The sequence below is a fragment of the Marmota flaviventris genome, chromosome 12 (genome assembly GCF_047511675.1).
Source record: "Marmota flaviventris isolate mMarFla1 chromosome 12, mMarFla1.hap1, whole genome shotgun sequence".
Taxonomy (NCBI): Eukaryota; Metazoa; Chordata; class Mammalia; order Rodentia; family Sciuridae; genus Marmota; species Marmota flaviventris.
Genome location: NC_092509.1, coordinates 12,842,084 through 12,912,501, shown reverse-complemented (window position 1 = coordinate 12,912,501; position 70,418 = coordinate 12,842,084). Strand labels below are relative to the sequence as shown.

Genomic DNA, 70,418 nt, shown 5'->3' with positions numbered 1-70,418 from the left:
CTACCCCAGGAGGCATGCCCCCAGGGCACTGGAGGTTGAGCCATCCTTGCTGAGTGCTTGGGAAATAGGAGAGATAATAGGAGAGATAAGGACCGCTGGCGGATGTGGCTACATTTAGAGATGGGGAACAGGGCAGCTGAGTTGATGCTCCAGGGCGGCCGGAGCTGGGGATGGATGGAAAGAGACAGCAGTTAGGACACTGGGGTAGAGCCCTTGGCCCTGGTGCTGGCCTGTGGAGTCTAGACCCCTCCTAGGGCTTTTTGCTACAATGCAAAGAAATGGGGTGTGCTATGTGTGACTGTGTCCTCTCAGAAGATGCTGGAGACCTAACCTCAGTGCCTGTGAGTGCCCAAGAGTGGACCTCACTTGGAAGTAGGGTCTTGGAAGATGATTAAGCTAAGATGGATCAGGTGAGCCTGAATCCAATGCCCAGGGTTTTGATGAGAGGAGGGAATCTGGATGCAGAGGTGACGTGAAGACCCACCAGGACATGGAACCATCTGCAAGCCAAGGAATGCCTGAGGCTGCCAGAATCCAGAGGGGTCTGGAACAGATCCTCCATCACAGATCCAGGGGAGCCAGCCCTGCAGACACCTTGACCTTGGACTTCTGACCTCCAGAACTGGGTCACCCTGCCATGGGGCTTTGCTGTGGCAGCCCTAGGAAAGTAATAGGTAACAGAGGTAGTCGTGGGGCCTCAGAGGGGTCTTTTAAAGAGGGAGATGGAGCAACACATTCATAGCAACATTTTTCATAGGAAAAATGACTTGGGTCCAGGGAAAAGGGGATGCAGGAGCGCAGAGGGAAAGGCTCTAGGTTCTCCGTGCTGGGCCTTTGCTTGGCTGGAGCCCACCGGCAGGTGGCCCACCTCTCCCAGGGGGTCTGCCATTCTGGGCCAGGGCTGGCTCTTTTCCACATCTCTGAATCTCATCTTGTCTTGCAATGGCTTGTTGGGTGCCTGCATCCGGCATCCTCCCCTGGGAGAAACCAGGAGGTGAGTCCAGCAGAGAGCTCAGCCCACTTCACGTGAATCGAAGGAAGGGTCGTGAAGTCCTTTTGGGTTGTTTTTGTCCTCATGGGTCAGGTTTTAGAGCTCACGCTGGGCAACTGGTCCTGACACTTGGCATTCTCTCCACAGACAAATGTTGGTTTTGTCTCATGTTTGTTCAGGGCTCTGGGGAGTTACAAACCCAGAGACAGACAGAGGGATTTTGACTGGGAGCAGACTGTCTGGCCTCGAGCCACTCCCTCAACCTCAGGACCTTAGCTTTTCCACAGATTAATAGGCAAAGTGCTGCCTCTTTCCTCCTCCACGGGTGTGGCTGTGGATGCGGTAGTCCTAGCTGCACCCCAAAGCAGAAAGATGGGTGTGTGGATACATGACCTTGTGCATGCCCTGAACTAAATGCACGATGAATGGCTCTTGGAGAAGAGCTGGTGTGAAAACACATAAAGGAGGGGAAAATTTAGTCACCCAGCATTCTTTGTTCAGTGCTGAGACATTAAAACAATTTTAATTTAAAATCATCGTTAGGTGGTGAAGTAGACCTTCCACGAAACTTGCCATGGTAAGCATCTTTAAGTGTACAGTCCAGTAGTGTGAGATCCACTCATCGCTCACCCCGAGCCACGTCTGGAGCTTTTTCATTTTGCAAAACTGAAACTTAGAACCCATTAGACAACTCCCCACACCCTGCCCCCAGTCCCCACCAGGAAACCACCATTCTACTTTCTGTCTCTATGAATTTGACTATTTTTGGTGTCTCATATAAGTAGAATTGTACAGTTTTGTCCTTTTGTGACTGGCTGATTTTACTCAGCACAATGTCCCCAAGGTTCACCCATTTCTCAGCAGGTGTGAGAATTTCCTTCCTTTTTAAGGCTGAGTGACATTTCATTGTGTGTCTACGCTGCGTTTTGTTTATCCACTCATCCGTGGACGGACACTGACATTGCTTCCTCCTCTTGGCTATTGTTGAATCATGCTGCTGTGGACATGCTGGAGTCCAGTCAGGGCTCTGAGTTTTATATTCTGGCTCCGCTTAAATGCAACCCTCATCATGCTCTGCTGGGCAGGTCTGGGGGTTGATTTTTCCACGGGTACAACAAACCCAGAAGGGTCCTGGCTGTGTCTCCTGCAGCCTCTGTCTGAGCAGACATTCCCGGGAAGCCTTTGTCCACATTAGATAATTTAAGGTATGACTGTTTGGGAGTTTTTTTTCCTGAAGGACCATCTGTTTTATCTCCATTTGACTTTTTTAAAGTGCTGGAACTGTTTTTCTATTGAATACAAACATTTTTTTCCCCTCTGACGTTTATATGACTGAAGGTGGAAAAGTAAGACCTTTGGTTATTAACAAAGTGAATCCATCTCCTTCCCCCGGGGTCTTGACAGCAAGCCAGAGGCTGAGTCAACTTGAGAGGCTCTGCTGTGCGTGGGCTCACCTCTTTTCGAGGTTGGAGTTGAAGGAGACCCAGCCAGTTACTAAGAATGTGAGGTTTCCCCAGGGGCCTCCAGAGTTCTCCTGAAAGCCCCCTGTTCTTGCTCACTCTGGATAAGTTTCTTCTGGTCCCTCCAGAGAGCACAGTTGGGGCACAGAGAGGTTAAGTGTGTCTTCAAAGGTTGGCCCAGGAGACAGTGGGCAAGGAATCAACTGTGCTCTGCCCAGAGCCCTTAGTGAGGCTGCTGGGACATCTGCTTTATTGAAGGCTCAGAGGCTGCGGCTTCTGGTTGGAGTCTTTCTTCTCTTGGTCTTCTCTTGGCCCTAGCTCTGTGGAGTTGCCCTGAAATGGGCAATGGTTCCCCTCTTGGGCCGGATGTTTTGGAGGCTCTGGGGTCCTAGAGTTTCTAGCCAGCTCATTGAGAGTCCCCGCCAGTGGTGTGGTGTCCAAGGCTCTGTGGGTGTTGGTGGTCACCTGGTTCTGGGTCCCCACCTGCGTCTGGCACCTGCCTGGGAGAAACAAAGCAAAGAGACTGTGGGAAATGGGCAGCAGGGCAAAGAAGGGACTTGGAGGAACAGCCTTGGGTCAGCCAGTGCCTGCTCTTCCCAGGTACTGGGTGCGTCGGACAGGCTGTCCAGGAGGGCAAGACACAGGGCATCCTCCTGGCTAGTCTTGGGGGCAAAGCAAAGCAAGCAGAGGATGCCAAGCCCCTAATACAAAGGGTCAAGAAGTTTCAGGACCCTGAAATAGTTGTGCATTAAATTTTGCACCTGTAGGGGAGCGCATGTGCAAGACGAGACTCTTGGTCACCTCAGCTTCCTGTCTTGGGTGAGGAAGCAAGTCAAGGACCTCCAGGAGACACCACTTGCTTCATCACACATGTGTGAGCGGCCGGGCTGAAGTCTCCCTTTCCCCAGTGGCTCAGGAGCTGCGGGGCTGTGGATATGCCTGTGCACGGCCTCTCAGTTCAAGATGCGAATCAGGACAAAGGACAAAAGGTTGAAGGGTACATGGTTTTGGGGGGTGCAAAACAAAAACAGGAAGTGGTCTAGCTTGGGGATTTTCCATGGGAAGGCTGGGAAGCACATCCTGATGGAAAAGAGAAAGGAGGAGAAGGCTTCTCCGTGTCCTTGGCTGTCTGTGGGGTGTGATGGGCCTCAGCGGGAGTCACTCAATGGAGATGATGGGGATTCGGACTCCCAGGCAGGACACTGTGGCCTTAGGCTCAGCATCGTAGAGCTTTGGCCCCCTGCCCCAACTCCCCTCCCCCTATATCCTCTTGGAAGCTTGTCACCTTTGTGTCCCTTTGAGAGGTGTGTTCACGGATGTCCTATGCCTGTGTGAAGGGGGTCTGCAGTGACAGGAGAACAACTCGCCTCTACCACCATCCACGTTGTCTGCAGTGGGCATCTGGACAGGTCACGCTCAGAACTAGTCGTGCAGATGGAGAGCGTGGGTCGCACCTGCTGTTGCTGTGAACCCCTGATGGGGCAAAGGCACTAGGTCCCTTTGCCACCGAACGTGGAAGGGCCAGAGGGAGTCTGCCCGCCTCCCTCCCTCCTTCTCCCAACCAGGGTGGCTTCCCGTAACTGCAGGTAGCAAGTGTCTGTGAGTAGGGGCACAACACCCGGGTGGGACCCCAGGACAAGGGGGCGAACAAGGGCAGAGACAGACGTCCATCCCTTGCTGGGGTCAGTGCTGCCTCTTCCCGCCAGGCTGCCTTAGGACAGGGTGGGAGGTGACTCACACCACTGCTTGGCTTGAGACAAGAGTCTTACAGGAGGAGAAGGAGAAAACTCCAGTTCCTCACTAAAGTTCTGTCTCCAGTCGTTATTTTAGTCCCCAGTTATCAAGAAGTCAGATTTTTATGTGAAAAGGGAAAAACATGCAGGGTGTCTTCGGTGGCCTCTGTGCAAGTGAGTCAGGAAAGCCCTTGCAGACAGCCCCGGAGGTCATGGGTCAGCCTCTGTTCACCAAGTTCTGCTCAAAATATGCTGCAAGCAGGCGGCAGGAAATGAGTTGCAGCAACCTCTGTTTGTGTGTGAAAGTTTCCAATTAGGAATTCAAAGAGCTTGTTGTTGAATGGAAAAGTGAACCGATTTCCTTTTATGTGTTTCTCCACTTCCTTGGTGGTCCCTGGTCAGGGCTGGATCCAGGGCAGGAAGGTGGATGTCATTCAGTTCACCATGAGGGAGGGGAAGGGACACCGAATCTGATGTCATGGAAAGGAAATGGCTCACACACTCAGGTTCAGGGGCTGGCAGGATTGCCTGGGCCCACGATCTGCTTTTGTCAATAAAGTTTTATTGGGACACGGCTGTGCCCACTTGCTCATGTGTGATCAAGGGCTGCTTTCCCACTACAAGGATGGAGCTGGGATGCAGCTGGATGGAGACTATGCCTGCCAAGCTCTCTTGTTGACTCCTAGATTAAAAAAAAAAAAATAATAATGGTCAGCCCATGCTTGGCTTACCAGTTCTTAGCTTTTCTCATGTAAGTTGTCCCTTTTAAAATACGATGAAAGCTATGTTTTCATCTCCTTTCGGCAAATGCATGACTTCCTGGCTGAGAATGCCCACATGCAGCTAAGGCTCTTCTACGGACCTGGATATTCTGGCTTGTCCCAGGTGCGGCTTCTGAGGCTGTGGGGGACATCTGCACTGGCTCTTATCCTGCCTGCTGCATCTGTTGCAGTTGTGATAACAAACAAACAAACAAACAAACAAACAAACAAATAACGCAACCTTGGATTACAGGTCAGGAGACCCGAGCTCTCTTCTTGGCTATTACCCTCATGCTGTATGACATTGAGCAAGTCACTGCACTTCTCTGGGCCTTGGTCCTCTCAAGTGCCACAGGAGAAGTCAGGAATAGGTGATTTCTTAAGGAGCCATCTGGCTTTAAGTTTCCTTGATTTCCAAGGGTCTGGAATTTGTTTCTGGAGTTGAGGAGAGAGGGGTTTGTGATTTGTGTTTTTAAGACGTCTAAATCTGCTTGGCCACCCAGAGAGGTGGTTAATTTAGTTAATTCCAAGCTCTGAAATCTGGGATTTGATTACCACATTGGGTGTTTGGCATCTGTTGGAGAAAACTCTGCCAGGCTCCAGTCTCCACCTCTGACCCCAGCCAGCCGTCCGGATCCATCCAGCAGGCACAAAGGCTGCTGAAGAGCATGGACAGTTGCAGTTCTGCCATATGCTTCAGAACTTTGGGAAAGCAACCCAGAGCCCAGCCTCCTGGCAGAACGTCCTGAGATGCCTCCTACCCAGCGTGAATGCATGAGGCTTGTCTCAGACAGGATAACTGCTCAGGGAAGCAGGTCACTTGCGAATTTGTGTTGCTTTTGTTTTTAAAACAAAAATAAATACAGCTTTTTTTTTTTTCCTGTTGAAAAAGCGATTCATATTTATTGTGGACAATTTTAAGAAATACAGAAAATGTGAAGAAGAAAGTTAAAACCATCCCCGAATCCCACTCTGCAGAGGTGACCTTCACAATTTGATCAACACTTGTGTGTTTCTTTTTCTTTTTTTTTAAAATAAATTTTTAAAATATATTTATTTCATTTACTTATTTTTATGTAAATTTAATTTAAAGTAAATAAAATAAGTAAAAATAAGTGGTACCCAGTGGTACAAAACTCGTCGGCACGTGCTAGGCAAGCGCTGTACCACTGAGCCACAACTCCAGCCCTTGTGTGTTTCTTAGACCTGAACACTCACACTTTTACCTACATGGGCTAAACGTGTGGCTCTTTGCCTATGTCTCATCTAACACAGTGAGCCAGGTGAATATTTTTTCTATGACTTTGGGTGTAAATGTCCAACATTACTTTTAACAGTTGCATAGTATTTTATCAACTGCATCATAATTCATTGGCTCAATCATATCTAGATTGTTTTTAATGTCATTATTTATTATTTATTAATATTTTTTAGTTGTGGATAGACCTTTATTTTATTTATTTCAACATCATTATTATTTGTAAGTATTTGACTACCACACTGAGATAATTATCTTTGCACTTACATTTTTCTGCAATTTTGTTTTGGTTGAGAATAAATTCCTAGAAATTTAAGAAGTTAAAGGGGCCATCATGGATCATTTAACACACAGGGTCAAATTCCCTCCAGAAAATGTGCAAGGCTTCCAATCATCCAGGTAAAGGAAGGTGCCCATCTCCCTGCCTCTGGCCACCCTGGCAATCTTTAAAGTCCGATAGGTTAAGGCTGAGGTTTAATTGTGTGTTGATTTGCATTCCCTGGTCCACTGCTGTTGAATGCTGCTGTCTATGGCTGCCCAGGAACAGGATCATGGCTTCCCAAGGTTTCATCCTGCTGGAGAACCTAAGACAAAGGGCAGATGCAGAGAGCCGGGAGCCAGGAGACCAGTGCAGAAAAGTCTAATGACTCTTTGAGGACAAAACATTTCATAGAGGACTGACTGACCTGTGGCCTCCCTGGTGACTGCTCCTGGGAACTTGCAGAATGGCCTCTAAAAGGCATATGGTTCTGGGCATTAAGAGCCTTGGTCGACAGGGTGACATTTATTGTATAATTGCGGCGCCATGGAGGGCTGCCCATGTCCTGCTGATGGATCTTCTCTCATCTGACCACCCTGGATCTGGGCCCAGCCTACCCCTTCTTCCGCCTCTTTGGATTAGATGATGACTTCACCTCTGCCAGTGCACCCAAGAGCTGCCCATAAGTTATCTTGAGGGTGGATGAGTTCTCCCTGAGGACGATGGGGTGGCTGAGTGCATGAGGGGCAGTTCTGCCCAGCAGTTTCCCTGTGGCCCTGTGCCACCATGACCAGCGGCTGGGCGGGGGGCGGGGCGGGCACAGTGGGAGTTGCTGTCCAGGTCTGGCGCTCGGCGGTTTCCGGCCCCACTCAGGAGCCGTTGCTGGTGGTGATGACTCATGGCATTTGGAAAGTGTGGCTGTGCCCTGAAGAGGGAAGTGAGAAATAGCATGGCCAGGTCAGCACAGGACAGGATGGGGCTGCTTAAAGCCGTGGGGCTCTACTCTGGAAAAGTGGAGGGTGGGCCCCATGGATGGGGCTTGGGGTTCATGCGTGGGAGTGGGGCCGGTGGGCTCCCCTTTGGAGTGCTGTCACTGGTTTGTGCCTGGGAAGCAGCCGCTTGTCTGGGCCGAGCTGTGGGAGGAAGTGGATGGTGATTCAGTGAGTGTTTCCTCTGACTCAGGACTGGGTCCGCTCCCGAGGGGTCCCCGGGGACGCCGTGTGGCTCTGGCTAGACTCCCTGAACTTGGAGCCAAAACAGAGGCTCTGACCCGTGTCTGCTGGCCCTCCCAGACCCCTTGAGCTGAGTGAGGGGGTCAGTGGGCCCCAGGGCCTGGCTCTAGCAAGCCTGCTCAGGCCTTCCTGTGGTTCTGGTGGAAAGACACGAGTGGGTGCATCTGAGGGGCAACCTCGCCCTGGGGGTGACCTGTGCCAGGGAGGCCAGGCCCCAGGGCCTGCAGACAGGGGTCAGTATGACAGCAGAGGTGCTTGAGCCAGTTCTCCTGTGGTCCACTTGTCCATTTGGCAGATGACGAGACAGGCGAGGACAGTGTGGCCAGCACGTCCCCATGGAAGGGTCCTGGTGGCTATCCAAAGCTGCTGCCTGCTGCCTGTCCCAGGAGCACTGCAGCTATCCAGATGCCTGCCTCTGCCTGGGGCGCAGGACCTCCAGCCTCCCTCCACACCCTCTGCAAAGGGGCTGTGTCCTCATCTCACTTGGGTAAGGTGGCTTCTTCTCCAGCTGCCTTCTCTCCCTTACCCTAGACCCTCCCATTGCTGCCATCAGGGCAGAGGGTCAGCTGACTAGCTCAGGTACAACGACCAGCATCGGGCTACCCCATGGCTAGCGAGAAATGGAGTAGCTGCATGTGTGGGAAATGCAAGTCCAACCAGACGGCGCTTCCAGAAGGGCTTGGTGTGGCCAGGACACCGCAGCAGGGCCAGCCTGCAAGGCGCTTGCTGTCTCTCAAACACTGATTTCGTCTCTCTGAGAAGCTTCCTCGACCAGGCAGGTGATACGCTTTGCTCATCGCACCAGAGAGGGACTGCCACCTCACCAGGCCATGGTGGCCTCACTGGGACCCAGTGAGCATGGAGGCTCCATCCTGGTGCTGTGGAGATGACAGAGCTGAGCTGCAGCTCACTTTGGATTCCATGGTCAGTGCAGAGGAAAGGGCCCCTGTCCTGGGCAGTCAGTCAATTCGAGCAGCCTCACCAGGCACCAAGGCTCTTCCCAGGACACAGGCCAGGTCCTGTGGCCTCACCTCTGCCCACCCCAGGCCTGGCAGCGAGGGGCATGGTCTGGGGCAGGGGCTGTTTCTGGTTTGAAAATCCTTGGGGTGAGGGGGTTTTCTGAGCCCCACTTCTGGGGGATGCACAGCTGTGTGGCTCTCTGGGCAGAATGCCTTGGAGGATCGACGGGGTGCGTGAAGGAGGAACACGAGAACGTTCTCAGAAGGCTGGCGAAAATGAAACCAGATAAAAACCCCGTGAAAATCCCAGCGGAGCAGAGGAAACCTTGACTTGCACTCTTGCCCTGTGTGCTCGGCCACAAAGGCAAGACTCCTGGCAAGACCAGGTGACTGGTTACGTGGGGACCTGAGCAGGAATGTGCTGGAAAAGAACAAAAGGGCCACTCCCTCGCAGGGGAGATTCACTGGTGGTGAGGGGCTGCAGTCCAGGTGGAGAGCACAGCCTGAAAGACACTGGAAGGAAGGGTTCTGCGTTTATGCCAGGCCGACTTCAGCCAAGGGTCACCTGGCTTGCCCCTGCTGTCTGGTTGGTGATCAGAGGAACTCTGACCTCCTTTTAGTCACCCAAACACCCACTGGAGATGTCTCTGAAGATGAAGCAACATGCACAAAACAGATAATGACAAGCAAGTGATGTCACAGGTTATCTGTGGGGAGTAGAGGAGCAGGCTGGTTAACATGCCCACAGGCAGGCAGCCTCTCTGTTCCTCTAACTGGCTTTCTTGCTAGGGGTGCAGTTTTGGGCACAGAATACTGGGTGTTTTAAGGGATGGAGGGGAGGATGTAGAAACTTTCACTCTCCTCTCATGGATGACATTATCCCAGGGAGGAGCAGCTCCTGTCACCCAGCAGCTGGCTGTGGTCTGTGGTGGGTAGCCTGCTCGGCACAACCAACCTGAATGCTATCATGGGGATTTCAGTTCTGCTCTGTGGCTCTAGGCAGCTGTGGGCCCCCAGGCTTCATGGGGGCTGCAGGGTGGGCAGCAGGAAGGCCTGGTCTCACTGGGGGCACTTCACCTTGGCACAGTGTTCCTGATCTGGAAAGGTGCTGGTGGGCTTCTCTGGGCCTGCAGTGGTGGCCACATGGTTCCTTAGTGGTCTGGGAGGGTCTTCTGGCTCTGGACTTGGTCTTCCCTGGATGCAGCATGTGTCCAGTGTGTGGAGCCCTCTTGCCCTGGGGGAAGCCTGATGCGTGCTCATTCTGGTCAGAACTGATCCGCCCTCCTCCCTCCGGGGCTGTCCTCCTTCAGGTGCAGTGAGATAGACAGCACGGACAGTTCTTTTACCCGGTTGCCTGGCCAGAGCCAAACAGGGTGGGGGCTCCACACGGGTTTGTTGGTCTTTCTTCCTGCTTCATCTTTGTAAGGGTGGAAGTCCCAATCTCCAGGACCTCAGACTGTGACCCTCTTGGGTACAGGGTCTTTCAAAAGGTGATCAAGCTAAAATGGGATCACATGGGTGGGAACTCATCCAGTGTGACTGGGGTCCTTGTGGAAGAGGAGATGAGAAGACAGATCATACAGAGGGATGGTCAGGTGAGGACGCAGGGAAAAGATGTTGTCTGCAAGCCAAGAGAGAGGCCTTGGGAGGAGCAGCCCTGCCGCACCTTGACCCTGGACTCCAGCCTCCAGGGCTGTGGGGAAAGGAAGTTCTGTTGTCTAAGCCTCCTGGGCTTGGTAATTTGTGGCAGCAGCCCCAGCAAACTGGTTCCACCTTCCAACCTGTCCACTCAGCACATGTCCTGCTCTGGGGATTCAGGAAACTCTAGAGACGAAAGCAGAGAAGTATGGAAAGAGGACCCGGGAAAGGCTGTGGGTCTTCATCTACTCCTCCAGAGTTCTCCCGATTCAGCCTCGCCTGGCCTCCGCCCTCCACAGAAAGCGGAAACCCCGTGGGGAAATGAAACGCAGGGCCCGGCAGAGGCCCCCAGAAGCCCTGGGATGGGATGGAAACCCCTCACAGACTCGGAAGCATCCTTCCTCCTGGCTGCCCCTCCCCCACGGGCAGGGGTTGCCCATGCAACTGCGACGGGCAGATTGTCCTTGGCCTTGTGGTCCTGGAGGGTCATGTGCTGTGACCTCTTTGTCTGCAGCCATCAGTGGCTCATTTCATCTTGGAATCATCTTGCGATCTCTGGGAACATCTGGCAACTTCAAACGTGCCCAGCCTATGAAGAACCTATGCACAGTGTGGAAGTCTTACCATTTCTTGTTCTCCTAGGGCGTCTGCCATTTTGAACCCAGCACTTTCTATCATGTAGTGCAATGATAATCCTACCGTCTCATGGGCTTCTGCAGTGCCAGCTTACCTCATTGATTGTAAAGGGGCTGGGATTCTAGGAGCTCATTGTCGACCAATTGGTCCTGGGCTGCATAGTGCTGGTCCCCAGAGGGCTGTGGCCAGCATGGGATGCCTGTGCAGACACATTTCCTGGAGAGCCGGGTTGGGGTTTGTATGGTTGCTGCCTCCTCCTGCCGAGCGTGGTCTTCCTGGAGTCCGTGGCGTCTCTCTGTGTGGTTGGCACAACTTCCCTTTCTTTTCTACACTCCATCAAACGTGCCTATCCCTAGGCTTACCTGAGGGTCAGCACGTCAGGAATGTCCCAAAGCCACCATGTGCTTGGCCCCACTTCCTCCTCAATGCCTTCCTCTGCTGGCTCCATGGCTGCCCCTGCGTCCTGCCCTCCTCCTCTTGCTCCGTGCTCATTACCAAGGAGAATCCTTTCCTCCATGAGAATGTAAGTCACCCTTTTTCTGAGGGTAGCTGCGTTTCAGATGCGTGACCCTGAGCTTTCAGAATCCCAAGAAATCTCTACGCCCCCATTCTCAAGTGGAGCCCCAGGTTTCCAGGCACTGGCTGGACAGTCAGGCCTGCTCTGCTGACAGATGGCCATTGGCTCGAAGTCTGCTCCAGCCAAGGAGGACTTAGAGAAGGGACCCTTCCATACAAGGCTTCCTTCGTCAGGACTCACCCTTGGAGACATCCAGCCCACTTGGCCTGGGTGGTGAAGGGCCAGTTCCTGTAAATATTGACAGTTAGAAGCCATCCCAGGAGTGCCTAAGTGATGGTCGGGAAGGTAACGCACAGCAACATGACCAGCGGGTAGGCAATGCTCATCATTTGCTAAGAGACAGCCACTGATAAATATCGCCTCGTTATCTCTCTTCCTCCTGGTGGCTCATTTACTTGTGTGTGACTCATCGTTGACATATGAAGGGGTCTGATTCAGCAAGGAAAGTTCAGTCTGCTGCAACAGAATGGCATCCAAGGCCACTTCAGTTTCTAGGATACTGGCTTTTTAATGAGAGTAGCTTTGCCAAGAAGGAAAAGCAGCAGAGTCTTCATTCAGAAACTGGAGGACGCATGGAGAGATCTGAGCAAAGCGGTGCTTCCACTGTGCAGAGCCCCTGTGTCGGAGCCCCTGTGCCCCATGGGCACATCTCCACATGGGCAGCTGTGGGTTCATGGGGACCACCAGGCTCTTCCTCTCTGTTCCAGTCAGTGCTTTTGGGTGGGTGGGCTCCACCTCAGAGAAGGGACGAGGATGAGCCCCAGCCCTTGCAGAAACTGTTTTCACATCCCGTCTCCCTCTTGATTTACTTAAAATAAACTTGTCGTCACCTGAGTCTGCTGATCTTTCCGAGGGTTCGGCTGTGTGGTTTATTGGGCTTTGTTCCCGGGCAGGAACCTCTGGCGAGAAGCACAGTCCCCTGGAACGGCCTCAGGCCAAGCGTTTGTCCTGCCCAACCAGAGATGAGCTTTTCAATAAGTGGGTTTTGAACACGGGCTTTTTGGTAGAACACGGGCTGGATGTGCCAGCCGAAGGTGCTGTCCTGGGCTGAGTGGACTCACCCGTGTGCCACTCACATGGGCACATACACACAGAGTGTGGGGCTTGCATAGTCCCCTGATGTCCTCTGAGCTCCTCTGCAATGGGAGCTGAGCTTTCACTGACCTGTCTTCATCGAAGGAACGTGTCTCATGTCAGCGTGAGCGTCTCTTTGCTGCTACTGCATCACTTTGGGCCAGTGACTTAACTTCTCTGCAACTCCTTATTTGTAAAATGGGGGCCATGATGCTTACCTCTCAGCCAGTGTGAGTGGGAATAGTGCACTCCGCACCCACACGCCGTAACACTTGCTCGGCAGAGTTAGCTCTTTCCTCTTGCACAGGCCATAGTGAACACTGCTGCTGTGAATGACGACAGCAGATACCAGCCAGGCAGGACGAGGACCAGGCAGGGAGGCAGTAGGGAGACTCTAGCCCCTTAGGGATGCTGAAGATCATGATTGTGGTTTAGTGGCGGTTGGTGATTTGCTGGGTCAGGTGGCCACCAGGGCGCCTTCTTCCTGGTTGTCCCATGGTACGGGCACAGATTGGTCCCTGCGCTGTTAGTGAGACAGCTTGGTGGAGGCCGCCCCTGGCCTCCTCCTCTCCTAGATCTTTTCTCTCACTTGCTGGTTCATCCATCCACTGCACATCTGTGTCAATGCCTGTGTGAGCTGGGCCTGTGCTCTCACTGAGACGCTATCTTCTGCTCATGATACCACAGAGCACTCCCTGCCCCGACATGCACAAGTGTGCGCATGCACACACACATATACTCACACACACACACACACACAGCTCTGTTTCAGGTTCTGATCTCTGAATAGACCCATGTGACTGGCTCTGTTCTCTCTTACATGTGCTTTCCCATTGCCAGTCTGCTTTTCCCATGGACCCGGTGCCCACAGACAGCTTGGGAGGCGTTGGCTTACAAAATACTCCTTGTTCTGAGGCCCTCTGATGGCCTTGCTGTGCAGGTCAGAGGAGGGGAGAGGAGGAGGCGGCGTATCTCGCACAGACAAATCAGGCTGTGTACCCGAGGCCTGAGCCCTGCTCTTCCTGCCCCCTGCTCCTCCAGCCCCCTGTTCCTCCCGCCCCCTGTTCCTCCCGCCCTGCAGAACCCGAGGGCTCGGGGATGGATTTCTGCTCTCACAGAGCTGCCTGTGGAAAGCATTTCTGCAAAGTCACGTTACTCCAGAGACCAAGTTGGCTTGCTGAGGCCATGTGGCAACTGAGAGCCACGGAGGAAGTGGCCCAGTCTACAGAGACTCCCGTGTCTCTACCTGGCTGGGCTCCCAGGGGTCTAAGCTGCTGTCCCTGTTAAAACAGAGGGGCTGGAAGATACCATTGAAAGGGGGAGATGCAGCATGGCAGGGCCGGGCTCAGAGCGCTCAGCCTGCCTCGAGTCTTCAGTCTAGATGGCTCTGTGCTAACACGCAGCAGCATTGCTGTGGAGAAAAACAGCTCTGGTGGAAGAAGCGGGGGAGCCAGGAGAAACCCTGGCCCAGCAGCCCCAGCTGGCTGCCAGGAAGAGTGACCACAGAGCAGGGTGCATGCTCTCCAGGATACTATTTCAGGCCCACTGGAGACCAGTGTGTGTTCTGTGCTACAGGAAGAATGTTCCCTCAGACAGAACCGCTCCTCAGGCCAGACAGGAGGAATGCACGGCCAGTGGGGCTTGCTGCTTGATTCCGGGGCCTGCCCTTCTTCCTGCAGAGTCCCGTGCATTTTTGTCTTGCTAATTTGCCCACCTCTCACCATAGCCTTCGCGCAAGGGTGGGAGTCTTCTGAGACCCTGAACTGTAGTGTTGGACTATGAGTCGTCTTCCAGAGCCACCCTATGTCATCTGTCTTTTTGACACAAAGAGGCAAGAGGGAGGGAACATGGGAGAGAGAGGGGAGGGAAAGGAGGAGACAGGGAGAGAGAAACCTGCTGCTGACGTCAAAGAAGACCACATTGTACAGGACAGCATTACTGGTACCTCTCCACCCACTCCCTCTAATTTACTAGAAACCAAACAGCCTGTTTTGAAGCCCTTAGCCTTGCAGGCTGGTTTTGTTTTTCCTATTCTCCTTTGACCAAAAGGGCCATTAATTGCTGGGAGTCTGAAAGCGACCTGATCCCCGCAGCAGTGGGGATTTCCATGAGTCATAATTTAGGCCTGCTTGTGCAGGGCGCTGCGGGGGGAGTAGACTCCTCCAGCTGCTTGCAAAGCTGATGGAGGAGCCCCAGGAGAGGTCGGCTCTGAGGCGGGGGCCGTGGTTGCTGCTGCTGTCACAGGGCCTGGCTGAGCTTGCCAGGGCTCGCCCGAGGCCCCTCCGTATGCCCCATGTTCCCTGGTTCCCTTGAGAGGCACAACTTTGTCGTCTAGCGGGTGATGCAGGGTGATGGCAACTCTCCTGCGAGCGTGTGGAACCTCTTTCTTGGGAAATGCAGGAGCCTGGGGATGCAGGAAGGGATCCTACTTCCCGGGCCCGTCTTGGGCTCATGGGCATGTTGGATCTTGCTTCCCAGGAACCTCCCGGTTCTGTTGTCCAGACACCCAGGGCCTATTTACAAATAAAATTGGACCTGGCATCAGTCCCCTGCAACCCGAGGCTACAGAGACACCAATGCCGCTATCCAGACGGTGGAGTTCACTCTGTTGGCTGGCCAGCGTGGTGTACAGGTTAATTTTTATTGTAGTAAAAAATAATAAACACTGCATTAGCAACTGCGTGTTCATCAGTTTTCAGTTCATTCTCAGCCGGATCACTTCCCTCGCGTGTTTTCCTGCTTGCTCAGGCACGGGAGTGCGTTCTACGAAACACGTGTGGCTGCCGACGCCGCAGCCTTTGTGACCATTAGATGGTGCTCCCCTTGATTGGATAATGTTACTTGGCTACTTCAGCTATGGTCCTCAAATATGGCATTTTGATGATGAAGGAACGGCAGTGAAGGAAAGTGAGATGACTGCTTGGGATTACGGGGTGGCTCCAGGACGAGGGGCCATGTTTTCCTTTTGCTTTTACGGGAAACACCATCCTGTATGCTGGACCTGAGCAGGCCTGAGTTTGATGTGCTTCTTTCCCCCACTTTATGGCCAGTTGGTATTAGAGGAGGTGGTGAGGACTTAGGAACTCAGCGTGACGACGTGTCTGCACACGAGAGAAGGAGCATGTGGATCATGAACAACGTCTAAGTCCACAGGCTGCCCCAGCCAGGCCTCCTGCAAGTACCTAAGCAGATTCCAGCCATCATTGGTGATGTTATCCACCATCCATCAGTGGACTCCATAGCCAAAGACATGATTTAGCCATGACAGTGTGAAGTGATGGCTATGCTGGGCTCAGGCAGATGCTCCTCCCTCCTCCCCCAGCTGCCCAGTTCTCCTTATTTCAAGTATGTAATAGAAACCTGGATATTGCCACATGGTTTAGGGTGGGTCTTGGTGGTTACTTGGGGGAAGGGAGAGTAAAAGAGCTTTCAGGGGCAGTAGGCAAAATAAATCAGACCTGTGCTCCATTTATTTCTTTGAGAAAGTAACTCACATTTTCGAAGCCCTGGTTTTCTCCCCTGAAGAAATGAGGGGATGACAGGACATCCCTCACAGGACCAGCATGCACACAAGGATGCTTATTCTCAGAGCTTGGCGTACTGCCTGCATCTGGTGGGTGCTCAACAAATACTCTTGTTAGGAAGAACAAGCTTGGCAGGTGCTGGTACCATATATGCAACCCCAAATATGAGGCAATGCCTCGTTTCCCAATGGGCGGGTTACAAAAGTTTTGGTCTTTCTTGGCCAGCTTGGATATATAAACTTTTAATGATGCAAGTGACAGTCAAATCTTGTATTATAAAATTTAACCTATTGATTTAATTACAGGTATTTATAGAATTGCAGGCATAAATGTGTGAAAATGTTGCCTTTGTTTTGCTCGTTGCTCAGGCTTCTTGTGGCACTTGAGCTCCTTTTCTGAATGACATAGCTCAATCTTTGAGGGTGCCTCTTCTTGCCTCTGCCTAGTGTCTTTGAGATTTAGCACTTTTTGAGTCTGTAGGCTGTGTTGTTGGAAACGTTATCTCAGTCCTTACTCTCCATGTGCTATTTGAGATCCCCCCAAAGCTGACTTCTTGGGCTGCTTTTGAAAAAGACCTTCGTGGGGTCTTGGCTACCTAAGGGAAGGTTCATGAATCTCAATTCCTTACAGGGTATTTTGTTGTACTAAATAAAGAAATTGAGAGAGACTCTATAACATGAGTCACTCTTCATGGACACAAATATAAGGCGATATCTTGGATTCACCCCATGGCCTATCTTCCTCTGTGCTTTGCTGGCCTGAGAAAATGGGGTGGTGATGTCAGGATGGAGAGCACCCACAGGTGACCGACAGGCCTACTGCAAAGGCCTCACCAGAAGCACCTCTGCCCAGTGCCCATGATGGCCCTGGAGCTGGCCCAGGAGAGTGGGGCATGCAGCCTGCAGGCCTTAAGCATGGCCCTGGGTGTGTGGGGTCAGTGGAGGCATCTCCTTCTTCACTGGGGAATACTTAACTCCTGGAGAGAAGCAAGAGCTGAGTTCTACGTTGTCAGGGTGAGACTCATGGTGCAGCCCCTGTGCTGATCCAAGGCCTGAGCGCCGCATCTGGGGGTCAGAAAGCAGTTCCATGTTTACCTCACGTTAGTGTGTCGCTGGGCTTTTCTGAAGGAGGAGAGGAAACGTGGTTATTTAAAAACCTGGTGGAAGAACAGGATGCTTTCCATACAAACAGAGCAGATTGTCTGCCAATGAGGACTGTGGTTAAAAATAACTGCTGGTCTGTGTGGGAAGTCTGGAATTCTCTGGAATTCTTAGCTTCTATGTTTCTCCCCAAGGGCGGACTGTGCTATGCCACAGTGGGCTGGTCGAAATTCTCTGATCTGTTCCTGAGGCTCCTTGCTGTGACACTCCACACTTGACCAGAGAGGGGCCAGGGCTGCTCCAAGAGAACCCAGCCTCGGACACAGAGGTCATAGCCCAGAGCCCTGCAGAGCCTGTCCCAGCCTTTTAGTGCTGGCAGGTTTGTTGGAAGGAAGAGAAGAAGATAAACAGAATACCTGTGTGCTCAAACTGAGAGCAGATTCTTTTTGGGAAGGGGTGTGTGTGCGTGTGTGTGTGTGTGTGTGTGTGTGTATGTGTATGTGTTGATGAGCTAAGTGTTCATTTTAACCCCAAAAGAACAAAAGCTGTGAGGTTAGATAAGTGTCTGCTGGGCTCATTATTGCCGTGGGGAATTCTGCAAAGTGGGCTTAGAGGTCACTGGCTGGAGCTGCAGAATATAGTTCACCCGTGGTTTATCCTCACTCTCATTGGGCAGCTACTGAAAACAGAATGTGAATTACCTTCCGGAAGTCCTCAGTGAACTTCAGTTCTGCCTGGGGAGGATGGCCGCTTCCAGCCAGAGAGCACATGATGAGGTTTGCAGGCACTGCTTGAGCAAGGCCAAGTGGCCACTAGCCAGGGCGGAAGTTAAGCCAGAGGATGGCCATCAGACACAGTTGTTAGGTCTGGCACGCGGTTCTCGGCCTGCTGAGCTGAGCAGGAAGGAGAAGCCTGTGGACTTGTCTCATGTCTTCTCAATGCAGCCTTTCATCTGCGTGCTTCTATTTGCTCAATGGAAGCAAGTCTGACTTGCATACCACTGAGGATTCAGCCCGACAGTTTACATCGTTCACCCACCGCCCTGCAGAATCCTCTACCTAGGCTTTCCTGGGTTGCTTTTCCAGCAACCTGAACAACCTCTTAGGCATTTGGAATGCCATTTGGTTGTACTTAAAAATTTCCCAACAGGTTTGCTGCACTTTCTGTGATAAATATAATAGCTTCCCTAGAATTGTGGTGCCTCCTTATGCTACATTTGTAGGCATGTGTGTGTCTGCATGAACAGCAGCCAGCCGCTCCTAAGGAGTAGTTTCTGTCGCGTTCTCGGTGGTGGGGTCATCCACCTCTGGTCAGTGAGTAAACGCCTCGCGACGGCACCTGGCACAGATGCTGCACTGCGAAGTTTAATGTATAACTGGTGTTTTCTTTCCTCTGTGTCAGCGGTTGGCAACACGATACTGTAAATAAGGATCCAATGGGTAAGTGGACGTCCGCAGTCTGGGGAGGAAAGGCCGGGCAAAGCACTTTTGAAATTCACGTCCGTCGTTGCTGCAAGGGATAAAATAATTTGGGTAACCTGGAAGTCCTGAGGATTCACAGGTTTCAAAAACAGGAAAGTCGCTTGTTTTAAAACCTTGTAGAGCAACATGTGGGCTGAGAAAAAAAAGCTGGCTTGTGGTTTAGTGATGGTACTTCCTTATTGATAGAGTGGCCGTGCGCAAGGCCTCCTGGGATCGCAGTGTGACCGCAGGCCCGACGGTTACCCTGGCGGGTTCTGAAACAGCCGGGGCTTTCTGGACAGATGAGAAGTCTAAAAATTTCCCTTTTCATTTCCTCTCTTGTGTGACTTTGTCATTTAAAAAAAAGGAAAAAAAAAAAAAAAAAAAAAAAAAGCTAGTAGTAGAAAAGGGAATTTCGGCCATGGTCTTAAGTTTCTTTTGATTGAGATCTTCTTTTCACTCCCCCAAAATCCCACCCTGAAAGCCCCAAGCTTTAAAAAAAAAAATCCTTTATTCTTGAAGATTTTGTGCAGTTGGTGTGTGTTTGGTTCCTCACTTTTAGGCCAGATTCAGAGCCAGGAGATTTTTTTTTTTTTTAATTGATTTAAAAAAAATAAATGATAGCAGAAGGCATTACAATTCTTTTTACACGTATACAGCACAATTTTTCATATCTCTGGTTGTATATAAAGTATGTTGACACCAATTAGTGTCTTCATACATGTACTTTGGATAATGATGTCCATCACATTCCACCATCCTTGCTAGATCTTTTAAACTGCATGATTTTTAAGAAACACCCGAGACCTGTCAACCCATGGGCGTCTGGGAGCTGAACACACAAGCTGAGGTCGAGTCTTTCTGGAATCCTAACCCTCTCACAGCCAACAGGCGGCTCTGTTGGGCAAAGGCTCCGAGGACCCATCCCTGAGCTGTGAGTAAGGGAAATGAATACCACTTCAAGGTGACAAAGCTGACTGCCCACGGCAGAGTCTGCTGGCTAGAGGATGGGGCTGTCAGGGACCCTGAGCACAGTCCGCATCCCAGCAGAACCCCAGAGGGGGCCACTTGCCCTCCTCCAGCCCTGAGGCCTGGGTGAGAGTGCTGACCGCTAGGCCTCTGGGCGGTGGCCTTCCCCAGGAGGAGAGGCAGGAGGGAGGGCCACTCTTCCATGGCATTCCTCCAGAGTCCCGGAGCCTGCTCTTTTTTTAGCCCATCTTGAGCCTGTGTGTTTGCAGGAGCACAAGCAGGTCCGTGCGAGCTGCTTATGTCACCCACCAAACCCAGATTGGTATGAATTTTGCTGAATTCAAAGACGATACATTTGAGAGCAGTGCGCATTTCACAGCTCCAGCAAATCACTGGCCGCACACACACACTCTCACCCAACGACCCCATTTTGTCCTTCTTCTGTCTTGGCCCTGGGGACCTGCAGCCTGAAACCGAAGGCTGAGATGATTGCACCGCAGAGTTTGCTCTCACCTTCTCTCTTTTTTTGATAAGCCCAATAAATCTGCCCCATCACGTCACTGAGGCCACAAGGAAATGTAATCCTGCCAAATGTGGGTGCCAAGGAGAGCTGCCAAGGTCAAGGGTACAGAGAGCAGGAGCCAGTTTCTGATTTCTGCAGGTCCAGTGTGTGCACAGGAGTAGGGCAAGTGGCTACTGGGTGTCCAGAGGGGATGGGGTTGACGACCCCACAGAGGGCATCAGGAGCTGCAGATGCCCAAGTCCCTTGCATAAAATGGAGCAGTTTTTGCATGTAGTCCACGTGCTTCTCCCACGTACTTCAGATTATCTCCAGGCTGCTTACAGTACCTACCATAGTGTGCCTGCCAGGGCAGAAGTTGTTATACTGCATTACTTAGGGAATGATGGCAAGGGGAAAGCCTGTCGGTGTAAGACAAGCTCTTCTCCCCCACTGAATCCGTGGACATGGAACTCACAATGGGGAGAGCCAGCTGTACTGTGTATGTGCACGGGTGCCATGTGTATGCACCATGTGTGTGCATGGGAGCTGAGTGGGTATATGAGTACAGTCTACAACTGTGTGCCCGTCAGGGGTGTGTGTGGGAATGGGTTTGGACTATGCAGGCATGTGTGCTGGGTGTATGTGTTTTGGAAATGTGTGTCCTGTTGTGTGTACAAGTGTACCTGTGTGTGGCATCCCAGGTGCCACAGACCTGTGGGGCAGTACAGGGGGTGCTGGTGTGGGTAGGCCTGCTCCAGTTCAGGAAAGTCTGAGGACTCATGCTTCCCACCTGGGTGCCGCCCTTTCCCCTAGGCAACACGCCGAGGCTGCAGAGGGAGGCAGACTGCCTGTGCCATCTCCTTCCCACCTGCTTTCCAAGTCAGCTCCTTTTAGCATCTTCCCCTCAGCCTCAGGGCAAAGAGCCTTGGAAATAGATGAAGCCAGGATTTGACACTCTTCTGGTGCATCCAGAAGTCAGAGAAGGAAAAGGAAGAAAAACAAGAGGGACTCAGGTTGGCGAGAGCGCTCGAGTTGGGATTTATGAAATAAAACTTCTGCCCCAGTTTCCTGCCTCCAGCCTCACTGTAAGTGCTGACCCACTTCTGGCTATTTTTATTTGTTTCTTTGAAAACGCTCGTGGTGTGATGAGGGCTGACTCTTGTGGATGCTGTTCTTACTCCTCCCGCCGTCTGAGTCCCAGAGTGCGGCCCTGCCCTCCTCACTCCCAGTAGTCCTGGGTGAGTACAGATCCGAAGGATGGTGGGGGTCCTCGGTAGTGTGACAAAGGAGTGACCCACTTCCTCACAATCGGAGACGCAGGGCACGCAGCTGCTACCTGCACGCAGGGCTTTGTACCGGGCCGCCTTTGTCTGGTTTTCCTCTCCGAGCCGCAGACCCCATCAGAGCCGCGCCTGCCAGTTCCTGCGTCCCAGGGGCAGGCTGTCCTGGGGCTCTTGCCCCAGTTTTGCACTTTGGGCCTGGGCGGTGAGTGGGTAGCCACTTATCTAGGATCACAGCTTGAGTCAACAGAGCGACCGGGAAGTGAGCTCGGGGTCCGGCCTCACATGGACAGTTGGGGATGTTTACTTTTCTCTTTGAGCAAACTTTGATTTACTCTTTAATAAGTTACCACTGAGGATGTGGCTCTGGAGAGGTTTGACTTGGCATTCAGCCCAAGTCACATATTGATAAAGGAGGAGAGGGGATGCAAGTCTTTACGTTGTTCCAGCTTTATCATTAACTCCAGGTTTGGAAGGGGACTTACCTCCAGAGGCCAGGGTTCCCTGTGTGCCAGGGGGACGCCCCTCAGTCCATGGGGTATTGGGCCTCCTTAGTGGAAAGGCGGTGAGGCTCAGGCCACAGCACTGTTGAACCCCCTGGAGGGCCTGAGAGATGAAATAAAGGTGATCTTGAGTTCAGACAGGCCTGACTGGGTCCCAACTCCGTCCCTTACAGTGCCACCTGGGGAATCCTCCACTTTTTTTTGGCCTCAGTTCCCTCATCCATGAGGTGAGGGGACATTCAACAAGAGCAAGAAGCTTACAGGATCAGTGAGGAGACGGCAAGGGTCAGACGGGATCATGGGATGTGGAGAGACTAGGCATAGCAGCTCTCAGGGTTATTTCTTAGGTCATTTTTATTGTGTGGAAGAGTCCCCAGGATGTCACCTGCATGGGGTGGGTGAGTGCTCCATTCCTCTCCACTTTTCCTATTTGGGTCCATGTGGGTGGATGGAGCTGCCCTTCAAGGGTCAGAGCGAAGGAATGCCCTTGCCTCACGCCCGGAGGACACAGGTCCTTGGGGGTCAGGGCGAAGCTTCCTTCCCTTCTGCTGACAGCATTTCCTCATTACATGCAGCCGTCTGCAAACAAGGAAAATGTGAGAAGAAAGAGGAGGCACTTTGGGCCCTTGTCATAAGCCCCGTGACCCTTGGGTCCCTGCTTTTTCTTTGCTGGTCTGCAGGGGCCCAGGGCTTGCATGGGGAGGGAGAGTCCCCTGTTCAGGGATTCCAGTGGCCTCGCTCCCGAGTGCTGCGGTGGTGAGCCACCGAGTAAACCGCGCTCTTTGGCGGGGGCGTTGGGGTAAGGAGAGGGTCCCCAGGAGGGTCACTGTGGGTACGCAGTGCCATAGATGTGCAGGGTAGGTCTGCTGCTGGTGAGAGGTGCCTTATCTCCAGAGCGTCTCGAGACCAAGACCGTCGACTCTAGGTTCACAGGCTCAAAGCCAGGCCACTTTTTACAGTTTTAATTGCCATGCACCAGTGAATCCAAATAGTATCAGTGATGCCATCTCCTTTCACTGGACAACCAGTGCTTCTGCCCACTCCTGGTGCACCCTGGCTGAGTGGGGTAGAAGGAGATCATGTGGCCCAAAGACAAAGGAAACTGGGATTCCCCCCCCCCCCCCCTCTTTCTAAAAAGCAAGCCTGGAGAAGACAGATACTCAGGGTTTCCCAGGCATCAAAATTGTTCCTAAGAGAGGAAGAGAGGGGCACGGTGTGAAGGGAGCCCATGCTGAGGCTGGCTGGCCACACTCCTTTTGGGGGGTCTGGGAAGCAGACCTGCAGCCAGGCAGACAGCATGGAGGTGAGGCGAGGGAACTGTAGCATTCCCACGGACCATGCCTCTGCCTCCGACCTGAGTGCTCATGGGTTCTCCTGCCCTGCTGCTTCTGCCACTCTGGTGACAAGTGCTCTAAAAGCTCTCCTACCAACATCGCACCCTCAGAACCACCTAGTGAGGTGGACAGAGTCATGCCCAAATTTAACAGGTGAGGAAGTCAGGGCCCAGAGAGGAGCATGGAGCTTCTCTGTCAGGAAGTGGTGGGTCTGGGACTCAATGGCTCCAGTCTTCTGCTCCCATACCTCACTGTGCTCGAGGGCCTCAGAGGCCTTGGGTATGGCCTACTGACCATTTTAGGGGAGGCACAAGCCCCAAGCATGATAAGGCCAGCTTATCAGACGGGCAGAGAGTCTCAACAGACAGACAGACAGTGTCCAGAAGGGCTGTTTTTTGCTGTGTGCTTTGGGGAGAGGCAGCACTTATTTTCACAGAAGTTTGTGTGTACAGGGGCTCTTGAGGCACCTCCTTATTGATTGCTGCAGTCCCACCTGAGGCAGGCCTATGGACCAAGTGCCTCCTTGTTTCTGGGTGTTTTGGTCAGAAGCACAGGAGCAAAACCTGCCATCATCTCTGTGGGGATTGGCTCATCTCTACCTGCACGCTGCTCAGGGCTCAACCCTGGAGGAAGTTTCAGGAAATGGGGGAAATGTCCTCTGTGGAGTCTGCCTGCTGAGGTGGGAGCTGGTCCCATGGAAGAGCCTTGTTCCAGCTCCTCATGGCCTGATCACTGGGTCCCTGGGACAGGACCCCAAGCTGAAGGGCCATCCTGAAGAAAGGGCAAGCACAGAGCTTCAGGCTGGCTCAGGCTAGCCCAGGGGTTGGGTGCCCAGGGAGCGAGGGGCCAGAGCTCGAGGTCTGTGTTCAGCCCTGCCCTGCTTGCAGTGCGGACTCTAGGTTCACAGGCCGCTATCTTGGAGAAAGAAGCCACGCCCACGCCCACCTTGTTCCGCGTGGTGGTGGCATGAAAGGCTGTTGGGAAGGGGCGAGGTGCCGCTCGGCCACTTGCTCTGGAAATTGGATACTGGAAACCCAGGGTCTCCCAGCCCCCTCACAGTTTAAACAGACCCATATGTGCCTGATCTCTGCTCCTGCCAGCAGCCTGCTCTTCTTCCTCGCCCAGGTTTCCCAAGTTCCAGCATTTGGCCAGCTTCCTGGGGACAGACTCTTTCAGGTCTAAACAAATGCTATGTATGCAGCCCATGATTCTTTTTTTTTTTTTTAATCTTGGACAAAGTGGATTCTTTATTTTTCTCTAGAAATTTTTCCTCCATTATGTTCATCAACGCAGAGAGGCAGAGCATTTTGTGGAATTATTTTAAGTACAACCTGTGATCATAATTTCACATCAGAGACTTTGCTGAGCAGCTGTGGGGAGGAACAAAGGGCCTAGGGATGGTTTAGGGCCTGGGGGAGGGGAGGACTCAAGGTTAAGGCCAGGAGCAGGGGCAGCTAGGAGGTGGCCGTACGCCCCAGGGGGAGTAGGCCTCCTCCTGGCCTCCTGTCCACACACACCTCATTGGCGATTTTGTCTGCCGAGAACACTGCACACAGTTCGTAAGAACACATAGACTGGGCTGAGGACTAAGATTCAATTTAACAGTCCACCTGAGAGCTTTGGCCAGGGATTGGGCGGGCCTGGCTTGAACCTGGGTCCTGCCTGTTGCTGGCCTCAGCCAAGTCATCTGGGAGATGGGGATAACCAGTGTGGCAGTCAGTGTTCTGTTTCTATATCACACACCCAGCTCAAAGACATAAGGAGAGAGAAGGTGATTGATTTTGACTTACAGTTTTGGAGGTCCGAGACCATGATTGATTGGTCCCACTGTTTGGGGCCTGTGGTGAGGCAGCACGTCATGGTGGTGGCATGGGGTGGAGAGAATCCAGTCATATCATGGCCCAAGGGTGAAAGAGAAAAAGAGCAAGGGGCTGGGGTCCTCCCACCTCTTCAAAGGCAAGTCCCTAAGACCTCCCTCCAGACCCCACCTTTTACAGGCTCCACAAGCTCCTCAGCACGGTGATGCCAGGGACCAAGCCTTCCACACACGGTCTCGGGGGGCCACCCTGATCCTAACCATTGCACACACCGACCCCATCCTGGGGCGGCTGTGAGGAGGAGCTAGGAAAGTGGGGAGGGGTTGGTATGGTTCAGGAGCTCATGAGTGTTCAGGATGCTCTCTCATCCCCCAAATGCAGGAGGGTCCAATTTGCAGGCTTGGTTTTTGCAACTGATTAATTCATTCATTCATCGACTGAGCACCTGGAACTCCTAGGTGTTGGGTTGGGAGTGGTCGGGCTACAAACACGTCAATATGGGGATTAATATGCTATTAGATAAGCAAAAAAAAAAAAAAAAAAAAAAAAAAAAAACCCAAACGTCTATTGAGTTAAAAGTAATAATGACTTCCAAGGATATTTAGGTAGTTTACAGAAGAGTCTTAACAGATGGTCTGTTAGGAACAACGTGAAAAAAAATGTATGGCATTAGGAAAAATGGGAAGCTGTCTTATTTCTAACCATTTGAGAAACTTGTTGCTTTTCAATACAACTGCTATCTAAATTAATTTCTTAAAATAAACCCTGCTTTGTACCTGGAAGCCTTCAGTTGGCTAATCTGCCCATAATGTGCATGTAAGCAGTCTGGTTTGTCCCAGTGTCTCCATGACCTATGTCCTCGGAAGGGCAGGATTTGCCAGGGACTGTCCAGTTCTAAAATATGATGGCCTTAGGAACCAGAAGGCAGCCAGCCAGGTCTCTTGATGGCACTTCTGGTGTGTGTGTGTGGGGTAATGGGTTTCTGCTCCATTCTGCTAGAAATGTGGGACTCTCCACCTCCAAAGGTTCATGCTGGCCCAGGTGGGCAGCTCATGTTTTCCATGGAGCAATTAATGGGACATTGATTTGTGTTAATTTGCATAGCTCGTCCAAAGGCTAGAACTTTTTTTGTTCCTTCCTTTCATCTTGGTCTCCCTGGCGGTGTTTTGGTCTTGTTGTGACTGCCTGTCTGTCTTCTTTGGCCCTGAGCTGCTGCTGGCCCTCTGTCCCGAGGGGAACAATAGCCCTGGTCACTGTTGGGTGGCCAACCGTACCAGGCCCAGGGTGTGGAGCAACTTTCAGTCCCGCTGCTCCTCTCCGTGTCTCCGGGGTGGCTCACCCGGGCTCTGCTTTCTTGGAAAACAACAGTGAACTTTGTTCGACCAAAGCCCTATTTCCCAAACTCTGGTATTTGTTCTCTGGCCCTCCTCCCTGCAGCTGCTCCCAACTGCTGACCACTTCCTGTGCACACTGAGCTGCTTTCGCTGTTCCAGCACTTCTTGGAAGACAGCCACGGGGCCCCGAGGTAGATGGAGCACAAGCCCTACCACGGGTGGCCTTGGCCTGTGGACCTGACTGCGCCACCAGGGTGCAGGGACAGAGGTGGTGCGGGGACAGAGATGTATGCTGCCTGACTCAGGGTGGGCATTGTGGCTCCAAAGTCCCATTGCTTTGCCAGCCTCACACCTCTGGGTGCCTACAGAATGTTAGAATCAGGAGGAAGCAAAAAAAGCAAAAAAAAAAAAAAAAAAGCACATTGACACAACTAACGTCAAAAGAGACAAGTGATAAAAGGGAAAGGCTTATTTTTGGAGCCCTTGGTTTCTGAAACTCCTTCCGACTTCGCACCCTCTCGTCCCTCCCACTTCTGTGCTCTTTGTCTCTGTGGGGACCTTGCATATCTGACCCTTCCCTGGGCCTGGGCCCTTAGGCCTTTCTGGGTTCCTGGATCTTGGTGTGAGCCCTTCCTTGGCTTCTTGTCTCTCTTTTGCTTCTGTCACTCAGCCTGTCACACCCCAAATCTGACTGATGGGGTGGCTGACTGAGAGTGGCTGTGGCTGCTGGATCTACAGCAGCCCCACTTGCACACCCAGGCTTCTCGACCCCACCGACTTCATCTGGGACACAGAGTGGGTCTTGATTGGCTGGAAGAATATTTGAAATAATTTGACTTAGTTATTGACATTTAAGAATAGGAGATCACAAGACAAATTTAGATTTTTTGAGCTCAACTTGCAAAGCTGGAGAGCCAGCAGGTTGGGGTCTTGGCTTATTCTTGAACAACCACTAGTGGGAGCCAAGAGGCTGCCCCCGCCCCCGGGGCACACTTTGTCCACTCCGCCACATGGCCGCGATGACAGGACGAGTCTGCCTGGACTCAGAGCCTGAGAATCAGCTGCCACTGACCAACTGGCTTGTCTCTCCCCCGATTCCTAAGCACCTCGTTCAGGAAGTGATTGCCGGGCAATCTACTGGGCATCTCAGTTGGCCACTTCTGCTCAGTGGCATTTTCTCAGCAATCATTTCCTGGCCTCTAGTGGACTCCAACCTATGTGCTGCTCACCGGGTCATTGCAAATCTTGTCGAGGCCGCTCAAGCCCTTGGTGTCTCCAGGAGGTCTGGCCTCTTCCATTGTTGAGAAGGCTGAGGCCACATAAGGTGCGTCCCCACGCCTCAACATCCTTCCTTTCCTCCTCTAGCTCTCTGCTTTTCTCCCTCAGTCCCTGCCTCCTTCCCTCTTTCTGAATCTTTCTGTCATCACTTTTTTAAAAATGTAAAATTAAATGCACTATGGAAAGTGTTGAAGACAGGCTGTTCAGCTCAGTGATTTATCAGGAAGTCAGTGCTGTGGGGTGCTTACCAGCCAGGTGAAGAAATACAGCTGCCCTTGGTGCATGCACTCTGGGTTCCCCTGCCTGCCCATCCTCCAGAGGAGGGCACTACCCTGGTCTCATGGTAAAAATGTCCTAAATTTTCTTTATCCTTTTATCGTGAAAATGTGTATATTAATGTTTATTGCAGTTTTCTTCACAATTGCTAAAACTTGGAGGCACTGAGAGTCCCATCAATAGATGAATGAGTAAGATGGAGGTCCATCCAGATAACAAATGTCACACAGCCACAAAAATACATGGAGGGCTGGGATCATGCCTGTGATCCCAGCTACTCGGGAGGCTGGAGGCAGGAGGACTACAAGTTCAAAGCCAGCCTGGGCAACTTAGAGACACCCTGACTCAAAATAAAATTAAAAAGTGCCAGGGATGTAGAATGCTTGGCTAGCATGCAAGGGGCCCTGGGTTCAATCCCCAGTACCATCACCACCACAATAGCAAAAAGTCACGGAGGACCTTCAGATGAATATTGCTAAGCGACAGAAGCCAATCTGAAAAGGTTCAGACTCTGTGACTCAAATTATATGACACTTTGAAAAAGACAAAACTCTGGAGACAGTGAAAGGATTGGTGGTTGCCAGGTTCACTGGAAGGGGGTATGAATGGGGGGAGCATGGAGGGTTCTTAGGGCAGTGAAGCTTTTCCTAGGATGCTACGAGGGCAAGTCCACCAAAGTTTACATTTGTCAAAACAGAACGGGGGACACCAGGAGGGAACCTAAGGTAAGCTATGGGCTCTGAGATGGTGTGTCAGTACAGATCACCAGCACAGCAAATGCAGCACTCTGTGGGAGGGGAGGGCAAGAGGGAGGGTGTGCATGGCCAGGTGGGAGCTAGATGGGTATGTTTGTCTCCACCTTGCTGCAAACCTAAACCTGCTTCACCCAACAGAGCTTTGTCAGAAGGAAAAAATGCATATCCTTATACTCTAAAGTTTAGCTCTGCCATTTTGACAACTTCTTATAAATGCAACTGTACTACTATATATTCTTTCACTTGTGAAATCCACCCACTTGGCTGTGTAGATTAATGTCGAGCGATAATCCCTGAATAGTACTGCATTTTCAAATGTGGCACAACTTGCTCTTCTGCTTGTGATGGACATCTGGGCTGTGTCCAGGCCAGGCTATTGGGAGTGATGCTGCTACGGTCATTCTTGTGCTGTATATTGGTGCATACTTGTGAGCATTTCCAGGGTGGTACTTTCAAGTCTGGAGTTTTCTTTGTGGAAAAGTTTTGAAATTATCAGTTCAACTTACTTAATAGTTACTGAGTTATATTTTCCTTGTGTCAATTTTTTTTTGTAAATTTTATTTTTTAAGGATTTACCATTTATCTAAGTTTTCAAATATATTGGCATGAAATTGTTCCTAGTATCTTCCTGTGATCTTTAATAAAGCTGGGTTCTGTTGTAATGTCTCTTTATATGTCTGACACTGGCGATTTTAATCTCTTTTTCCCCCTCAATAAATGTTGCTAGGATTTTTTAAAAAAATCAATTTTATCACTCTTTCCAAAGAATCCAACTTTTGGTTTTGCTCACCTTTCCTTTTTTTTTTTTTTGTTGTTGTTCTCTAGTTCATTAAATCCTGGATTTATCTTTCTTCTTTTTCTTTGGGTTCAATTTTCTGCACTTTCTCTAACTTCTTGACATCTGCTTAATTCATTGATTTTAAACTTTTCTTATAATCTAGTATATGCAATTAAAATGATAAATATTCATCTCAGCTGTAGACTTATTCCACAACTTTTGAAATATAATATTTTCACTATCATTCCATTAAAAATTTTACATGTTCATTTTGATTTTTCATGGGTTACTTAACAGTATTTTTGAATTTTCAAATGCATGGAAGTTTCCTCATCATTTTGGTCATCAAGTTATAGCTTACTTGAAATTATTTAGAATATATTTTGTATCATTTCAGTTATTTGATATTCACTAATACAGGCTTTGTGACTCAATAGATGGATGATTTTTGAAACTGTTCTCTGTGTGCTTAAATGGAATATGATTAGTAAGTAGTTCTGAGCTCAGAGTTCTGTATGTCCATGAGGTTATGGTTGCTGGCTGAGTTGTATGAGTCTTCTATGTTTTTACTCATTTGTCTGCCTGTTAGGTCAGGCAATTGAAAGTGGTGAGTTAATTCTCTTATTGTCATCATGAATTTATCAATATGTAGATGTGCTGCTTATTGCTTTATGTATTTTGAAGCATATACAATTTTATAATGTCATAGCTTTGTGGGAAATTGGAACTTTTATTACTAAGAAATGCCCTTCTTTATATTCAGTAATGTGTTTTTTGCTTTAAATTCCATTTTGATTGATAATTTTTATAGGTAATTCAATTTTCTTTGGATTAGCATAATATATATTTTCCTCTACCTTTTCTCCTAACCATTTTGTATTCTTAAGTGTTATATGCTTATCTTGTGAACACTAAATAATTAAAAAACCCATTCAGTCTGGCAATCTTTGTTTTTTATTTGGAGTGTTTAGTCCATTCATATTTAGTATAACTCCTGTTATATCTGTATTTAAATACCCTATGCAATTGAGTGCTTTTCTTTTAAATCTTGGGCTTTATTTTTATAGTTCTGGGGATTGAACCCAGGACCTTGTGCATGTTAGATAGGTGCTGTATCACTGTATTACAAACCTAGTCCCTTAGTTAGTGTTTTCTATTTGTCCCATCTAAATTTTATGATCATGTTTCTCTAACTTTATTGCTTATTTTTAAATTTTTAATGTATTTTTCTAGTTGTAGGTGGACACAATACCTTTATTTTATTTTTATGTGGTGCTGAGGACCGAACCCAGTGCCTCACGTGTGCTAGGTGAGCACTCTACCACTGAGCCCCAGCCCCAGCCCCCTTAATTGCTTATTTTAGATAGATTTTTAAAGCATCACACTTACTTTATTTCTTTGGAAATTGCATATTCTTTTTACTACTCTTTTGGTTATGAGCCTAAGATTACAGTATGTATTCTTATATCAATGGGTACTTTTTACTCTTCAGGCATTTGAAGAATCTGGACCACTCTTCATTTACTTTCCTCAAATTTTATATTATCATCATGCATTTTAAACAATATATGTTTTTTGAATATTTTTTTTAGTTATAGATGGACACAACATCTTTTATTTCATTTTTATGTAGTGCTGAGGATTGAACCCAGTGCCTGATGCATGCCAAGCAAGCCACTCTACCACTGAGCCAAAAACCCAGCCCTAAGCAATGTATGTTTTTAACATGACAAAATTAAAAAAAAATTTTGGTCACTGTCCATTTATATTTACCTAAATACTTTCTCCTCCTCCTCTTCCTTCTCCTTCTTTTGAGGCAGGATCTTGCAGTGATGCCCAGGTTGACCTCAAATTCCCAGGCTCATGGGATCCTCCTGCCTCAGCCTCCTGAGTAGCTGGGATTACAGGTGTGTGCCACAACACCCAGCTCTATACTTGCTTTTAAAAAAATATTTATTTCCTTCTGTGTCTTTTGCTTTCCAACTGCAGCTATTTTCCTTGGTCTTGAAAAACAGTCTTCCCTTTAATGTGAGTGATAAATATGCTGATTTGGGTTTTGTAAATTTCTTTAATTCATCTTCATTCTTGAAGAATTGGCGGGGAGCATAAAATTTTAGGTTGACAGTCATTCATTTTCAGCATGTTAAGACTTTTCTGTTATCTTCTATATTTAACTGTTTGAGACATCAGCTGTCTAACTGTGGCTCCTGTGACCACAATCTGCCTCTTCTCCTCTCACTTAAGATGTTTCCCTTTGCTCTCATTTTCAGCAATTTTACTATGATGTGCACACTGCTTTAAAGGTCACCCAAAACACCCCAGTTGCCCCTCCGGTGGGATTTTTCTCAGTCCCCACTCTCTTTGGTCTTGGTGCAGAGCTCATCATGGCTGTGCTGTGTGCCCCTTTCTCTGGAATTCTCTCCTCACTTGGCTTCAAGGATGCTCGGCTTTCGGAGCCGCCTGCCCACTCATTCTTTCCCACCTTCTGCTCCTCTCTTCCACGTCCTAAGGTAGGGTGTCCTGCTCCTGGTTCTCTTCTTTCCTCCTCTCACTGCTCCTCTGATGAGACCCCCTGCTTTGGTAAATTGGTGGCACCCACAGCTCTGTTTGTGTGTGGATACTCAGATCTAAATATCTGGCTCAGGCCTCTTGCCAGGGTCTCAATTTTGCATTTCTGAATGACGGCTGGTTTTTCTGTCTGCATGACCTACGAGTCCTTCAAAAAACATTTTAAAAGGTTGAGCTCACACTTTCCATCCACAGACTTCCTCTTTCTTCTCGTTGCCCATGCCTGCTAATATCACGACTGCCTCCCACTCTCATTTCTTCCCTCCACACCACGCTCTTTCCTTTCATCTCCTCTCGTTCAAATCCCATAGGCTTTAAAGGGCCAGTTCAAGGCGTCCTCTTTAAGAAAAGCTTTGAGTCCTGTTTAAAAAAAAAAAAAAAAAAAAAAAAAAAAACAAACTGTGAATTTCAGCAGTGAGAGACGTTGTTCAAATTGAGGCTCTGTCACTGTGCCTCTAGAAGGTGTTCAAACACTGTGAACCTGGGATTTATCGTCCATAAAATGGAAGCCTGAGTGGCTGACTCATGGGTGCATTGGTAAGGTCGAATGAGTTATTTATGAATATGTTCTACTCCTTTTACCAGACTGTACACTCCTCGGAGTGAGGGTCTTTTTTTTTTTTTTTTTTTTGATTAATCTACATGTCCCAGGTGCTTCTTTAGCCGTGATCAAATGAATGAATGCTGCACAACTTGCCAGACAGCCTGGTGCTGATGTCAGCATTTAATTCACCAGTTAGAAAGAGCAAGTCTGCTTAATGCCCTTTAGTTCCCCGATGCACACAGCCACCACTTGAACACTCTTATTTTGTTCCCACCAGCTTGGCTTAATATCAGATGGCTGATGAGATGGGAAGTGACGCAGGCTCTTTAGACCCACCCACCCTCTGTTTGCCCTTGCTTTCCCACGCACCAGAAGGCTTGAGTGATTGTCCAGGGGGGTTAATGGTGTAGATAACTGCCCTTGGCTAGAAGGTTCTTAAGTCCTATCACCTCTTTTGGATTTTGTTTAATTTATCCAGAAAATTGCTGCATCTCTTTACTTCTTTCCTCTCTCTCCCTCTCTCTCTCTCTCTCTCTCTTTGTACTGGAGATTGAACCTAGGGACACTTAACTTCTGAGCCACATCCCCAGCTCTTTTAATTTATTATTATTATTTTGAGTCAGGGTCCTGCAAGTTGCTCATGGCCTTGCTGAGTTTCTGAGGCTGGCTTTGGACTTGCAGGCCTCCTGCCTCAGTCTTCTGAGTTGCTGGGATTGCAGGTGTGCGCATCAGGCCCGGCCTCTTGATCTTGGTTGAAACCTGTGGGGTCCAGGCAGCCCTCTGTTCCTGCAACCACAGCTCTCATTTTAGCTCACAACTTCTTTCCCCCTTGTTGGTCTTAAAAGTGGATGAGGCTGGCTGTAGTTGTCCTGAGACACTAGCCCTCAACTGAGAGGTGGCCCTTTCCTAAGAGCACATCAGGCCCAACACACCCGCCCACTGGGGGTGGGCAAGCCAAGCACTCGTCTCCCTCTTGGCCTATCAGAAACATTGGAGGACATTCTGTCTGTTCCAGCAATTTGGTTATTCATTTTCTACTCTCAGCTGTGTATAGACCACCTGGCCATAGCTTGGTTCACCCACTTTTAGTGCTCCTGACAGATGGCATCTGGAAGCCACAGTATGAGCTCTTTTCCTCCTCCCCACTCTCCTCCCTGAGGTCAGATCTCCTCAGAGGAATAAATGGAGGTAAGGTTAGGTGTGGGCATTCTCAGTGGCCAGTGGTGCAGAAAGCTAGGAAGGGTCTCAGAACAAAGCAAGGCTTTTGTAGCAGGCTGGACAATTGCCCCCAAGTCCCTGAAACCTATAGATATTACTGACAAAATCCCCTACCCCAGTTTATACTTTGAAATTCTAAGTCTCCAAGGTGACAATCTTAGGAGAAGGGAGATGAGGCAGAGTTCTCCTGGTGGGGTTACTGTCCTCCTAAAAGACACGTGGAGAGCTGTCCTTCCTACCAGGGGAGGGCAGAGGAAAGGAGCAGCATCTAGAACCAGGAAGCAGGCCTTCAGCAGAACCAAATCTCCCGAACCTTGACCTTGAACTTCTAGCCTGTGAGAAATGAATTTCTGTTGCTTATAAGCCACCCAGTTTATGAATTTGTTATAGTATCTGAAAGGATAAAGCCCTTTAGCTTATTTGGATAAAAAGGACTTTGGAGATATGATTAAGTTAATAATCTTCAGATGGGAGATGATTCTGGATTTTCTGGGCTCATAAATTCCATCATAGATACACTCATAAAAGACAATGAAGGGGAGACATCACATAGCTAGTAAAACTGTTGTAAGGACAGGTTCTAGTTGAGCTTCCAGGGACGAGGCCACCAAGAGCTGATGCTCCTGCCACCACCAGGGAGCTGGCCACTCACCTAAAGCTGCCTGACACCTGCTCTCATCTGCACCCCCAAAGTGGATGCCTCATGCCCTCCCTCTCTCCCCACTGAGCCAGGTCTAAATTCAGATCTTGCGCGACTGCCTATTGCTCGAGGAATTTAAATTGCACCTGGGACTTTGGCTGCAGGGGAGTCTGGGAAGTGTGGTTTTTAGTGTTCTGGCTTCTGCATCACAGAAGGGTAGCTTCCCCTTGCAATGAATGTCACTGTGCCAATGGCACGAATGTCGAGTGCGCCAACCACTTGTCTTAACGTGCACGCTTACTAAGGGCAAAGCACTGCTCCAAGCAAAAAGGACAGGGCCCTGCGAGGGGCTGAGCTTCTCCTGAGAGTCACAGCAAGTTCACAACAAGTGAGGTCATTTCAGACAGTAAGTGTCACAGACAAAGTTGTGCAATGAGGTAATGGTGGGGTGGTGGTTGCTTTATCCAGAACGGTCAGGAAGCGTCTGTTGCTGAGCCATTTCTTGCAGCCATCTGCATGGTGAAGTGGTAGCCATGAGAATGGCTGGAAAGTGGGTGCTTCAAGGGCCAGGAACGGAAGGCCAAGGCCCAGCCAGGAACACCTGGGCCTGCTCCAGGGAAGGAAGGGAGCCTGAGCAGCTGGACTGTGGTCAGGGAGGCAGGGAGAGGGAGATGAGGTCACGGGTGGGGCAGGTGTTAGGTCCCAGGGACTTTGTAGGAGTTTGGATTTTTTTCTTGTTGCAAGAGGAAGCCACTGGGAAGATTTTTTTTAAAAATCTGAGATAAATCATTTATTTTCAGAAAAGGCAAACTCCTGTAGTTGTATGTACAACAGGAGAACACTCAACAAAGTAATTAGTTTTTAAAATCTTGTTTACACCAAGGTATGACAGATTAACATAACCCATTTCTTAGCTTTAATTGTTATTATTTATTTTTCAAACAATTCTATGAGATATAAAGCAAATATATTTATTTTTCATAAAGAAATATTTTAAAATATTTATTGTATTATTTTTATATTTATTTGCCAGATGCATTAAATGAGGCAAAAATACAAACCATTTTGCTTTTGTTTCTGGACTTACCATGGGGTGAGGACCCAGGAAACCCATCTGCAGTTGAAAATGCCATAAGAGAAACAAGTGCTAACACACCTACCCACTCAGGGCACACCTAGCAACAGTACCCCGTGACTGAGAGGCTGACTGGCGCTCACTGCTGATCTTGTTACCACTGGTCCAGGAAAAGCTCAGGATTCAGAATGTGAATTATGGCTTCTACTGAACACACACCACTTTGGCACCCCTGTAAAGCTGACTCCCCAAAGTTGGGGATCATGGGTGCTGGAGGGCAAGAGCTGTGCTGGATCTACTGACCTTGAACCTCCCGTCTGGTGGGGACCTTCCCAGGTGACCAGGAGAGCTGCAGTGAGCTGAACGGTGACCTCCAAGACGCATGTTCACTGGGAACCTCAGCACGTGCCCTTGTCTGGAAACAGGGTCTTTGCAGATGTAGTAAAGTAAAGATGGAGATGAAGTCATCCTGGATTAGGGTGGGCTCTGAGTCCCTGGAGAGTGTCCTCAGGAGAGACAGACAAGGGCACACAGAGTCCTACAGAGAAGGGAACCTGATGGTGGAGGGAGTGATGTCTGTGAGCCTGGAAACACCAAGGGAGCCCCGGGACCCTTGTTCCCCGGGGTCTCCAGAAGGAGCCAACCTTGTGGATACCTGGGTTCTGGACTTCTGGCCTCCTGAACTGGGAGAAACAAGCAGTTTTTTGCACCACTGGGTTTGTGGCACTCCATGAATACAGGAGTGGTGTGATCTGATGGGTGCTGTAGATCATCAAGGCTGTGGTCCAGAGGTGAACTCCTGGCCCAGGCCAGGGCAGCAGGCTGGGGTTGCAGTAGTCCAGTCTGAGATGAAACGCTCAGATGTGGCCGTGCTGGTCAGGTGCTGAGAAGCCCTGGGGCTCAAGGTGTGCTGGGAAGTAGGCCTTGACTTTACCTGTGGGGTGGACGTGGTGGGAAGGCTCAGATGGGGTTTGTGGTCTACACCATAGTCAGGATTTGTGGGGCTGCTGCTTGGGGACCTGAGTTGGGAGGGAGAATGATGGTTTGCTTGTGCCAAGGGAGGGATTCCTGTTGGAACCAAGGTGGAGGTACCTAGCTGGCAGGTGGACTGTACCCGTCGAGGGCTTTAGGGAGAAGTAGGCTTAGGGAGGAGGCCCCTGGGAAAGTCATCTGTACAGGGCGATATCTGTCTGGGGACTAAAGGAGAGAATAGATGTGGGAGAGGGAACAGGCAATGTCAGTGCCCAGGGGACTAGAGTGAAGGCCAGCACATGGGAAGGGACGGGAGAAATCCAGGTGCAGGTGGACCGTGTAAGTCTCCTGGAGCAGGTATTTCCAGAAGGGAGGGTCGAGTGTGAACAAGACAAAGTGTCTGCCCTGGCTCCGGGTGGCTGTCACCTATGCAGGGAGGAGGGGCCACAGATACTTGACTGGGAGGTGAGGGTGGGATAGCCACCTCCGAAGCTCTTGGGAGAAGTTTCCCTCTGGAAGGAAGCATAGAAATGGCTCAGAGATGGTGTGGGACCTGGGGAGAAAAGGGGCCATGGCAGGGAGCTGTCCTTGAGGAGCTGGGGTGTGGCTCGGGAGTGAGCAGGGCTGTCCTGCAGCTGTATCCAAGGAAGTCAGATGGGGACCCTGTGGCGAGGGTCGACCCCCTGCAGCCCCTGTGGGAAGGCACCCCCAGCTTCAGACACATTTGTTTCTGAACATACCTCTTTGTTGAGGGCTGAGGACCACTGCATGCCTACCTTCCATGACCACCCACCCTTCTGCAGGGCATGGGGGAGTCTCTCTGCCATACCCTTCTAAGACCAGGGCCTGATGGCATTCCTGTCCCTGGGAAGGTGGGCTACTTCTTGCTCCTCCTCTTTGAAATAAAGCTAATGGCAGAACCCTTCCAGGCTTCTCATTAGAGACTGGGCACCTCCCTCTGCACTCACCCTTGGGGGGCTCTCAGACTTCCCTCTTGCCCCAGTGCCCTTATGGGGTTTATCTTGGGGACCACTGTTTCTCACATGGATTCTTCCTTAAGAAAGAGAGAAAAAAGCTTCCCTAAGTTTAACCTTAACTAATAAAATGATCTGATTTGCCCTCTTTAAAAAAATGATTTATAATTTTTATTATGAGTTATTTTTTCCTCCACATTTTTAATGATACGTTGTAGTTGTACATAATGGTGGGGTTTGTTGCTATAATTAGTACATGCACACAGCAGTTTTACTTCATAGAACATTTTTTTTTTTTTTTTGGAGTTTGCGTAGTCCCCTAGTCCCACAAAATATCCTGTCCCTGGGACAGTGGGACCAGTTTTGGACATCCTGCATATGAAAGGGTCAAAAAGTTCTGCAGCTAAAAACACCTTTGTCTCTGTTTTATCCAGCATTTCTCAAACATATTTGACCCCCAAACAGTGCCCACCACAATATTTTTTTGGGAAATTTCTGCTTATATAGCCAGTTTATAAGAAATACAGTAATTTTCATTTTTCACCTGATCCAAAGGACCTTTTAAAATATTTTTAGTAATTTTACAAGTAATTTGAAGAAGTAAGAATGAAAGGAGGTGAAAAACAGCTCTAATGGGAATTTTGACACTGGAATTGAACCACACAGGTTCAGTTTCTGCTCCGTGTTCTGGTTTTGAAGGTGCGCAGGCCCTGGGTGGGCCCGACTCTGGATCACATTTCCAAGATGGGAAACACTGAGTCAGCCTTCCAGTGATCTCTAGAAGGTTCTTGCTTCTGCCTCTCTGGCTACCTGAATTGTGAAAGCATGTAGGAATCATTTGAAGTCTTCCATAACATATTTTTCTTAAAAGGAAGATGGTCATTTTTTGCTTCATAATTGCAAAACATTTTCATTTTTGGGTCTATAAATACCAATCAAGATGATCAACCCAGCATGACTACTGTTTTCCTGCCAGTCCTCTTTGTATGCACACCTGCTTTCAACATTTGCTACAAAACACATCAAGTAGATTTCAGGGTGCAAACCTCATAAGAGGAAGAAGTACCCCACATACTTTTTCAGCAGATGGCATGGTCCAGGCTCTGGACAAAGATTGGCATGATGCAGCCCTTCTAGGTGGATGACCACCTGGAGAATACCGTACTTGCTTTTGGTCCACAGAAATATTTTATTCTCCCATCACGTTTTGAGTTAGAAAAACTCTTTGCGTCTGATGTCACGTTTAGTCTTCGGGTCTGAGATTGCCTTATGTAATCAATTTCACCACTGTCACTGGAATCTAGACACCTGTGATCTCCTTGAGTCCATCTGATTTATCTAAGATTTGTGAAACATCTTCCTTTATTTTTCTCTTTGATCTTATAAACTGAAAGTAAAGAAATTCAGAATTTCCAACTGCGTTTGTGCCCAACGCAAACTAACTTCAGACTAGAAAGATGGGATCTTTCACATCTTGGCCTCTCGCCCAGCAACAGGACAGCAAGAGGGAGAAGACACAGCAATGGCTGTCTTCTCCCTCTAGTGCCTCATCGTTTCTTTGAGAATGATTTGCAATAGTTCATGGATAATAATGAATTAGCAAGAACATATCAAGACACAGGGAAAATAATGACCCTCAGCTCAGCAGAGGTAGGTAAAATAATGACCCTAAGCTAAATGTGGTGGCACATGCCATAATCCCAGTAGTTTGGGAGGCTAAGGCAGGAGGATTGAAAGTTCAAAGCCAGACTTTGCAGTTTAGCAAGTCCCTGTCCCCAAAAAATGAAATATAATAAAATAAAAGAGGGCTGGGGATATTGTTCAGGGCTAAGTGCCTTAGGGTTCAATTCCCAGTACCAAAACAACAACAACAACAAATCCCCCCCCCCCCCAAAAAAAAAAAACCCAGAACAAAACAAAACCATAAGATCCTCAGATGTAGCTCAGATGTATAAAAGGGTCTAAAGGATCCACATAGTGGTTGCAATATAGAGTAAATGCTATTGTCATAAGAAAAATAGATAATTATTTCTTTGGAAAATTTCTGGGGAAAGAATAGAAGTCAAATTGTATCAGTCCTTACAAATATATAGAACAGCTCAAAAAGAAAACCCCGAACTGAACCTGGATCTGGTGGGTCCTGGTGAGAGTGAGCTTTCTCCCACATTTTGATTTTGATTTACACATAATCTCTTAAATGAATGAAAAAAGTGCTTTCCCTTTTTTGAGTGGTACAGAAATGATTTTTCAGAAAACATCATGTAGACCAGCATCACCTTCAGCTTCGCACTAAAGATTTGTCCTGTGCAATCTCATGTTTCCCTTTCCATATGGGATGCATTCCGCCACATGGATTTGGGATGCATTACGTAAGATGAGTGTGGTTCCAGAAAATAAAGAAAAAAGGCAAATGCTTTGATTTTAGTTCCTAAATATACATTCCATGTGGTATGTTTTATGTTATAACACAAAAAATTGGCAAAACTGTTTTTAGTTTCCCGAGATTTGGAATGCTTACATTTTGTACTTAAGCTGATCTATTTTTATAATTTTTGATGCTTTATTTCTAATGGACAAGATAAGACAGGGGATTTTACCTGTTCTTTTCGTAATACATTGCAGTATGTGGGATTTTTTCCACTAAGTAAAAGCCCACCAATATACGCCTGTTTTCTTTCAGCTCACAGTGTTGAAGCGCCAGAAATCCAGTCTGGAGGGAGATGGGTGGTGTCTTCACCATCTTGTGCTTCCTGCTGGGTGCTGGAGTTTCCTCGTGCTCCCGGGCTTCTTGTCCTCAGCCGTGCTCTGCTGTGGTTCAAAACAAACCAGAAGGCAGAGATTAAAGCAATGCAAGTCAAACACAGTCTGGTCCACAGAGGGCCACTGGGGACGTGTGGGTGAGTCATGAGCATGTTGCCCCGTCCCTCACACTTTAGAACCTTCTCCAGCAGTTCTGTGTCACAGGGAGAAGTTTGAAATAACCATCCTATTTACTGAGTTAAAAATAGAAGTGGCTGCAACATGTTCTTTGCTCTTTCAGGGATCCAAACTCCTGGGTTGCTTTCAACAGACCGAGAATCACTGGTTGGGAACGTGGATCTGACTGAGCAATGGGAGCCTGGCCTTTGGGAGCTGGCCTGTGCATGCCCTGCGTGCGTGGGAGACATGGGACTTGTCCTTCTTTGAGGCTCCCTGGCATAGACTCCTTGCTCACCATCACTTTTTCATTTTCTATTGCCCACAATGAAGTTCAGTTTCCAAGACCATCGCCCAACTTACATGCACCCACGAGGTTTGGGATTGGTGTTAACACTATAGCTGCCTGAGTAGCTACTTTGGCAGGCTAAGGTTCTGACCCTATGTTACCCGTCCCTGTCTTTGGGACTGGAGGCTGAATTCCATGCCCCACCCATTGGGGGCACTGCAGGCTCCAGGGTCCTGAGCCCCTGCCTGGGCTGAGAGGTAGGCTGCGGGGACAGGAGGGGCTGATGCTGGCCTCATGCCATCAGGGTCAAGGGCCAGTGGTGCACACTTTGTCTCCTATCCTGGGGTCAGCCAGGCCTGCACAGACTCATCCTCAGCCTATATCTGCAGTATATGCCTCCGAAGTTTCCATCAATAGGGGGCGGCTGGGTATACAGTGATGAGGAAGGGTATAGGCTCCGGGGAAGACCCAGGCACCCAAACCAGCACCAGTATCAGGTCACTTCCCTTTTCCTCCCCCACATGTGCCTTTCTGGTCTGTTGCACTGGGAGCCAGCTGCTAGCAGCCTGGGAAGGGCTGAGGTGCTCTCAGAGGCCAGCGTCTCCACAGGGAAGTGTTCCTTATTCGCCCCTGGTAGGAATGGCCAGGGAAGCCCAACAGAGAGACCGAGAGGGATCTTCTCCCATGTGCTCTCCCTCATGGTGCAAATCCCATCCCGAATGCAGGCAGGGTCCCCATGCTGCCACCCCAGCTCCTGCCTTGTTGTGAGGATGGTGCAGAGGGCTGTGGAGCCGGGGTTAGCTGGGTGGGGAGGGCTGCTGGAGGACTTGCTCAAGCAGGCTGCAGCAAGACCTTGGGCACGGTGTGGTTACCTCACACCCAGGGACCTGCAGGTGCATGCTGGGCTGTTTCTGGGTTCAGCCCAGAAACCCTTGACCCTCACTGCCACACTAATCTGCCTGGAGGAGCCAGGTGGGTGCTGCTTGCTGACCCTAGCCTGGCCAGGACAGCCTGGGGAGGAGCTGCAACCCATGGGGTTGAGTGGGCACAGGGCCATCAGCCAGGCCTACCAGACTCTGGTGAGAAGTCACCTGCCAGGGACCTGAGGGCTACAGGGAGCCCCTGACCCAACACCCCAGAAGGCAAAGCCCATCAGAGGTTGAGTTCCATGGTTCCCCTAAGCTTTCTGTCTCCGGCTGTCCCTATTAAAGGAGGGACAGTGGTTCAGGCTGCTGAGGTGGGGTGCTCAAGACCTGGCAGCTTGCCCAACAGACATCCATTTCTTGAAAATCTGGAGGCTGGACATGTAGGACCAGGATGCCAGAGGGGCTGGGGGCTGTGAGGGCCCTTTTCTGGGGTGCAGATGGCGCCTTCTAACAGAGTCCTCTCATGCGAACGTGAGCGGGGCTGCTCTCTGGGTTCATGTATGTAAGGGTCCTATTTTAGGGTTCCACTCTGTGACCTGTCTGGCTCCCAAAAACCTCACCTCCTAATACCGACACATTGGGAGGGGCCAGGTTTCAACATATGAATCTTGGGGTGACACAGACATTGAGTCCATGGCAGAACAGGTGCCATAAGACCCAATACTGCATTTCACTTCTCACAGAAACCCTGCCGGCAGAGGAGGAGACTGGCTCAGAGAGGTGGAGATGCTGCCTGGTGGGCCAGCGGCCACGGCCGAGTTGGGGGGCTGGCCTAGGGTGGTGCAGATGCCAGGACCAGTCCCCTCCCAGGGACAGGGAGTGACCTCCTCTGAGAGGACCGGGCTCCTTTCCAGCTGAGAGTGGGCAAGATCAGCAACTGCTGTGGCCAGGACTCTGTGGGGCAGGGTGTTGGGTGGGGGTCCCAAGGGAAGGCTTTGGCTGGTCCTGTTCGGGAGTCCTCTCTCCCTTTCCTTGGCCACAGGAAGGCTGAGAATGAAGAGGCATCACCCACCGCCTTCACTCCTCAGGGATCCCACAAGACCCAGGTCTTCCAAGCAGCCATTCGATCCTTACGCTTTGTGTGACTACTGGCCCCACTACGCTCCTGTGAGATGTGGCAGCTTGCTGCCTCCCTCCCAACAAGCAAGGGACCTGTGCTCTTTTTTTGTCCCAGGCTGGTGGCCTGGAACGGGACCCTGTTGATTCAGAGTGGCTCATGTACTAAGAGGAAGTTGTGTGGCTGGGTTCCTGCGACAGAGCACCTAAGGCCCAAGATGTGTGCACGTGTGCCCCGTTGTCCCCAGAGGCTGGCTATGGTCTGGTGGCAGAGGTTCACTCCCAGGGAGGAAGAAATCACCAAGTGACAAGTGATGTTTTGGGTAAAGCCCTTCTTGTTCCGCCCTCACCCACCTGGGGCTCCTAGGCTTCCTGGTGCTTCCCCCTGCTGTTGTTTCACTGGGGAGGGACCAGGGCAGGGAGGGGACAGCTGGGGAAACATTCCTGATTCTCTGTGCATTCCTTTCTTCCTGCCCACTGGTGATTCCTGATCTGCTTTGGGGTAGGTAAATAACTCTTCCCTATCAACGTCTGACATCCCCCAAACTCTGTGGCATGAACCATCGCCCCAGGTTGGCTCTTGGTGTGTGAGGTTCATCCTGTGGAATTCTAAGGAAATCTCTCTCCATACAGCCTGGTTTTGCAAATCAAAAGCCCTTTGATTTTTTTCAGACTGCTTCAGCTAGAGACAGACAAAGTCTACACAAGAGTCTGAAACAGGATCGCAGCTTGCTGGTTTCAGCATGCGGGAAGCAATCCTGCCCCCTGGACAGCAGGGTCCAGGCAGGTTGGCACCCATTGTTCTGGGGGCAACTGTTCATCTCAGACTTTATAAATGTGTTGACGATCACCTGAGGGGGGAAACGTTCTGAGTTTGCAAATGAGCTGGTGTGGGAGCCTTGGCTGGGTCTGGGAAGTCTGGGAAGCAGCCACCTCTTACTGCCTTAGACTGCCACCTTGCTAGGTATGCAGAATGAAGGGACTTCTGGAGGGCAGAGACAGCCACTGCGGAGCCCACAAGGGCTACACAGGAGGTGGGCCTGGAGGTGGCTATGGGGAGATACTGACCAGGCGCCTAGAAAGAGAGGCATTTCCAGTGCAATCAGTGGGATTGAAGGTGTGGGAGACAGGTGTTCACTGAGTGGCCAGGGCCAGTCTGATGGCTCTGAGGCTTTGTGTTGGAGCATGGCAAAAGAGGAGGTCAGAGAGGTGGGCTGGCTGGGCACGGAGTCTTGGAAAGTTGACTGAGGGGTGGTCTGGCGGGTGGTCTGGGCTCACTAAGGAGGGAGCCACATTCCAGGAGGAAGGTAGGGACAGGTGGAAGTGAGGTGCCAGAGGACAGCGACAGATGCTGTTATGGAGGCCCAGCATGGTGGACTGCAGTGGGCATGAGGAGGGGAGGGGAGGCCTGAGTGGGCAGCACCCTGTGGGGGAATCACCAGGTCTCTGGAGCTGACTCTAGAGGTGCAAGGAAGCTTCAGGTCTGTGGGTGGGAAGCCAGCCAGACTTCAGCAGCACTGGGGAAGCCTGGAGGGGTCCCTGTTGGGCAGCACTGGTGGCACTGCAGGGTGGTGACATTCAGTAGCCAGCTGGCCCTGGGGGCATGGAGGCAGCAGAGTGGCCAGGACTGTGGTGACATATAGATTCTGTGCAGGATGACCCTGCAGGAGGTGAGGCTGCAGGTGGATGGCCTCTGGGGAGGGCGCCTGGCGGGAGCAGAGCCATGGCCCCGGGAAAGCCCAGGGGCAGCCACACTGCCCAATGCACTGGAACATCTCAGAGGAACTGGACCTAGGAGAGGAGCACTCTGCCCTGGGTGACAGCTGGGGCTTTCTCCTGCTCCACCTGCCGATTTCAGTCTCGTAAGGCATTTTTCTTAGTGAGCGCAGTGGAGACCAAAGCCTCTCAGAACAGGAGAGTGGGAGCCTGAAGAAGGGCCTTCTGGATCCCTCCAGGGCCCAGGGCAGTCTTGACGCCACCCCTGTGCCCCCTGACACTGTCCCCCAGGCCTCATGCCCTGTAGAGGGACAAGGCGATTTCCCAGGCCGCTCAGGAGTTTATATTTTCTTCCTTTCTACTTTTTCTTTTGTTCTAACTAGTTTTACATGACAGGGGAATGCATTTTGACACATCTTTTTTTTTTTTAATATTTATTTATTTATTTTAGTTTTCGGCGGACACAACATCTTTGTTTGTATGTGGTGTTGAGGATCGAACCCGGGCCGCACGCATGCCAGGCAAGTGCGCTACTGCTTGAGCCACATCCCCAACCCCTTGACACATCTTATGTAAAGGGATATCAGGGGGTTATATTTCTGTCATCACAAACTCCTAAACAAGTGCTCTCAGGATGGTGATTTTTTGGGGTGCACCCCCAGCGGCAGTTGCGTTTCTGGGCTGGTGATTAAAGATGGCTATGCAGGTGGGGGTGGTAGGATGCATCCCATTTTTTCCGCACAAGATCTTTTCCAACTAAATGAATCCTGCGGCTGGCTGCATACCCTGAGATCCCCCCTCTCCCAGCAACGAGCCGACCACAGCACCAGGCCTGGACACAGCAGCTTCCCGCCCCAGCCCTCCCGACAGCCAGCAGAAGCCAATCAGTCAGGGTGGAGAGGTGGCCCTGGGCTGTCTGGCTCTCCTGGCAGTGCTGTTCACAGGCCGGCTGTTGAAGGGACACTCTTTCCTTCGCCCTGCGCCCTCTGAAGGTGAAGACTGGGCTTCCGCCTCCCTGTGAGCACCTGTTCCCTACCGTTCCGACAGTTTGACTAACTCATCAAGCTTTTTGTGCAGCACACACTCTGGCAGGAACAGAAGCAGCATGACACTCGCTGGATACGGGCTGCGCAAGCACCACCACGTGCTCCCAGAGCTGGGCCAGCATCCTGGGCGTAGCTGATTGGCACTCTGTCTCACGCCCACCAGCTCACAGTGGCGGAAGCTATGGACACGTGGATGGGGAGGGGAGGTTTGTGGGGTGTGCTCACATAGTTCTTCTCCATTTGAGAGAAGCCCACTGTAGGAAAGGCCCCAGTCTGAGGCAGTCACAGGCCCGAATTCGGGCACCTTGGGAAAGTGTGTCCTCACACTCTACTGACCTGCCAGGGCCAGCGTGGCCAGTCCTCTGTCCTCAGGCTTCTGTTCCCATGATGGTCACTAGGTGTCCAGAGCAGGAGGACAAAGGATTTTGAGGTCATTTGGACACACTCACCAAGACCATTGCTGGTCCATGAAGCTCTCACTGTCCTAGCTGAAGGGCAACATCTCCTCTGCTGGAAGCTGAGGATACTGCCTTATGGTGCAGATGCTGCACATGCGACATCACACACGAAGCCTGCCTCACTTCTTGAGAGGGACTGTGGCTTCAGTCCCTCTGAAGGATGCAGGATGGAGAGCCCTGCATCTAGGGCTGATCCCAGAAATGAGTTCCAGGGGTCTATGCTGAGGCTGCTGGTCCTGCTAGAGGTGATGTGGCCTCTCCCTTGACCGGCTGCAATTGCTTGGGGAGAAAGGCACACACCAGGTCAGGAGCGGTTCTTATCCTAGTGAGGCTGACCCCAGAGCTTCTAGGCCTCGAGGATGCACTGATGGGCCCAGCATGGTGCTGACAGGTGGACAGGCAGAGGCTTGCCTTCCTGGGGCTTACCACCTGGAGCATGGCATTTGCACATTCTCTGTGAAGATCCAGATAGTAAGCATTTCCTACCTTGTGGGCTGTGGGTCTCTGTCCTAACTAGCCATGTGGTCACTGTAGCTGTAGGTGGATGCCTTGGTGTTCCGATAAAACCTCACGTTTTTGGTCAGATTTTGCAATTTCTTACTACCCAGATTTTCCCTCTGAGCCTCTGAAGGATGGGAACATGTTCTTGCTCCTTTTCTTTTTCCCAGAGCCTAGCGTGGGGCCTTACTCAGTTTACACCCCCCAGTCATTTCAAGAAGACGCTGGGGGCTCCAGTTATGCTGACAGTTCACACACTGGGCCGCCCTTGAAGGGCCTAAGTGCTGCCCACTGAGGTGCACACCTCTCACAGCGGATACTGGCGCTGGGGCACTTTCTAGTTCATTCTGTTGTCTTTTCTATTCCCTCCTTTCCTTCCCTTTCTCCCTTTTCTTCTTCTTTCTCCTCTCACCTATTTTCCTAAACATTTATTAGGCACTTTCTGTGTACAGACACTATGCTTGGCTCTAGAGACACAAAGAACAGTCAAGACATAAGGTTGGTCCACAAGGGGCTTCGATGAAGGGAGAAGAGGCCTGTTCTGCCTCAGGGTGCTGAGCTGTGGGCACATGGGCCCAGGCCTTGCCTCTCCCCCAAAGCAGGGAGTGGGCATTAGCTTCCAGTGGCTGCCTCAGCCTCTGAGCCACGGGTTAAATCTGAGGCTGTTCTGCAAGGGCGCGGGCCTGGCTGGTGTTGTTTCTAGGCAGAGGCTGGAACCTGTGTCTCTTGTTTTGATAAAGCTTTGCTGTCAGAGTTTGAGCAATAGGTGTGGATATCTTGAAGCAAGATAGTGGCCAAGTCCTCATCTAGGAAGCAGAGAGCTAAGCTGAAGAGGAAATTTGCAACCAAGGGAAACAACCAGCAGGGACCAGATGAGAAAAAGGTGGAAAAACATAACCCAGAGGCACACTTTGCTTTGTTTAGAACACATTTTCCTGTGAACCCCAAAAGCTGTGCCAGGTGTGTGATGAGCAGCCGTGGACGGCGGAGCCCACCTGGGGCCTGCTTCCCACTCCCTCCCTGCTCTGCTCTCAGGTGTCACCTTGGAGCTGGCGCTGCCAGGTCACATGGTCCTGTGCACCCTGTACTGTTGGAGGTTAGCACGTGTCCAGCCCACTTTACCCAGGATCTCTCAATGGCCGTGAAGCCTTCTGCTCTGTCCCATTAATCCTCAGGTGCTCTCTGGTTCTGGCCTCATTGAGAGGCCACGGGTTCATTTCTCCTAAGATGTCTTCCAGCCAGTGTGTTCTCTGACCTGGGGCTTGGTCTCAAGGCCTCCGGCTCACAGAGACCTAGCCGGGGACAGCCCTGGCTCTGGGCAAGGACAGGAGAGAACCCCAGAGGCATGCACACAGTTTTTGGGTATGTGGGTGCCAGCTGAGGTCCCAGCCGGGTTTCCTAGGAAGTCCAAGTATCACATCCCACACCTTGGGTGGAAGGGAAAGAGGACAGAGGTGGGTCAGTTGGGTGAGGGGCTCCCAGGGACCCAGGTCCAGAGGGTGAGTGGACTTTTATCCCTTTCAGGGACTGGAGGATCAAAGTGCAAAAGATCCCAAAACTTCCTGTCACCATACCTCACTAATTAGGCAACTCCTGGCAATTCGACTTTGGACTTTGCTCTTGAAAAGAAAATCCTGGTAGATCCAGGAACTCGGCAAGACGTCAGCGTTTGCTCAGGGGTTGAGGTCCCCTGAACCATCTAGGTCACCTGCCCCAGACTGGTGGTTAGTCATGGCCTGATAATAACAAGAGAGTACGTCAAGCTTCACGTGTGCTTTGGCATTCAGCGCTCATATCTGTGTGTCTTGCCGTGACCTCGAGGATGAGCAACGGTGGCCTACTAGGTGCTCACCTTCGAGCACCTGCTGCCCTCCTGCCCCTGTTCCATGCACGGTCGACGCATCTTCTCTCTCAATGCTCACTGTAGCCGTGAGTGATGCAGCTGTCACATCAGGAGTGGATCAGGCTCCCGCAGGATGGGGAACAGGCCTGCCCACAGGTCTCAGGGGGCCACCATCTTCCCAGGCCATGGAACAGGGAGAGACCAGGTTATCTGGCACCTGGACTCCCATCTGGAGCTTGATGCAAGTGCCCCCAGCAGAGGTAGAAGGTGAAAGGAGCTGGCCTCAGATGGCCCTTGTGACCACTGCCTTGTTGCCCACCCAGCGTTGCTCTCTCTTGGGAAGATGGTGTCACCTACCTTGGCCCCAGTCTGTGGGTTCAGGGTGAAGACCCCTCTGTATCCAGCTGCTCAGCTGAGAGGACTGTTCTGAACAGGGTGCAGGGCAGGAGGAGGCAGGGACCTCTTCCAGGGCTGCTGCAGGCCCCGCTGTGCTGGAGAAACTGGAGAGGACCGTGGCTCCGGGTGAGCGCTGGGTGGGCGAAGGTGGCCGTGGCAGCAGCAAATGGCAGGGTGAGGGCTGAAGAGCAAGGAGCAGTAGAGTGCCAGATAAGGGACCCTCGCCCAGGGGTGCAGGCAGGAGCATGTCCCGCTGAAGGCAAAAGCTGCAGGAGGGTGAACCCATGTTGTCCCATGTCCCCAGGTGGCAGCCATGTTGCTGAGGACACCGTGTAGGGGAGCACCACCTCCTCCCAGGCCACCTGCCCACTGAGGTGCAGACACACTCCTGATTTCCTCTGAGACAGGGTAAAGCGTGGGTTGTTAGGACATTTCTTAATTGCAGGGAGACCACATGGCAAACTCCTAGAGGCAAGTATGTGGCTCTGTGTCCTGGTGATGGTGACGGGGACTAGGCTGCCTGGGGCAGCGGGCCTCGGTGCCTACGGCTCTGTTCTGGATGTTCTGCGAGTGCACTTACTGCGAGGTCATGGAGGAGAGTGGCTGGCAGGACAGAAACGATCCCGGTAGACTTTTTCAGGGTTAGAAGGAACGGAGGTCCCAGAAGGTTGAGTGGAAACTGCATCTGGTGTGGAGGAGGGTCCGGATCCACCCTCATGTCTGACAGCTCCATGCCTGGGGTGGGGAGCACCCGTGCTTGACCAGGTGTGAGTCAACTTGGGGACGTGGTTCCTGCAGGGAGGGGCAGCAGGCAGCAAGTAGGTGGCCTTGGGGGTCCATGCTAGGAGCCTGTGCTGGAGGTCTTGGGAGACCGCTGCCTGCTCCCAGGGGAGTGGCAGTTCTCTGTGGTCTGCGTCCCAGGTGACACCCGCCTAGGAGGATGAAGGGTGCTGGGAGGGAATTCCCTGTGTATCTTCTCCCACCAGGTCCCAGGGAAAATGCCCAGGGAGTAGTGAGCATGAAGGTGAGGGAGGAGGAGGCGAGCTGCCCAGGAAAGTCAGAAGTGAGGGCTATGCCAGGCGGAGGCACAAAGGGAGTCCCGTGGCCAGGCAGACAGGAGATGGGAGGCCGAGAGGGAGGCCAGCGGGCTCCAGGACAAAGAGGGTGGGAAGAAGTGTGAGGCAGGAAGTGCTTCAGGCTCTCAGGTGGGGAAAGGCTGCCTGCTCTGCAGAGGAGCCTGGAAACCAGTAACAGGATACGGAGGGGCCAGGAGAGGAAGGCCTGCCTTCCCCAGGGAGGGAACAATGGCCATTCTTCCATTGAAGGCTGACATGCCCTGAGAGAGGAAGGGCCTGCCAGGAGGGAGGGCCAGTCAGGGGACAGGAAGGAAGGGGCCAGAGCCTGCACCGACCAGAGGAAGGCCAGAGGCCCCTGCATTGCATTTGGAACTCAATACACCCGCCTCCAGAGCACCAGGCAGCCGGCAAGTTCCCCATGGCCATGGCGTCACTGCCGTGGCTTTCCCAGGAGCCCTGCCCCTGCTCTTCCCTCCCCTTGGCCTCTTCCAGGACCCCAGGTTCCAGCCTTGCTAGGGCATCCTGAGGCTGGTCGAGGCCAGGGTCTCCCACACCACCCGCTGGGTTCTGAGACTTCCCATCTACACACACGGGAAGAAGGAGCTCCCAGCATAATAAAGGAATCGGGCCAAAGTAATCAAGGCCCCCAGCCCCCCAAGGCGCCCGTTTCCAGGACAATCAGGGCCGCCCACTGAACAACACTTGCTCAGTACAAAGGAAGTGCATGACGGGTCCAGGGGAAACGTCTGATTGTTGGGCACACAACAATGGACGGGTGGGCTGAATGGCACTCACATGTGAGGCCGCTGTGCCGAGCAGCCCTTCGGAATCCTAGAGAGCACCGTGGAGTGGCATGGGGCGTTCCCACCGAGGACTGAGAGGTGTGGCCTTCACACTCAGTCCTTCCCTTGGGGCTGCGCTCTGTGGGAGTGACTCACACACTTCATGCCTCACCTGCCTTGGCCTGGTTCCCCATCCCCTCGACAGGAGGTGGGCCCTTTGTCAACAGCAGCGGGTGGCACCATGGACTTCATTTGGCATGAGATGAGGATCAGGGGGCCAAGGTAGCTGAGAGGAGGAAGCAAAAGAAGGGCTCGGGGACCTCAGGGAAAGCAGGCCTGTCATTTGCCAAGGACTGGATGTTTGTGACCCCTTCGCCCCAACCCCCAGTGTGACTGTATTTGGAGAAAGGGCCTTTGTCATGATGCTCAAGGATAAAGGAGGTCATTAGGGTGAGCCCCGATCCAATAGAATTAGTGCCCTTCTGAGAAGGGACAGAGAGAGCTCTCTCTCTCCACTAAGCAAGGACTGAGGGAGAAGGTGGCCCTTTGTGAGCAGGGAAGGAGGTCCCCACTAGGAACCAGCAAGCCAGCGCTGTGGTCTCTGCTTCCAGTCTCCAGACCCACAGTGTCCCAAGTAGCTGGGATGTGGTTGTTGTGCCTGCCCTGGGGGACTTCAAACCTGAAAGACTGAAGAGATGAAACTCTCACTGCATGTTCTCACTTCCAGGTGGGAGCTGGAAGGTGGTCTCAGAAGTGGAGGGCAGAGTAGTGGCTGTGGCATCTGGGGACATGCTGGGGAGGAGGAACATGGAGAGGGTAGTTCCTGGGTACAGGCACGCAGCCCTAGGGGAGGAACGACTTCTAGATTCCATAGCAGGTAGGTAACTATTGTTGGTAGCAATGTATGGAACGTTTCAAAATGGCTAGTAAAGAAAGATTTTGAATGTTCCTGACACAAAGAAATGATCAACGTTTCCGGTGGCAGACATGCCAAACACCCTGACCTGCACCTTCCACACTGAGGATGTTGAAATATCACCCTGCACCTGGTAATCATGTACAATTACTAGGTGACAATTAAAACTATTTTACAAGAAGGGTCAGGAAGTTTCAGGGGAAAAAGGTCCTTCAAGGCCATCTGAGACATTGCCTGTCCAGTTGACAGCAGCCCTCCCAAGGCCCACGGAGCCTCCCCAGTCCACTCAGCGTGTTGTGCTGACTTGGTCTTGTTGGCACAGGCGGAGGAGCAGAGGCTCCGGACACCTGCACCCTTCTCAAGGCTTCGCCCTGTCTCTATGGGGCCCCTCACCTGCAGGCGTCAGTGGGTGCTACTCCATCCCGGTCACCAGTAGGGGCTGTGTCTTCTGGCGGGAGGTCAGCTCTTCATGAACCAGGCCCATCTTCATGCAAATGTGTCTGGGAATAGCAGGGAGCAGAACTGCAGGGTATTTGTGGCGGAGAGAAGTGGGGCTGCTGGGGAACAGATGCTTTATTGGGCTCCTGTGGAGCACCAGCTGCTCCTCTAATGTGTCCACTTCAGGCTTTCAGTGGGGAGCGACTGCTCCATAAGTAGCAGGCATATGAGCCAGGCATGGTGGCCACGCCTGACATCCCGGTGACTCGGAGGCCGAGGCAGGAGGATGGCAAGTTCCAGGCCAGCCTCGGCAACCTAGGGAGACCTTGTCATGGGATAAAAGTTGAAAGGGCTGGGTGCAGCTCTTGGTAGGTTGCCCTGCAGTCTCCAGTGCTGCGGCAAGAGGAACAGGCACGGAGCAGGGTGTCACTGTGCCTGGGGACCTGCCAGAGCCCACATGCCTCTCCCAGTGACACCTTTGTGCCTGGCCCTGGGCGCCTTCTCATTTTCTCTAAGTTTTATAATCTTTTCCTTTTTTCTTTACTTTCTATTTTGGAGAAAAGTCCTACCTCAGGAAAGTTGCAAGACTATTTAGAGGCGCAGGTTTCCTCCTCTTCTGGGCAGAGACATTACTGGTAGCTTTGTCTGGGCAGCTTGAGGTCCAGCTGTAGGCATTGCAGCCCCCAGGTAACTCCATGCTCTCTTCACCTGCAATCCTGTCGTCTATGCGGGGCCCATAGTCATGGCTGCCCAGATGTCCCAGGGCCACGATTGCCCCAAGCGATTTGCTTATCCTGTCTCTTTAGCCCTCTTTATCTGGAACAATCAGTAGCCTTTCCTGGAAGTTCACAGCACTGATTCTGGGATTGTGCGGATCTGAAGAGGGAAGCAGAGTAGCGGGACTGCCAAGAGTGACTAGTGGACATTTGTGGGGAGCACAGGTCAGGCTCAGGAGGGGGCTTGGGGCTAGGAAGGAGGTGTGGACATAAGGCCACAGGGAATGACTGTTGGAGAGGTCTGAGGAGGGCCACTGCTCCCATCCATGGGCTAGGCCTGAGCGTGGCCAGCAGGTAGGCAGCTGGGGTGGGGAGGACAGAGCAAGGTAGTGCTAATGGAACTACAGTGGCCATGTCTGTCACAAGAGATATTGGTGACCTCCACAGGGAGCTGCCCTGTGCCTGGGCTGTCCCTTGGATGAGGTGAAGGAGGAGTCAGGAGTCCTGGTGTGGAGGTGCCCAGCAGCGGGTGGTGTGAGCGTCTGCAGAGCCTGTGCCCCTCTTGTGCACACATCTGCCTTGGTTGCACGAGCCCTTGTGCATCCCACAAACGCCTCTGCACTCCTGTGAGGGATCTGGTGGGAGCAGGAGGGTGGACGCAGGCACGACAGCACTCCAGGCCGCAGCCCTGGCTCTGCCCCATGGCACCCATCCCACCTGCTCCTGGTGACTTTTCCCTGTGAGCCTGCAAGCTTCCCAGGGAGGACAGGCCCAGTCTGTCCACTGTGGCATGTCACTAGAACCGCCTGGAGCCTGGCATGGAGTCCTCACAACTGACAGAAGAGGTGAACCCGGCTCTGCTCTTTCAAAGCCGCTGAAGTTCTCCCTGGAGATGACCTGGGCAGTTAGGTTCCCACTTGAGACACTGCTGAGTCCAACCACCTTCAATGGTGACGTTGTCTCAGGATAGACTGTTCTAATAAAGGGGGGGGGGGATTCAATTCCAAGTACAGATGACCCAGTATAATCCAAAATATCATGAGAGGAGTTTATTTCCTCACATAGACCAAGTCCAGAGCAGCCACTAAGCCCTCGGGGACCTGGCTCCTTCCATACACTGCTCTGCCCATCCATGGGTGTGGTCTCATCCTCTTGTGCCAGGCTTTCAGTGGGGAGCGACTGCTCCATAAGTAGCAGGCATATGAGCCAGGCATGGTGGCCACGCCTGTCATTCCAGTGACTCGGAGGCCGAGGCAGGAGGATGGCAAGTTCCAGGCCAGCCTTGGTAACCTAGGGAAACCAAGAAGGAGACTCCACATTTCAGGCCAGTGGGAGGGGGGTGACAAAGAAGCAGCTCAACATGCAGCCACAGGACCTTCTGTGTATACCCCACCATCTGTTAGCTTCTCCCGTGGTGCAAAGGAGGCTGGGAATGCCATCTTTTCTCTGGGTGGCATGTGCCCAGGGAAAAGGCCTTGCTCTGGGGAGCAGTGGTCTGGCTTTGTCTGGCCACCAGCAGTCCTTGCCATAGCTGATTTGGGGAAGGCCTGGTGTGTCTTTCTTCTTACTCCCTCTTGTGCAGAATGGGATGGTGACCAGAGGCTTGGGCCTGGCACTCTTGGGACAGGGGTGAGGCTGGTCCACCTTAGCTTTTGCTAGAAGTGGGGCCAGTTGGTGGTGGTGCATTGTGATTGGCTTCCTCGTGTTAAGTGGCACCAGGCAGTCCATGATGCAGGGAAAAGGGCAGGCATCACCTAAATGCCTGGAAAAACCCAAACCAAATCAGCAGCAACCACCCCAAACCCGAGAAAGCTGGTTACGACCTAGGGGCCAAGGGGGGAAGGGAGGAGACCCGCAGCAGGGCCATGAGTCCGTCACGGCGACTCTCTGGCCTAGTCTGTGGCGATGTGATTGAAGAGTGCATTTACTATCAGTGGATTTTAAATCTCCTTTTAAAAGCGTGAGTCTCAAGGGAGTGTGTCAGAGGCGGGCAGCTGCTCCCCAGAGGGCAGTTTCCAACTTACTGTGGCTGAGCCTATTTTGTTTTATTAAAGAAGGCCAGCTGAACCTGCCTCCGTTCTCATGCTGTGGACTCAGAATGCAGAAAGCAGAGCTGCCTCTGCAGAGCCCAGCCAGTAGGATGCCAACGAGGGACTATCCTCGCTCTGAGCCCTCACTGCCTTCTGGACTCCAGGTGGACCCTGAGGGTGGGGGAAGCAAAGGCTGTGGGTAAAGGAGGGGCAACGTGCTCCTGTTTGAGCAGATTCCACCTGAAGATGAAACGCTTGTATTCATTCAAGGCCTCTCCGTCCCGGGCCTGGACGCTCCGTTTCGGCCATGGCACAGGACCTGCCATGCATGAGTATGCGCCCATAGGCTGGGCCTCGCAGGGCTGGAGCTGGTTTTTAGCTGTGTCTGCTTCTGTCTAAGCCCTTACGTGTGCGGCGGGCCAGAGAGGCAATGTAGGACACTGCGTAAATCCACCGGGGAGTGAACAAATCCAAAGCCAGGGCAGCTGCTGATGTGCAGGGCACACTGCATTCTAGTCCTGGGCACCCAGGCCTCGGGCATCCAAGGCAGCCATAGAAGGCAGGGCTGTGTTCTCGCCTCTGGGGTGAAGGGAGGGAGCTGGGAGACTCTGAGTGACTTGTCTGCTGGCCCCTGCGTGATGGAGGTGGGATCAGGATGGGGCAGTCTAGAGGGGGGCAGCTGGCATCATCACCGCCAGTGGATGCTTGTGCAGGACAGGAAGGTGCTCCCTGGCACAGGCGGGGGAGCCCTGGGCTTGGATGGGAGTACAGAGCAATGTCCCACATAGTTACCTCCACACGCCACAAGCCAGCCAGTGGGGTCAGCCGCCCTCCCTTTAAACATGGTCACTGTGGATGGCGAAGATCCTCAGCTGGCTCAGCCCCTGCTCTTCTGTATCTTGCTTTTGCCAAGGCAATAGTAGCCCTTTGGCTTTGGGTCTGAGTGAAGATGCACCTCCTCAGAGGGGGTCTCCTGTCCCAAGCTCTTTGCTGTGAGGCCACATCACCAGCATTACTCAGGTCACTTTGACCTGCCAGCTTTTTTATGTCTGTTTACCAAGCCCCAGAGAGGAGGAGCCACGGTTGGACTCTTCCCTCATGTGGCACTGACATGACCAAGAACTGCAGCATGGTTTCTCTGGTCTCTTGGCAACCCGCCGGCTGCCCTGGTACCACTGGGCTGTGGACATGGCAGGTGTGTTCCTTGGGAGATCATCAGTCTAGTGGTAGCAGTGGGAGGGCCCCAGTGACACTGTGATCTCCATCCACCTTGGGAGTAGCCGATGGGGTCCATTGAGGTGAGCTGAAGCAGGGAGCAGGTGATGCGTGGATGAAGCTTGGGCTTCTGGAGGCAAGGGACACACAAGGAAGGGGACAGTCCAGCCACAGTAGGCAAGGAGGTCCAGGCTGTGGTGCCGGGTCTGTGAGTGTGTTCAGTCCCGTGGGGATCTGCATTCAGTGTGCCTGTCTAGCTTGACTCCATTGGTAGCCTTGAGCAAGTGTCTTACCTAGCACTGGGAGCCTGGCCTGTGTCCTGACTGTGGCTTCCTGGGCTTCCATGACCCAGCCCCTGAGCAGTTGCTGGTCCTCTTGATGGCCTGGCTCCAACACTTGGAGCCTAGTCATTGGTGCTGTCCTTCAGTCCTAGACCTTTCCCAACCCTCGCCCCCATCTGTCCTCCGATTGCCCCCGGCTCCCTGGACTGAGCCTCCTCCAGTTTTTCTCGGTCACTACCCTGTCTCATGAAGGGTCCTGCCCAGCCTGGGCTCCTGTGGCCTGGTGTCTGCTGAATTGCACTGAGCCTGGCAGTGGGAAACAGATTGATGATCGCACATCTTCCAGGCCCAGGAAGCAGAACCAGCCATGTTCGTTTTGCTACAGAGGAGGGTAGTGTAGCGTGGAGCCCAGGGCTCACTCGCTATGTGCTGTTTTGAATCTGAGTTAGAGTCAAATTTGTCTCTGATTATCTGGGTGAACTCCTTAACTATTTGTTTGTAATACCACCAACTATTTCCAGATGTTAGCGCAGCATGTATACCGTGCCACCGAGGGTGGAGGGGTTAGTGCTGAAACCATTTTTAATATAAGAAAAATGCATATGGAGAAATTAAATCCCCTACTAAAGATCCGGCATTGTTTACCCACCACAGGTTTTTTTCTTGGCTGGAACACATCTGTCTCCCTCTTATTCCAGCTGCTCCCGCTAGCTCCAAACACTGGGATTTCCCGATTCCTCTCTGGTGGTTCAGTGATCTGGCATCTAGAGACCAGCAAAGGCAATTTCAGAGTCCTGCTAACTCCCATATGGAAATAAGTGATAGTCTCATGGGGTCACCATGAAGATGAAGGGGGGCAGCAGACAGAAAGCACCTGCGATGGCACCTGGCTCCTGCTCAAGTTTTGGTGAAGACCAGTTTGTCTTTCTCCTTAGGAAGACCCATTTTCTCAACACCTGCACTAGAGACCTTGCTGCCTCTGATGTGGGCTTATCTATGGCTGATCCAGAGTCGAGAGATTGGGTAGAAAGAACAGGCTTGTGGAGCTGGGAAGACATGTGTGTGAATCCTGGTTTGTGTCTTCCTCCCCGGTGGCCTTAGGTGCAGCAGCTTGGCTGAGTGTCAGGGCCTTCATTTGTAAATGGAGAACGTCCTGCTGAGAACACGGGCCAATGGTGAAGTATTGCACAGAGATTGCTGTTATCACTGTGTCTGCCACCAATTTTGGTAGTAATTTGTCACCAGAGCATCGTATTCTCAGGTATCTTCATGGGTGCTGTGAAACTGCTGTATTGTGATGCCAATCATTCATTTATTCATCTAACTAATATGTATTGTGTGCTTGCTCTGCGACAGGCACTATTCCATGTGTTGGGAATGCAAGAGTCAGCAGGGCAAGCCTCAGTCCAATGGGTGTCACATTCTGGTGAGAGGGACAGACAAGAAACCCATAGGTCATGGAAGTCTCTGTAGGTGTAACAGGGGCTCAGAGATGAGTTCGTTGGAGAGACTCACAGTCTGGCTGGCATACCCAGGCTGGCAGTGAGACAGCAGTTCCTGGTCTTCTCGACCATTCAGCTTGTTCCTGGCAGGGTCTTTGTAGTGCCCAGCCTTGAGCAGCCTCCCTTTTTGACCCTAGGGCCTTCTTCTTCCCCTCCAGCCCTTTCCTGCACAGGCTCAGGGGCTTTCATTGCACTTTGGCCCCTGACTCCCAATCTACTCTCTTCCTGGAGAAGGAGGTTCCCGGAGCTTTGAGAGGAATGTTTAGCTGCTCTCCAGAAGCAGCTCAGGAAGCTAGATCATGCTTCTGGCTGTTAAGAAGCACTTTCTAGAGGATGGCCATTCTCCACCCCCAGATGGCTCCCTCACACCCCTGGCCATGCTGACTCTCGAGGCCTTGTTCCACCGAGGTGTGGAGCTACCACCATTGGGGCAGCCTGGTATCTCCCCGCTTTTCTCCACCTACTAGATTCTACCTACCTATGACGTCCACCTCAGCGGTAGAGAACGTGAGCTGATTCCCCATATCTCTGATTCTGGTGGTCCAAAAGCCCTGAGGTTTTGTTGGACACACAGCTAAAAGTGAGGTCTTCTTCTCTGCCTGGTGGACCATGTGACTGGGGACTCCTTCCTTCCTTCCTTTCTTTCTTTACCGGGGATTGAATTCAGGGGCACTCAACACTGAGCCACATCTCCAGCCCTATTTAGAGAAAGGATCTCACTGAGTTGCTTAGCGCCTTGCTTCTGCTGAGGCTGGCTTTGAACTTGGGATCCTCCTGCCTCAGCCTCCTGAGCTTCTGGGATTACAGGCGTGCACCACCACACCCAGCCTCCCCCTGCCTTTCTGGCTGGTATGGCTGTGCAGTTGGTGTCAGGACTTGGTTTCTTGGCAGAGTAACTAGTTGGAAGGTGCCTGGTCCTGGAGTTGGTGCAGCTTGCCCCACAGTCCTGGACCATGGGTGCTTGTGTATTCATCTCCGAGAAGCTGTGGATCTCCCTATCAAAAGCCGCCGTTATTTGGGTTATAGGTCAGGTTAGAGACCCCAACTTGAGATCCGGGACATTCTTTCCGCTCTGTGAAGTCCTCCCAACCTGTCTCTCCAAAATATCCCCAAGGAATGTGATTCTGCCTCAGTGAAAGCGGTTCTATGTCTCTGTAGGAGCAGACAAACCCTGGACAAGGCAAGCCCAGGAGCAGGAGCCTGTCTGCCCGAGAGCCAGCAAGGCCCCCTGACTTCATCCTGGTGCTTTGTGAGTGTCTGCCGGCAAATCCTGGGTGATGGAGAGTGATCCTGCTCCTTATGGAGAGCAAAGACTCCAAAGCAGCACTGTCCAGGAGCAAGGTAATGCAGAGCACGTGTGTCATTTCAAATTCCCTACTAGCCACATTAGGAAAAAAGAAGAAGAAGAAGAAGAAGAAGAAGAAGAAGAAGAAGAAGAAGAAGAAGAAGAAGAAAAAGAAGAAGAAGAAGCAGCTAGTGAAATTAATTTTAGCCTTAGGTTTTATTTATATCTACACATCTGAATATTGCAATTTTCCTTAGTAGTCAACATAAAACTTATAACTAAGAATGTCTGACATTCTTTCCCCCCGGCTGTCTTTGAAATCTGGTATTTTGCTCTTAGGGCACGTCTCAGTTTGAACCGTGTGCTTGCCGGTCACTGTGGTGAATGGCTGCTGTCTTGGACATGGCATACACGGAGGGCCCAAGGCCCTGGAAGGGTGGGGAAGATGAGGATGGGCCTCATGGGGGCTCAGCTGTGAGGCTGAGACAGGAATCCTCCTTTGAAGCCAGGTTCACAGCACTCGCTGGGCACAGGGATCTGTGATTCGTGGGCTACGCTGTCTCTTGGTCACTGCTGAGCGACTTGGATATAGAAGGTGTGTTTGGGAAGAGCCGTGAATAGAAACCAGGCTGTGGGTGCATCTGTAGAGAGGCCCAAAGCCCACCCCCTGACCTGCCACCTCCACCTTAGTATACATAGGCTCCATTTCTAAAGAGCAAGCCCCTCTCAACCTTTGCCCGGAGGTATGGTGGCGTGGGGCGAAGAGGTAGGTCAGGAGCACCCAGGTCTGGCTTTTCACCTCTGCTGCCCGAGTGGCCCTGGCTAAGCCGTTTCAACTCTCTATGCCTCAGTTTCCTCAGGAGGCCTCCAAGAGCAGCCTAGTGGGCACAGAACCAGCTCTTCAAAAGAGGCGATTTGCAGCCTGGTGACGATGAGGGGCTCATGGACCAGCTCTGATGACCTGGGTGCAGGGGGAAGGACACTGCAGGCTCCGTGGAGGCACCCAAGGGAGGACATTATTCCTGGACCATTGCAGCAGCAGGGGTTTCTGTCCAAGGTACCTGGCCAGGAAAGGTTGGCCTTGGAGAAAGTGGCCTCAGAGCTTGAAGGAGGGAAGGGTGGCCACCACAGGGGCGGAGCAGAGGTGGTGTCATCCAGAAGACAGCCGAGGAGGGGACCTTGCCTTTCCTCCTCTCAGGGAAGCCCCTGTGGTGCTCTGGAGTCTGCAGGGGGTTCTGAGTAAATGGGGCACAAAACACTGCAGCAGCCCCCTCCCCCTCGCCCCCCAGGAGGGGGAAAGTCTCAGCCGTTACATGGATCCCTTGAGGGGAAGGGAAGCAAAGAAGGCCTGAAACCCCCTTCAGGCCTCAACTTTCCAGTATCTCAGGCTGAACTCTTCTTGGCCGTCGCTCGCCCAGGCAGCAGCTGTGGTCTCTACGTGACTGCATGCAGTGATCCAGCCGTGAGGCACTGGGGCTGCTCCTGCTGGGGCCCCTGTGGAGGAGGCTTGCTGGAGGCCAGCTGGGAGCGGAGTTTAGGAAGGAAACGGGTCTGAGTTCCAAAGCTTGAGGTTCCAGTCTCCAGAATATGAGAGCATCCCTGGAGTAGCAGAAGCCCAGCTCGCTGTGTCGGTCCTGAAAAGTTGAGTGCTGGAACTGCCAGATGGCTTCAGAAACTTGGGATTCTGTACTTGGGAAGTGCCAACCTTTCTGGAGGTGGCTGTGCTTTGGGGTGAGCAGTTGAGGAAATAAAAGAGGCCAGGGCCAGCACCCTGCAGAAAACTGCTAGGCCAGCACTGCAAGAGGCTAGACAACCCCCAGGCCAAGTGCATCCTTGCTGGGGAGAGAATTTGCAGGGAGGAAGCGTGTCATTAATTGGACGGGGCTCCTTCTGTCTCCTACTTGTGGGGACAGCCAGATGTTTTTCCACATTGAAGGCTCGTCCACTAAAGACCCAGGCGAGCCTGCGTGTGTCCTGCTGTCTCTTAGTGGGGTAGTTTTCTTGGTGGCTCTGTGTAGAATGGAAGTGGGGAGTTTCCTGGGGGTGGGCATATGGTGCACACACGTGCTCAGCAGTGTTTGTGGGAAGGGTGCACGGGGGATGTCACGCCTGGCGAGGAGGAAGAGCCACTGGGTCACTCCTGTGTCCCTCTCTGACGCATTCTTAGGTAGTCTCATGAAGAGAACCGAAAGTCCATCTTTCTTGCCAGAGTCTTGCTGCTATTTTGCTGCTCAAATCCCTCAACTAAGGGAGAAAAATCCAATAAACTTGAAAAGCCTCCCCATCCTGGAGTGTCGGGGATTAGTGGTCATGCTTGACTTTGAATTGTCCAAGGTGCAGATCCAGAGCTGAGCTGGCTGGGTGCAAGCAGGGTCCTTCTGCTTACTAGCTGTGAGGCCCCCAGCACTTCACCCCCCCCCCCTTGCTGGACCTTAGTTTTCCTATTTGGAAAAGGAGGTGCCAACACCCTGAACCTGCAGCTCCCTGGATCAGGTGGAGCTTTGGACGTTGGTGGGTGTGTGGCCAGCGCTCCTCTGTGGGACCTGGGCTGAGGCTGTCCACACGATGTTCTTTTTGTCTTCCAGGGGAGCTGGTGCTGGACTGGCATTCGAGGGCAGGAATCCCCAGGGAGACTTGGATTTGTTATAGAAACCCACCCTTCAACTTGGCCAGCCCGTTTCAAAATAGGGAGTTGACCCAATAGCTTTGGTGAACGCTCGTAGTTTAGACAGTGGGAGAGGCAGGAGAAGGCACTCCAGAGACAGCCTCCGCAGAGGCTTCCGGGGCAGAGTCGGGGCAGAGTGGGGACAGGCGCCTTCCCTGGGGCCAGTGATGACACAGTTAGAGAATTTAAAGATGAGAAAAACCAACCAGCCTCGGAGACTACTGTTTATCATCGCCATGCAAGAAGGGGTTAGTATCTGTGAGAGGATTTCCCTCTCCATGAAAAAGAATTTGTTCTAAGTTCTAAACAATTGATACAGTTACTGTTGAGCTGCTGAGTTTTAAGAAAATGAATGAGCTCTGTGGTGCCTTTTGATTACTTACTTATCCTTCAGGAGAAGTTGCATTCTCTGTGGAAAACAGCTGGCCCCCAGTCCGTGCTTGCTCAGTGACATGGCTCATTTTGAGAGTAAATTCATAATAGACTGGAACTTTCTCTCCTCACTTTATAGATAGTTCATCTGTCCACCTTCTCAATACAACATATTCTTTTTTTTTAAAGTGGGTGTATCAAAATTGAATGGAATATTATGCAGTTATCAACAATAAGAAGTTGGATCAGTGTATGATCTAATAGAGGACATATCATACAATGTCCAACATGCAGTGTTCAAGTAAGTAAGCAAGTTGCAGAACACTTAAAATACTTTAAAAGGTAGCATTTACATGTACTTACATGTGTGTACACACATGAAATTTGTACATGAGAAGAATCTCTCAAAGGACAGATAAACAATTTTGCAGACTTAAAAGGAGAATGATAGCACAGAAATGCAAAGACAAAGACCCAAACCACTTCAATTCTGTCATTCTGTCACTGCTTGGGGATTTTGTTTATGTTAAAAATTTAACACAGTGAAACAGAGTATGAATCAGGAGTGCAGCATTTTCGTCTGGTAAATGCAAATTTTGGTTCATATATTATTTTATTGATATTTTTAAACACTGGCATCTTTCTTTCTAAATTGTTTATTTGAAAGATAAAGAACGTATGTAGGGGGTGATGACTATTTCTGGTTATCGCGTGGCTCCTAGGTGAGTCATTTCTGCACAGGGGTGCGTGCCATGGTCTGCTCCGGTGTCCATACACTGCGCCGCTCACCTCTAATCAAAATTTGAAAATGCTTTGGGGCATTATTATCCCCACAAGATTTGCCTGGAGGAATGATATGACCAACACTGGCAAATCCATGGCAAATCCATTCTAGAAGGTTTTGAGTGATTTCAGGAGCATCCACTTTATTCCTTCCACCAGGGACATATTGTTCTTTTTTTCTCACCATAGGAAACTCCCTATTTCCTGACCCTGAAATTCCTGGAAAAAACCTCTCTTATTCTAGAGTTGAGAAACTGAATATGCCGATGTGGTAGTGGCAGTTTCTTGGGATGCAGGGGTCTCAGCTAAAGGAGCAAGGCACCCGCTGGGGAAAGTGTGGAGAGGGAGGACAGCGGCTCGCCCCCTCCTCCTAGGGACCCCGTGCCCCTTGGGTCCTGGGGGCTGCTCCCACGCAGGCCTGCCTCCCTTTCCTGGTGAGTCTTGCGCCCTAATCTACCAGGACGGCCTCTCCCCAATGCTTCCTGGGGCTCTGTTATTGGAGGGGTCTTCTGGCAGCAGAGCTCCCCCGCACAGCCTGGTGCAGGCACTTAGTGTGCTGAGTAGTCAGTGCACTGTGGCCCTGGCTGGGCAGGAGCCTGCGGCAGCCTGGGTCCAGAATTGGCTCCTAGGGACAAAGACAAGACTGTATCTGGCCATTTGGGAGGAATGGATGTTTTATATGCGGGCAAGAAGGTGGTTGGAACTCTCTCCTTTCCTGGTGACGAAGCTGTGTCGCCTCTTGGCTTTCTTGCTACAAAGGACTCGCAGCTGTTGTGGCGCTGTCCACGGGCCTTCTCTTGCACGGCAAGGCTCAGTGGCCTCAGCGTGTCTAGGAGGCCTAGGAAGACTGGCCTGTTTCCAGAGACACATGCTTTTGCTGGGGGTGGGGGTGGCAGTTTGCGGCAGTTGGCAGATGTGACCCTGGTGACATCCAAGCTAGTAAGGTCTGCTGGGGGTCATGGCTGTTGGTGAAACTGTCCAGGCCTCTTCTGCTGGGGCTTTGCGTCCTCTTCCCAAGTGTGAGAAGGCAGTCCCAGCAGGAAGTGTGGGGTTGACCAGGGACTTTAACAAATGTTGACGGATGGCTTTTGTGTCATTGCATGGGGCATGCAGGCCAGTGAGGAAAGTCCCTGCCAGGCCCCAAGACCCTGTGAATAAAAGCTGAAGGTGCTTCGAAGTTTCTAAAGTTGGTTATTTGAAGAAAAATGTGCAGCAGGGTCTTCTGTGTTTGTAGGGTGAGAGGATCGATTCTTTCTATACCACAAAGCCTGCCTGTAGCACCTGCCTCTAAAGTTTGCACACGGGAACATGAATCAAGCCTACAAGCAGTTAAATAAAATATGCTCTGTTCTCATATTTTACAAATCTAGGGGTTGGGGCTGGGGTTCAGTGACAGAGAACTTGCCTAGGATGTGTGAGGCGCTGGGTTTGATCCTCAGCACCACATAAAAATAAACAAACAAAATAAAGCTAAAAAAAATCTATAGTCACATATTTTTTTTCATATATTTCAAGACAAAACTGAAAAATGTGTAAAGCTGTAGTTTTTTACATGACCCAAAGCTGGCAGATATCAAAGATGACTGAATTAATTATTAAATGTCCTTTTGTTCTATTTGAATGATGAACAAGATAAAGATACACATAATTTATAATTACTCTATAGTTCTCTAAATTAATTTTTTGCCTTCATTTCATCACAACCACAAATCCTGTCATTAAAAATGAACATTTTCACATAATTTTGTTCTATTTATAACAATGAGCTAAGGGATTTTTTTAAAAAAATGTTAATGTATTTGAAATATGCACAATTTAAATATATTTTTATCACAAATGTGAAAGTACATGTAAAAACATAAAAAATGTATTTTCTCATATATATTTTCAAAGAGAGTTATTTTTTCTTATAAAACATTAAAACTGGAAAGGCAAAAGTACAAATTAGCATTAATAAATGTCAAAAAGGTAGATGAAAATTATTTAAATAAAACTGGATTTTAAATGTTAATTTATGAAAAGTAAATGAGATCTTATTAAATATCCTTGTAAATAATACCTCCCAATTCTAGCATTCGGTTCCCACCCAGCCACTGACATAAATTGGCATCGCCCAATGTCTTGCCCTTGGGCCTACATGGCTACCAGTTCAGAAATCATGGGAACCATGGAAGTCCGCTCCACACTCCTCATGGCCACGCTACCTGTGATTGTCACGACGCCGTGTGACTTCCCGCATCTCCAGGAGCAGTTAGAGCAGCAGCTCTCCTGGATGGTTGAGTTATGCAAGTGTCACTTGCTCCTCCTTCCTGCCACCCAGTGAGAAGGCCAAGGGCTCCTGTCTTTCCTCCTCCCTGTGTTGGGTTAGCTGCTCAAGTCCCCTCCCCTCCTGGGCCACCGTCCCGGGGGACATCAGCAGTCCTAGTATGACCTGCAGAACTCTGGGGCACTGGGAGGCAGTGAGGCTTTCTTTTTCATTCCAAGACCAGGCACAAAATGTGGAGACGGATGGGAGACGCGTTTCCTGGGGCCTGAGTGGCCATGGTTATGGGGGTGGATGTTTAGGGTTAAGAATGCCCAGAGCCCTGGACCCCAGGCGACAGAGGGGCCGTGTGAAGTGGTCTGAACCTCGGGACTCAGGTCAGGTGTCCCTTGGCAGAGTCTTCTGGGCGTACTGACCACTCATCCCGGGTACTGGGGTGACTCTTCTTGCCTTCTGGTGTGACTTACCTGGCTCTGCAGGGCTCAGTTTCTGGATCAGCCATCCTCTATGGAAGAAGGAAATTTCTGAGAGTCCCAGCTGCCCAGGGGCTCGTTCCAGCCCTGGCCAGTCTTGGGGTGGTGCAGCATTGGAGCTGAAGCAAAGGTTGTGTGGACCTTGCTCTTCCAGTAGGGTCCTTCTCCTGAAGATGTGGGAAGTCACATGGCGTCGCAGCAATCACAGGTGGCCGTGAGGAGTGTGGAGTGGCCTCCCACGGTTTCTATGATTTCTGAACTGGTAGCCGAGTAGGTCCAAGGGCAAGACGTTGGGCGATGCCAATTTATTCTAATGCTAGAATCAGGAGGTATTGTTTACAAGGATATTTATTAAAATCTCATTTACTTTTCATAAATTTATATTTAAAATCCAGTTTTATTTAAATAATTTTCATTTACCTTTTTGACATTTATTAATTTCAATCAATGGCCAGTCTCGGAGTGGTTGCAGCACTGGACCTGAACAAAGGTTGTGTGGTCACCTGGGAGAAGTGGGTGCTCTGTGGTGGCAGGAGCTATGGGGTGGGCCTTATGTGTCTGTGCACTCCTCTCAGAGGCTGCTGCCCAGGTACTGTCTCAAGGCTGGACTTGATCTTTGGTGGGTCTGAGCCTCATCTGGCCCTCAATCCTGTGTCCCTGACTTCTCTTCCTATTTCTGTGTCTTTCCCTCAGATCCTGAGCTCCATCATGGTCTACTGCCTGGCAACTTCAACCGTATCCCTGATTCTCTCCTTGCTGGCCAGCTTTGCCCCAGTGGCTCCCCTCCTGCAAATAGGGCAAAAGGCATGGAGATGAGACCAGAGTGTCCGGCTCTGGGGGTTTGATGGACCGAGACAGACAAGTGAGCGTACAAGCAAACATTTTGAAAACGAGCGCATGAGTCAATGGTCAGGACTGGTGCACGTTGATTGGGGTGGATGTAACTGAAGGGTCACTAGTAGGATTTCCACAGCCAGCTGGCCCAGGGCCTCTCTGGTCACCCTGGGAAAGCCTTACTTTTTGAAAGGTTCCAGTCCTCTCTCAGTGAAAACACACGGGTGTGACAACACCCACGGTTCCCTGACCTCCACAGACTGAGGTCTGAGCCCATTGAAATCAGGTGTCTGAAGTCACGCAGAATGGCTTTCAGTGGTGCTGTGAGCCGACCGTTTCAGGGTACTCCTTCCTCCGATTTCACAGATGTGTCGGTTGGATTTTATTCTTAAGTGGCCTAAGCCAAAAGCATCTTCTCCCAGAAACAGCAGGTTCATTTCAATTCAATATTTCACTTTGGACAACTGCTTGCCTTCATTTAGCGCCGCATGCTGGGACTTGGTCTCCCCGGGCGTTCTGGCTTCCCTCCCGTTAGCGACGGTGGCAGCAGTGCAGACAGATTGAGGCCCCAGGAAGGCGGACCCCCCAACTGCGCGGCAGCAGTGAGCTGGGAGCAGAGGCTGTGCACGCTAATGGTTGTGAGTGCTGCTTTTCCAGCCATGAGCTGTCTATATCGCATTTGCGTGGAGACACAAAACATCTAACTATCAGACGAAGCCAGACGCAACACCAGCACAGAGAGGACAGCGTCTTCTCCAGCTGTGTCTGGTGCCCGGGGTCACCGAGGGGAAAAATGACAATGCCTTGTGTGCTGGGTGGTGGGTGGCTACAGGATTTAGAGCAGTCTCTCTCACTACCCCAGGCAAAAAGCCTTCGTTGTCCTCTGCCTGGGTAGATTACTCCTGCAGACACTGGTCTGAGTCTAGGCTGAGCCCAGTCTGCCCTGCAGGGCTTCTCTGGTACTGGGGGTTGCAAATGTGGAATTCTGGGGGCAGCTCTCCAGGCCCATGTGGAAAGAAGTGCTGAGACAGAACACAGAGGGCCCTGGAGGCCTGGGGCTGCAGCGCAGGGCTGGCCTCCAGCTTTTGTAGGTGAGGAGGGCCATCCTCCTGCAGCACAGGTGTGCAGTGGTCTTGGGGCCGGGCAGGTGGGCTTGTTTGCTCTGCTGCTTCCTGTGGACAGTGTCCATGGCTCTGGGAGGCTCTCTGCCATCACAGGTCAGGTTGAGCGGCTTCCAGCTCAGGGTATCTGGGTGTACGTGCCTCCTGAAAAGCCTTCTCTCCCTGGACTGGGAGCAGCTTCTTCTGCCCAGCAAAGGAAGTAGGTGAGAGGGAGGAAGACCCCTATGTGTGGCTGGTGGCAGTGGCTCAGAGCCACATGGGGCAGGGGAGACCCTGCTCTTACTGATCTCCTCCTTGGAGGGAAGGTATTAGGGCATCAAGAACATTCTTGCTGCTCAGACAGAGTCCTCTGGAGAAGGCGGCCCAGGTGGGTTAGGGTTAGGCACTTCTGTACTCTGGAGATGGGAGCCTCGTCTGTGATAGTTCTGACTAGGCTGCCTGTCACATCTGCACAATGGGAAGCTGGGCCAGAGGGTTTTACGGTCCACACTGAACTTGAGGTTCTGGGAGGGCAGTCAGAGTTTAGTTACAATCTTTGTTTTCCAGGAGACCCAAGTTCAAGACCCATTCCCCAGTTTCTTGTTGCTGTGCAGCCTAGGACAAGCCACTCCCCTCTCTGTACTGTCCTCCCAGCACAGGTGGTTGGTATGAGGAGCAGTCTGGCTCACAGGGCTTGCCCTGGACAGTGGTTTCTTTCCCTACATCTCCTTTGAGTTGGCAGAGGCCCACAGACAACCAACCCCATCTCCAGAGCATAGACCTTGTCTACCGCATAGCCAAGTTTCCCATGCACTCCAGAGTTGAGGACGGCCAGCTGCCGTGTAATTCAAATGACAGCCCTGTTGCCCTTTGAGGACAAGCCTCATGTAAGGTCCACCTGTCACCTGAGTCTCTGTGGCCCAGCTCAGTGCATGGCCTCTGCTAGTGCTGAGACACCAGACGCCTATAGCCTCATGTCTGCCCTGCAAGGGGTGCTAGCCTATCCAGGGGCCACGGGGCTGGGTTTTCCACCAGCTCATGTGGTGCTGGCTTGTCTGCATGTGTCAGTGCTGAAGCCCTGTGAAGAACCCTCTCCTGCCCCTTCGATGCCTGCCCCAGTCTCCAGATAAGATGGGAAGGGAAGTGGACGAGGGACTCCATTCAGCCTGACCTCAGTTAACATTTCAGCTCTGCCAGGCATCAGCTGTGCATCACAAGAGAGGTCACTGAGCTCCTGAGTCCCAGCTTCTGGTCTGTAAAAGCGGGTGCTGATTCCCTTGGCAGGAGGGGTGTGAAGAGCAAAGGCTGCCAAGTCTCTGCACATGGGAGGCATCGGCAGAAACATTTCTGTTGTTCAGAGCAAGGTACTTGTGCCCTGGACCAGCGTCATCAGCATCACCTGGGAACTTGTGAGCAAGGGAATTGTCAGACCCTCTCCCCATGTGCTGAGTTGGAACCAAAGAGATGGGGTGACGCCATGGATCTGACTGTTCACAGCCCTGCAAGTTCTACAGCATGGTAAGGCCAGAGACCTCGGACTTGGAGATAGGTTGCAAACTTCTTCTTCCATGGTATTTCCTTGCCTGGTTCTGCTTCCTTCCTCCGAATGGGACTTGGGAGAGACTCCGAACTTGGGAGGGCAGTGAGTCTGGGCTGGATCTGTCAGCTGGGCTTGGATAATGTTTGCTGGATTGGAGGCAAGAGAAAGGGCAGTAGGACCCTTGGGTCCTGTCCTCCTCTGGGTGCAGACAAGGGCCTCTTATCTGTGCCTGTCTGGGAGGGCTGCCCCTCCTCATTCCCTGGACAGGAGTGTGCGGCTCCTGTGCAGTCTGTCTCCCCCTGCTGCCTGTCACCTGGGCACACTAAGGAGACACGATTGTGGAGGCATGCAGTGGGTGCTTGAACCCTTTGTGGGACATGAGAGGATGGGCACTCTGTAGAGTACTACAGAGCACTTCTGGGAGAAGCACAAGGGGACAGAGAGTGGTGATTCAGATGCAGGCCCAGCCTGGGGGCACTTGAGCTGTGGCCATCCCAGGTGTCCATCAATTCCACATGTGGGCAGCAAGCCAGGTGCTTTGAATGCAGAGTTAATAATTAGGTAAAATCAAACGGTCTATTCTTGAATATGAAACAGAGCAGCATAATGAACTTGTAAAACCTTTTAGATTCTTTTCAGCATGGTGACAAGTTTTTTTAAGTTGTTTTGAAGCTTCTTTTCTCGTGTGGTTTTTATTATGGTAAAATATACATAACATAAAATTTACCCTTTTAACTATTTTTACGTACATAGGTCTGGGACATTAAGCACACTCATGTAGTTCTGCAAACGTCACCACCATCTGTCTCCGGAACTTTTCCATCTTCCCAAAATGAAATTCGGTCCCCATTAAACACTAGCTCCTGTCCTTCCCTCTCCTTGGCCCCTGACGCCCACTTATTCCATTAAAGCCCTGACTGAGATAAAAGGAGCCTTCTAGCAGGTGGTGGGAGGTTCTAAGAAACCCCTCCTTCAAGAGTATACTTAAGAACCCAGTTTTCTTGAGGCAGGACCTCTGCTTGACCTCCAGACGTGAGCACAGCACAGAGGTATAGACGTAGGCGGGAACGTTGGGCCCCTTTGGAATAGTTGCACATGCTTTATTTTGCCCTTGATGAAAAGAGCCGTGTTAAGTTTATAAAAGAGCACTTGCAGAAGAAGAAAGCCTTGGACCCAGCCGTGGCCTTCCTGAGTTGTTGACAGCTGTTATTCACTGAAAACCTCCCTGGAAACAAAGAGATATTGCAGCATTGTTCAGCGTGGGTGTTTGAAGTGGCCTCCTTCCAGAGCTCTGCTGATGGAGGGGCCGGGTCTGGGCCAGGGCCTCGTGCCTCCTGCTTTCTTCCTATAGCTGCTGCAGCTTCGAAGGAGCCTGGGAGTGTCCTGAAGCAGTCCAACTTGCAGGCAGTCCTTTCTTCCACGTGCCTGTGACTTCCTGATGCTCTACTGCTCCCTTCACAGGGCTGTGCTGCTTTGGCAGAGAAGCAAAGATGACAGGCACCTTCAGGACCCCTGCTTGTCGAT

The 70,418-nt window shown here is 51.3% G+C and overlaps 2 long non-coding RNA genes across 2 annotated transcripts; one reads left to right on the top strand and one right to left on the bottom strand.

The window, feature by feature from the left end:
* Positions 1-15,199: 15,199 nt before the first annotated feature.
* Positions 15,200-18,291, bottom strand: LOC114102501 (uncharacterized). The gene is made up of 3 exons (XR_003584518.2): positions 17,904-18,291; positions 17,077-17,223; positions 15,200-15,679 (listed from the first exon to the last, which is right to left on the bottom strand). It is a non-coding gene; the product is annotated as an uncharacterized lncRNA (long non-coding RNA).
* A 2,991-nt stretch (positions 18,292-21,282) lies between these two features.
* Positions 21,283-66,868, top strand: LOC114102503 (uncharacterized). Its single transcript, XR_003584522.2, has 3 exons — positions 21,283-21,371; positions 58,738-58,920; positions 66,114-66,868. It is a non-coding gene; the product is annotated as an uncharacterized lncRNA (long non-coding RNA).
* The last annotated feature ends 3,550 nt before the right edge of the window (positions 66,869-70,418 follow it).